The following is a 70131-nucleotide window of genomic DNA, read 5'->3' as shown; positions in this document are numbered from 1 at the left end:
AAGGTCTAACAATATTCTTATTTAGGAGAAAGAATTCATGTAAAACCAATAAGAAAATTATATTCCTTCTGTGGCCAAGCTTTTATAAGATTCCTTCAATGAACATGCAATGAGGTGCATGTTGGATTCAAATCAATGAAAAAACCATGGAAACTGGTCTAAGTTGCAAAAATTCAAAAAAGAGTCAACAATTAAAGCAGTCTTAATACAAAAGGAGCAAAATAAAAAATAAAATAAAAAGCACAAACAGAGATTCAATGAACTTACAATTTCAAGCAACGAGAATTTCTGCAATTACACTGCTTTTGCTTCTTTGGAGTATCATCTCTTGCTTCAACGCTACATCGTTGTCGTGATTTTGGAGATTCTGTCTTGCTAATGAAGCAAGTGTGCAAAGGTTACATAAAAGAAAAGAATAATTTAACGTAAAAATAACATGAAACGAGCAAACATTAGCGTGAAGGGACTGAAGAAATGGTTAAAGATGTAGAGACCAAAATTTAAAAAACCTATAACTTAATAAGAAATCAAAGAAGCCCGTAACAATTAACAACATGAACCGAACATATAATAGCACAAAGTGAGTAGAAAAAGGTCAAATAAACAAATATCAGAATTAATCGAACATATATTTAAAAGGGAAACCAAACAAACATTACCATTGGCAAGGTTTGTTAACCTTTTGGTAAAAGAGATGAGAGACAAGTAAATAAATATTTTAAATGGTGTTTATTTGATGCATCATACATGATCCAAACCTTTGAACCAACTAAGAGCAATCACTTCCTTGCATTTCCTCTCAAATCAACTGCATCCAGCCACGTTCTTGTTTAGTTCTTAAAAGACATAGAAATGTTTGTGAGGACTGAAGTAGTATAGTACCTTTAAGCATGCTGGTTTAATGTAACGTAGAGGTGAAACAGAATTACACTGGTAATCTATACCATGTTTCATAATAAACCACAGTATAGATAGTTTTCATAGTTAAAAATATTCTAGTTTCAATTTCCATTTTAATTGTTTCTATTTCGGCTGCACCAGAAAGGAAATGTTTTAAGATGTAGTCAAAGAAAAAAAGAAAGCTTCTCACTCGTCAATAAGCTGCCCAAAGCTTCAGCGAAAATGCTTTCCTTATTTTTATCTACTACTAGCTTACAAGATGACAAGGATTGGTGTAACAAGTGTGTCCGAATAATTTAAATGGATAAAAGGGCAAACCCAATGCATAAGAATCCCGCCAATGCGGGGTTTGGGAAGGGGTAGATTTAAGGAGCATTACCTCTGCAAGCGGAGAATTTTCTCATTACTGTCAATACTACATACAATTTATATAATAAAAAAATAAAAATTGATGATGGAAAGGGTTATACGGCTTATGCTTCAGACAGTGATAGACCCGACAGCTTTCTCCATGGTTTCAGTATATATATGCAGTGAATGAACTTGAACTATAAGGTACAATTCATTACAAAGTCAAAGCTAACTTAGTTGAAGTGTTGTAGACCATGGAAGTAAGGTTCTAGACCAGTTATTAAATTTTTTTTTTTTGGGGGGTGTTAATGCTCTTGTAACACACTTTGACCCCTTGATAATGGATTTTAATCTCTTCTCACCATAGTCACTCCAGTTCAGTACAACCGTGTTTTCGTAACACCCACGAAAAATTTAGATTCACACCAAACAATCTGTACAAATTCAATTCATAACAACAAGAGAAATATGTATATTTTTGTGTGAAAGTTGTCGCAATTACCGAAACAAAGATCAAGAATAGCGAGAAAGAAAAAGACTTACACCACTTGGAAAGTCGGCCGAGGCAGAAGCGTCCTCCGAGACTGTGGTTGCACAGCCGGAGGCCCCGTCGGGGTCGGGGATGGTTGTTTAGGCCGCTGTTGTGGTTCCAATTGCGTCGGCTCAACCCCTGGTTGTGGTTGTCGGTATTTTTGTGCTAATGCTAGCAATTTTGACTGTAACTGCGCTTGTGGATGCTCCGGCAATATCACATTTGTCGATGCTCTACACATTGCCGTGAAATCGAGTTGTCTCGCGGGCTTTTTCGCCGGAAAATCGGCCGCTGTTGTCACCATTTCCGTCACAGAAGGTTCACCTTGCTCCATTACACATCAAACTCGAATACAACCATAAATTATATACATTTAACGAAATTAAACAATTCAAATTACAATCGATTTTGCTTTCGATTACTTAGGAATAACTTAAAATAAGAAACATTGTTCATCAAAGAGCTTTGATAGTCGCCGGAAACGTTGAAGACTGGTCGGAATCTGGCAATATCAATTTGTAAAGACGGATTAACTAGGTTTTGGGTGAGAGAGAGAGCTGAGGAGGGTTCTCTTCACTCCCTCTTGGACCTTTTGAAATTCAATTTTTGTAAATAATGGACGGCTGGATGAGGGATGGAGAATTATCAGACAGATTAAATTGAAAGATTTTGTTGAACGGTTGGGATTCGGTGAAAGAATGGTAATCAGTTGTAAGCCGTTAGATTTAAGAATCCAATCTGAGTGAAAAGAGAGTACCGAAAGGTCGTGTTTGGTAGGAGATTATTATTGGAATTTTGGCGCCAAAGTGTTTGGGATTTATGGTGCTATCATTCACGTGTACAGGTTTGTTGTCTTGATGTCATACGGATGATATGTGAACTGTGAATTGAAACCAATTTGAAAAAGGCATTTTCGAGAATAAGGTTTAGGATATTGATAGGAAACCAATCCGATAATCCGATTTCATAGGAATCCGATTGATCCATGATTTTAGATTGATCCAATCCAATAATGTTTCTGAATGTGAATTTTTTTTTCATAATTTATTTCAAGTATTATTAGATAAATTACATTCACTTTTTATGAAATTTAGCAAATTTATATTTTTTCATATATCGACTCGAGTTGAGCAATGAGGTAATTTAACCTATATAAAAATGGAGAAATATTTTAATGGCATGTAATTTTAATAACTTAAGAAAGTTTTTCTAATGTACAAATTCCTTTTTCCTTTTATTTTCTTTTTCTTTTGTTTTATTATTATTATTTGTTATCTCTTCTTAAAATTTCTTATTTTTGCCCTCGAGTATGATGTATGTGAAGTAACATTTTTCTAAGTTCTTCTTATTATTTTTTTCTCTTGTTTGTAAAAGCTTACTTTAATTTCATGAACAACTGGTTTGTTTGTTTGAGTGTAAATTATTTTTTGTGTTTTCTGATGTTTGGTTGTTGTAAAAATAACTTATTTATCAATTTTTTGCAAGTTGTTTTACACGCTCCAATAGATTGACTCGGCCTCAACCTCGACCTAACCTTTGCCAAACAACGAAAAATAAAAATAAAAGAAAATATTTTACCTGAAAAAATAAAATATTTTAGTCCAAACAAACAGAACCTAAATGTTCATATTTTAAATTTTAAAATTTTTTATTGCATATTTTTCAGAATAGTGGCATAGTATTTGAATCTTAATTATTGCACTTCTATTTTTTTAGTTTTTTATTTTGCTACAATGTTAGTTAGAAAAATATATACTCGTATATATTTGATCATTTTCAATGTGCATCCTCTAAAAATAAATTTCTAAGCACTTTCATCTTGCATGGTCCCATAGATTAGTTTAAAAGCACAGCACACCCCGGTTATCAGAAAAATACTATGGTTGGAATTGACAGAAATTGTAATTGAGCTGAATTGAACAGAATTACTGCAATTTTTCACCTTTGGAATTTCTTTTGCGATACTCCATAGGAAAGTAAGGCCTTGAGAATTCAAATCCCAGAATGACGGGAGCCTCTTACATTGGGCTAGCTAAAGGTATCCGAGCCACCATTAGTCAATGAATCAACGTAGGAAACATGAAATGAGTCCAAACCAAAAAAATGAGCTCTGACAGCAAGATTTCACTATTAGCTCCAACTTTTTCTAATGATTCATATAGTTCACTAATAGAATTGAACTGATTTCACTGTAAATACTTGATTTTGTTCATATATGTACATGAAAATTTACTTGTAGTATGTCATGCTCATGGAGGATTGTGAGTACCTGCAGACTCTAGCTTCTTTATAAACAAGACCTGGTTGGCACAAGTACCCTTTGCTCGGGCTGCAATGCCCGTCTTCTGAACAGATGCACTGTCCTTCCAAGGCACACCCGTCGCCTTTTTTAGCCTCTCTCCCGAACAAAATTTCATCCGACCATTCGCTAGAAAACATGTTCTGAGGGTCCAGTTGCTTCTTTGCAGCCACAAACTTGTTAAAACTCGGGTACTTCTTCTGCACATTCAAGAATGCCAAGTTTCTGTTTTTAGCCCAATGTGGCTTAGCCTCATACTTGAAGAATGCCATTTGCTCTACTTCTTCCCACACATCTTGGTTTAGCCTCGGAGTTGAAGACTCATCAGCGCGATAATAGTTGAAGTCCACGACCACAGAGTCCTCGGATTGGCCTAGATACGCCCCCGAGGCCTTAATGAAACGTATTAGGAGCCCGTTGTAGATATCAATTCCACAAAAATTCTCTGGTTTCAAGTCCCTCAATTTTCTCACGTCGCGAAGGAAATCTGCAAACTTATGGGGGGGAAAAATTGCTGTCGACTCGTAAAAGAATAGGCCTTTGATTCTTGGATCCCAGGAACAAGCACTATCGATTCTCGTGGTTGGAGAATATAAACAAGAGCCAGAGGTCTGCATTTTGCCTTGATAACCTACAACTGGATAGCCAGTGAAGATCAAATTGTTCTTCAATCCGTTAGCGATTAATTTCTTGTATCCCATAAATGAATTCGCCATTGCGCATTTGCCATTGACATTTCTTGCATTCTCCAGTGCTTTCTCTGTGTTTTCAGATATAAAAACGTTCAAACACAATGCTACATTATAGAATGCAATCTAAACGTTCAAACACAATGCTACACTGTAGAATATAATCTAAATGTTCAAACACAATGCTACATTATAGAATATAATGTAAGTGTTCAAACAGAATACTACATTACCTAATATAATCTGAATGCTCAAACACAATGCTACATTATAGATTTACCAGGGAAAAAAATGCTGCATTATAGAATATAATCTAAATGTTCAAACACAATGCTACATTACCGCTGTCTCCACTGCTTTCATCTTCAAAACCCTAAACCCTAAACCCTAATATGGTCTAAATGTCTGCTTTCATCTTCAAAACCCTAAACCCTAAACCCTAATATGGTCTAAATGTTCAAGCACAATGCTACATTATAGAATATGTTCAAACACAATGGTGCATTTTAGAATATGATCCAAGTGTTCAAACACAATGGTGCATTGTAGAATATAATCTAAATGTTATATATATATCTATAGAAGTTGAATTGGAAGATAAAAATTGGAGGGAAGAGACAAAATTAACCTGCAGCTCTGACTGATTTGGAGACAAGAATAGAATTGGATTGGAAGCCTAGGAAGTCATTTACTCCATCTCCTGTTGTGTCTAGAGGAACTCTATCGTCATATCTGTACACAGCTGTGTGTCTTGATGGATACCATGTAATGTCTGCAAACTCATGTTTCGTTGCATGGTCCATGAACTCATCCTCAATACGAGCATCGTCTGTGAAATTATAGGTTATGCTTCTCTTAAATCCTCTCTCCAAAGAGAATGTCACCTACAATACAATTCATTTCAGATTTTAATATGTCTTTGGGAAATCTGGTGCCTTGAATTTGGAATTAGAGGAAATTTAAGACAAATATAGTGAATTCATTTTAATGAGAATTCAACATGATTCAACGGTTAGATAATGAAGCAGAAGTTATAAAGAATGAATAAGTGAACGATTTTGAATCCACAAAATTAAGAGAAACTAATTTTGATATTGAATGAATAAATTTACTTTTACAGAACATATATTTATATTAGGAAATAAATCCTAAAACTGTCTCTAAAAGTTAAAAAAACATAAAAGATAAATTTCCTAATCACTAAAAAACAAACAAATTCCAAAATTCGAAGAATCTAAATCTGTTTAAACCTCCGACAAAAATTCCTAAATAATAAACCATCTTCCTATAACCAACAAGCCAGTAGCCATAACTTCCCAAAGGAATGTCAAGGTTCGAGCCTAAGTGGAGGCATGTGTGTGTAAGAAGGAAGGAAAAAAAAAAAAAAAAAAGAAGAAGGTCCATCTTCCTATATGACTAAAAAAACGATTTTGGAGTCTTAAAGGACGAATTTTGGCAGTAAAACAGCATACATCACAAGCAAAGATGATGAGTATTAATCATTGGACCGATTGATGTTGAACAAGAATGAGTCTTTTTCGATCAAAATGGACTCGTCAAAATTATCCTGAAAATTTGTACGCGGTCCAAACAATCTCCATATTCATCGTCATATCCTCTCTACATCACATTACCTGCACTTACATGCATTAATTATTATATCTACCCTATTCTACTACATCATTAGATTTGCTTGCCACACAGCATGAGATACAGCTAGCTAGTAAGTAGTAACAACAAATTGCAATGATTCCTTGCCCGTGCTCTTATTAGTTTATCCTTTAATCTTCACACACACCCACATATATATATTTCAGTGTCACATTTCAATTTTGAGTTGATCAATTTCAACACATCCAACCATCTGCAAACCAATTTTGGTTGATTTAATCATGAGGTGACATTGATGTCTCATTAATTAATCTCCATATATAGAAACATATATACATATTTCAGTGTCACATTTCAAATTTGAGTTGATCAATTTCAACACATCCAACTATCTACAAACCAATTTTGGTTGAATTAAACCAGGGGTGATATTGATGTCACACACACACACATATATATAGAACTGACCTTAGAGATAACACCCAACAATCCCAAAGAAACTTTTGCTGCATTGAGGAGTGGATCATGAGCCTCCAATCTAACAACCTTCGCATACCCTTCAGATTGTTTTGCAGGAACAATTAGGCTCATCCCTACAACATGATCATGAATGGCTCCTCCTTTCCCCCACCACGAGCTCCCGTGTGCCCCGGTGCTAATCATTCCGGCCACGCTGACACCCTCCCAATACGGCGCAGCCACCAAGCTCAGCCCCGCCTCCTCCACCCTATCGATCAGCGCTCGGAGGCTCACCCCGGCATCAGCTGTCACAACCAGATTGTTTACATCAACTTCAATACCGGAATTGTACATTTCGGTGCTAATTAGGATTGAATTTGTGGACATTGATGTCGGGCAGGCCAGTTTTGGGATGGTGTGTGAAAATTTGGTGACTACTTTGACTTTGAGCTTGTTCTTGTTTGCATTGGCGATGGCTGAAAGAAGCTCTGTTTGGGTTGTTGGATAAGTGATGTTTGGGACATGGCATTCTTTTCTGTCCCCCCAAACACCGTAGGAGTTGGAGAGATTGCAGCCGGTTTGGTTGCATTGGACGGGTGGCGGTGGCGGCATGGCATGGATGGTGGTGGCCAAGTGCAGGGTGTGAAGGAGCCACCAGAGGCAGAGGCCAAGGTTAGCCATCAAATTAACACTCGTTTTTGGCTCAATTTTTGTGATTTAGGCTATGGTTTGTTGGGGGCTCATATTTGGGGGTAAGGAGGGAAGGTAATGCTTTGAAGGGAGATTAGAGAGAGAGAAGAAAAGTTGCTTGAATTGTACACCAAGATAGATACATACACACGTTTATATATATATATATATATATATATATATATATATATATATTACATACATGGAAAAGAATCATTTACTAATAGATACATGTTCGCTTGAAAATGTGGGGAAGACTTTTAAGACTAGTGACTAGTAGCCCGTTTAGTTGCATAGAAATAAGCAAGAAAAAAATATATATATAAAATGAAAAAAAAGTGAAGTGAATAGAAAAAAAATTATTTTTGCATTTGGTTAGAATGAAAATTTATTCAAGAAAATTGTAAAAAAATATTAATTTATTATTTTGAATAGCATGAAAATAAAAAGAAATCGATTAAAAATACAAATTTACCCTTATAATTTTAAATACTAATAAATAAATGAATTTGTATTTATTGATGTACATTTTTAGCAAAGAAATAGTAAAATAATGGATTATTAAATTTAATAATATAATTATTTTTTGTTGTTGCCAATTATATATGAATTTGTGGAAAAATAAAGAAAGGTGAAAAAAAAAAAAAAAAAAAAACAAAACAAAACAAAGAAAAAGTTAGTTTTGCAGAGAACTTGCCTCTTAGAAATCCAGTACAAAAATAAAGGAAGAAATTGTTTTTCACTATTGGGTAAAATAGGAATGTCAAATTAAAAGGCAAACATTTCACTCAAAAAAATTATTTCCTTGTGTTTTGTGCATGAAAAGTTTTGAAAGAAAATAAACAAGTATGGAAATAAAATTTTCCATTAGTTTTTTCTTTCTATATATCCAAACTCTACAAAAATTTAAAAATCTTATGTTTCCTTTATTTTCTAGCTGTTTTCACCTAACCAACTAAAGTCGTAAGTTATATCCTGTCATGGAGGAAATTCTTCCGAATGCTCTTCCCTATTGTTATAGATTTTGTCCATGTTTCCTTTTATTGTAAATATTGGAGGGATTTGTGGGGAAATTTTTTTTTAGTATTGATATTGTTTCCTGTATCTATCTCTTTTCATTCTCATTATTTTTTATCCTATATAAAAGAGTCTTTACCTCATGAGAAGAGAAATTATTATAATAAAAGATATGTAACCTTTTGGGGATTTGTGTGCTATACTATAGATGTAAGAACCACCTTCCTACTTTGTTTCTTTATTCAATTTTAGGTTTATATGGACTCAATTATGATAAAAATATGATACCGGGTATGTATCTAGGCGTGATATTAATTGCTACCTTTTTTCAAATATCAACTAATTTATACTGATTTTGTTTGAGTCCATTACACCGCGATTATGACTACGAACCATATAAATATCGGCCAATTTATACTAATAACTAATACCGTTACTATGACGGCAAGTGTGAACCATGTACAATACATAGACAATGCTAAATATTTATTCTATTTTTATTTTTATTTTATTTTTAAAAATAAAATAATAATTTATATAATATATTGAACAGAATACACATTTCACTGGCTTAAAAGTAATAATATAATAAAATAAAAATATAAGATATTTTTTTTTGGGTGCACATATATCTAACAAAAAATGTCAACATATATATCATAGCCATGCTCAATAATATGTACCTAATTTCAGCTACGTTAAAAGACATGCCAGTTTGATGCTTGTCTTGGAGTTTATGTGTTTTGGCATTATATATAAGTATTTCTTTTGACTTCTATACCCGAAACAAACCTTTAAAATTTTAAAACTTATCTCCACAAAACCAAATCATCTGAAAAATAAATATTTTTTGAGTCACCTCTCGCTCTCTCTGCGCCTGCATGTGTGTGTGCAGTGCACACTTTGTACCATGAGTGGGTGTGGTTAAACCCCCATCCATCTCTAACACTTCAGGGCCCATTCAACCAATACACAACCATGCCTGAGTCCGATACACATTTCTACATAGATCTGTCAATGAATCGGATTGGATCAGATCGATCAAATTCATATCTTATTTGTTAAGTAAATGGATTATCGGATTCAGATCATTAACGGATTCTCGAACTGAATGTCCCAATCCATATCCTATTTAATTCGGACTCGGATCGGATCGGATTCGAAATCGAATTAAATTAATATTTACTAATATATATAATTATAAAGAGTATGATTTTATTAGTATGTGTACTAAGAGATTTATTAACATATAGATGAGAACACCACAATATTTATATATAATATTGTTATTATTTTGGATTTTTGGGTTGCCTCTAGTACAATTCTAATAGGAGTATTGATATATATATGTGTGTAAAATTATTGATAAATAATTATTTATATATATAATCTCAATCGGATCGGATCGGATTTTTATCGGATCGGATCAGCATAATCCTTATCCGATTTGTTAAGTTAACGGATTATCGGATTTGGATCGTAACCGGGTTATCGAATTTTTTATTTAATCCATATCCGACTAATCGGATCTGGATCAGGATCTGCTCTATTGACAGGTCTACTTCTATACCCCTATAAATCGATTGATTCAATTGATTTATATTAATATTTGTTCAAATTTATTACACCGTTACACAAAGAGAGAAAAACATAAAAATCTATCTCTCTCTCTCTCTCTCTCTCTCTCTCGCACACACACACACATAATTATACTAAGGGTAAAGTGCAAAAAACTCCCCTAAACTTTACTCTCTCTTCCTAAAAACCCCCCTGAACTTCTATTTTTACAATAAACCCTCTAAACTATTTCAATTTTTGCAATATACCCCAAGCAACACTATTCCGGCAAGTTCTGTCCGTGAAATGAGCACGTGGCCTATGCTACAATTTTAAAATGACAATTTTACCCTTATTTAATAAATCCCCAAATTGAGCCCTTTCAACCTGTTTCAGTCTATGACTTCACACACTCCCCAATTTCTAGAGAGAGAAGGCAACACCACCATCGCTACGAAGGCCTCAAAATGGCGATTTCTTTGGGGGTTTTCTCTACCGTATTGGTTGACGACACGGCGTCGTTCTCCAAGTTGTCGTCTTTGTCTCTGCGGCTTGTCGGAGCTCCAGTTGTTTCTCCTGCTCGTGTTAGCATGCGCACAATGCGCACGGTTACCTATGCCACCGCGTCGAAGCTGGCGACTGTTCCAGGGAAGCGGGAGCCGATAGGAATCATGAAGCTCCGCCGCGTGTCGCCGGAAATACAAGCGTTCCTTGGCGGCGTCCCTGAGATCCCTCGCACCCAAGCCCTCAAGTAGATTTGGGCTTACATCAAACAGGAAAACCTTCAGGACCTGAAAACATGAAGATCATAGTCTGTGATGAGAAGCTGAAGAGTATATTTGCGGGGAAGGAGCGTGTTGGGTTTCTTGAGATCGCCGGGTTGATCAATCCTCACTTTCTTAAATCAACAAACTGCAGGAGATGGTTTTAGATTTAATTATGTATATGAGAGTTTCTAGCTGATAATATTGCTCATAGAGAGAAGACCGGTAAGGCTTTTGGTAAGGTTTTCAAGTCTGCCTATATCCACAGGCATTGCCCTTTTCTGGATTTTGTGGAATAGTTTCCCCTTTTGGGCTTCTTAATTAATGCGTAGGCTTCTGAATGCAACGTTTTTAGTACTACTGAATCTGGTGTTTTGTTGTACAGGCTCTGTGATGCAAGAATTTATGCCCTAGCTAGTATTTTATTATTTGATGTTTACATGAACACCTTATTGGCATGTTTATAATGGTTTTGATGGCATTGTCCCATGTTTGGCTTTGCTTCAAATTTCCATCTCAGGACTTGCAGCACACCCTTTGAATTGGGATGCTCTCCTAGAAATGCATCAATGGTGTTGAATGTGACGAGTAAAAAAAAAAACCCTTTTTCAGTCTTACAAGTCATAGATATGTATATATATATATATGTAGTTACACAGACCTGAGACCCATCTCATGGATCCCTTCACAAAATTCAAATACTATCCACTTCATCTGCACCTTCGATCACAAAATTAAGGGTTAAATGCAAAAAAACCCCCTAAACTATTAGCCAATCAGCAATAAACCCCCCTGAACTTCAAAATTTTCAAAAAACCCCCCTGAACTATAATTTTTGTTGCAGATAGCTCCATCCGGCGACCGGCCGGTTGAATTTCGCCGTTAAAACCATCACATGCAGTCACGTGATCACACAATATATACCTAATGGCCATAATGCCCTTATGAGCATAAAAGACTATATTACCCTTATTATGAACATTACACCCAAACACACCCTTAGTTTACTGTTACACCCAATTACTCAAACACACCCTCATCACTTTATATATATTACATGTAGAGAGAGAGAGTTACAAACACTGTTTATCTTCTTCATCAAACCTAACTGCAAGATGGTAGTAAGTTTCTTTCCCTGTGATGCCTGCACTACGAATTTAAGGAGGAAACAAGAGAGCATACAGTTTTCAAACCCTCAATTTGAGAACTGGGTTTACAAGGACTCATCAACATTGTGTTTTTACACTACATGATTTGAGTCAAAGTGACCTCCATATCATCTAAAGGATCAAAGTTCTAATTAGCTGTTGGGTTACAGTTCATTGATATTATATATATATATATATATATATATATATATATATATATATATATTCTAATGGTGTATTATAACCAATTCAACTTCTCCATTAAAGCTTACAAATTTTTTTCTATTGTGATGAATCTGCTGATCGATTAAATGGTCTATACCAGTCCAATCAAATACTTAAAAAGTTAAATTTTTTGAAATCTTTCTAACAATATGTACTGGGTTTGTTTAAAACAACAAAGTTGCAGAGGTTTGTTTAAATTTATTTATTTTCTTATTTTTTTTAATAATTTGTACTGGGTTTGTTTTGTTCCTACACCCACAATCATACCCATACCAGATTGCAACAGCTCCAAGCCTCCAATAAACAAACCACTGCCAGATATTGATTTTTCCATACCCGGCTTCAAACTCTATGGCCATCGGTGGGAAGCTCTGAGTATCACCGGCCCAACCGAAGATGAAGACATGTGCAGAGTTACAACAACCCATCCAGTCCGGCGAGCTCCGAGCAGCAGCAGCGTCCATTGAAGCCGGCGAGCTCCGAATCGAAGCTGTATGAACTGAACTAGAGTTCCATTGAAGACCCAACTGATACCTCCATATAGACGGCGACCAAACCTGAAGAGCATAAACATTCAATCAATCAGAAAAGCTTCAGCGACCTCTATCAGAAAAGCTTCAACGACCTTTATCGGAAAAGCTTCAGGGAACCGCAAGATTGCGTTTGAGACAGACCCAGAACCTTCAGCGATTAACTCCGGCTACCCCAAGTTTTAGATGACTTGCATCGGAGAGCTGAAGCGACCCACCAATTCGCGAATGAAGAGATGAACCAGCCGAGCTCACCGCCGTTCCTCCGGCAAATCCTCATCGTCGTCCCCGCGGCTACAGTACTTTCCCCTTCTGGGTTTGCAGAGGCATATATGATATACCATATATATGCATAATATATCCCAGTACTCTGTTTGGCTACTAGTGTAGCACTATCCTAGGTCATAGTAAGGGCGGAATTGTCTTTTGCCTTTTCCGGTGACCTGATGGGGTGAATTGCAACAAAACAATAGTTTAGGGGGGTTTTTTGTAGTTCAGGGGGGTTTCTTGCAAAACCCCAATAGTTCAAGGGGGTTTTTTGCATTTAACCCCAAAATTAATAATCTTTTTCCTGATTTTTCAAAATCGGCTATTTGCTTCTTTCTTTGACGTGCCTCCAAATTTTCTCTCTTCACCGGCACCGAAGCCGGCGCAATATCGCCTCCCCTCACCACCACTCAACAGAGGGCACTTTTCATGGCCTACCGTCACTATCGCAATATATATATATATATAGTTGAATAGTGGCTTTTTAAGAAGCTAGACCACGGATCACCATTATATTCTTTTCCAAATTCAAGTTCTCCAATTGGTGTCGCAGCCGGCGTTTTGTTTGTGAAGTGGTTGCTCGTCGCAAAGTTTTACAAGGAGAAGTTAATTACTCAGTTGTGAAAATCCAGATTTAGGATTATTGTGGGAGAGAGATAAGATAAAGAGAGTTGTAGGTCGATTGATGGACGTTCGGCAAAATCCAAAGCTTCACTCCCCCAAATCAGGTTCTAATCAAAATATCCAGAGTCGGCGGCGATTGTCGCCGATGATTGTCGTTGGCTGGTTCAATTGACAGAGGTTGCGATTGGTGGGTAATTCATCCGTCGCCGAATAAGGATATCGTACAGAGGGACAGAGTAGAGAGAGAAAAAGCGTAAGGAGGCGTTTGGCTGCTAACATGAAGTAGTGTGTTAGATAGTTTTTGTGATATATATGGTGATGTGCTGACAGATTCGTATTGATTATTAAGATTGAATTTTGACACATCAGCCACAACATCTAACAAAGTAATTAAACAGCGTCGTTTGATCATAGGGTAAAATGGTAATCTTCTATTTCTGGTTAACTCTGATCATGGTGATTTTTAATTTTGTCCTTAGATGTAATTTTTTAATAGTTCAGGGGCAATGCTTAATTGAGAGGGGTTTTGTGCAATTGCCTGATAATACAAGCGGTTTATTACACTTTACCCTTGTACTAAAGGACTGCCAAGTATTGAGAGTAGATTGATTTGATTGGTAAAAAACTGTCCCCCTATGTATGGTCTAAGTTGCAATGAGCATGAAATTCTCCTTAATATCAACAGGGTGATGATACTGTACTCCACCTTCTTCTTCTCTTTTTTTTGTCACTTGCACAGAAAATGACATAGTTACCCTTCCAAAACATATTCACAATCATAACACTGTATTAAAAAAGTTATAATTGCACTCCACTTTTAAGGATTTTTTTTTGGTCATTTCAGTTATTAAAAAATTTAAGTGGAGTAAAAATGGTGAAAAGTAAAATATGAATGTGTCATCAAAAATAATGATAAATAGTTCAAGAGTTCGAACATGTTTAACTCATTTGTAATTGTCCGACTTTCGATCTCAGCATCAGACTCTACAAAATGAAGAATCATTTGCCTGTTGCCCAAGGAGGCCGTGACTTCAATTCACTAATAAAGATCATGGGCTTATTAAAAATAAAATTTTTATAGAAGCCCACTAACTAAAAAAGGCAGGAAAATTTGATTGGGCCAAGATCTATTAGCCTTATAAGGGTGCCCTTGGCCCACATTCTGACTATGACCTTTATTATGAAACAGGCTTTTTTCTGACTTCATTAACTATACTTTTGCCCTCATATACCCAAAATCTGAGGCCTGACACACTCATGTGACTATCAATTATGTGTGTATCGTTTTCACCACCACACGTGGATCTGACATACAACCCCCAACTTGGTTTCTCCTCGTCCGAGAGAAAAAGAATGCGTATGGAACGGTAAAATTAAGGAGTAAATAATAAAAATTTAAATTAGAACACTCACGAAATATAAATTTTTTTTTTAATAAGATAAAATGAGTTAAAAATTAAATTAGAAGGTGCAAAAAATCACCGATATACTAATCATTGGACTATCGAAACATATATTTTATTAAAAAAAAAAAAACATTCAAAGGAGAGTGATATCCATTAAGAAAAATTATTTGAAATGGTAATTAAAAAACTACAATATCATATAGAAAACAACTTTATCGCTGTGCAAGAAGATCAAAAATATTTATGAATTAGTAAATTAGAATTTCAAAATTCTTCTAATTTACCCTCGCAATATTTATTTTCTATATTTAAAGTTAAAGATATATAAAAAAAAAAAAAACACTTAAGGGCAAAATAGTAAAATAACAACTTTTGTTAATATCATCAGACTTATTTTAGGTCCATAAACTAAACAATATATAAACAAACTCTTCTAATTAAAGGCTAACATTTTGTACATGTGAAAGTGAAGTACAGAGCCCTAACATAACATAAACATGTCATGGTCTTTGAGATATCAACAACACGTAGGTTTATTGGTCCTTTGACTACAACCATGACCAATCACAGCCGTCTATTTTTCTTCCTGGGTCAAATCTGGTCGTTCATTCTCCTCCAGAGTCTTCAGAAGCTGGGCCCCTTTTCTCCTCCCTCTGGCAGTACAGTCACCTTGCAACGCCAGCACCACCGCACGCGCCACCTGCTCCGGCGGCGCCGCCACCCCTTCGCCTGACTCACCACTGTAAATCACCGCCAAGACGCTGATGGCATACTCCTTCCCCCTTCCCGCCATCTTCCCCATCACCTGCACCAACATCGGCACTGCCAGCGCGTGGGCCCTCACCTCTGCCGCCCCCTCCGCCACCATGCAAAGCAGCTCCAGCGCCGCCAGCGCCCTCTCCGCCGCCGCACCCTCTAGGTCCGCCAGCGCCTCCACCACCCCCGCCACCGCACCCGCCTCCACCGCCACGTGTCTGTTCCCCTCCGCCAGACAAAGCGCCAGCAAGATCTTCGTTGCCGGTTTTGCCCCTTCCCTTTCCTTCAAATACCCCACCACCCACTTCATCACCGCCGCCGGACACATCCCCTCGCCGCCGTCCACGGCCGCGGGCGGGTTCGGGACCAGTGACCGCTCCAGCATGTAAAGCGCCTTCACCCTGTCCGAGTGCGACTCGGAACTGAGTTCGAGCTCCGCCACGTGGAAGAGCTCCTGGAGGTTGGTGGTTGAAAGCGCCGGCAACGGCCGCGGCGGGTCAGACTGGTGGGTGGTTTGCGGAGGTGGGTCAGACCGGGAATTCAAAAGTACGTCAGATTCCGTCGGTGGGTGTGGGTGGTGTGAGATGGGCGAGTTTGAGAGCGGGAATCTCCACTGAGTGAAACTCTGGGAGGTGTTTGAGGAGGAAGAGGACTCTGATTCTGCGTGTGGAGGTTGTTGGGGTAGTGGGTCAGAAGGATGTGGCGGAGGAGGAGGTGGTGGTGGGTCAGATTCCGGTGGAGGAAGGGTTGGGGGGTTAGAGGTGGTGGGACTGAGGACGGTTTGAGTACAATGGCGGAAGAAACCACAGGAGAAGAGTGGACCTGGTGTGGTTTTGAGCTTTGGTTGATGTGTTTTCATGATATCGATCTCTTGGCGCCTTAAAGAGAGAGATGGTGTGGCTTCCTTGCTTCAGACTAATTTGTAGAAGTGCTACAGCATGACGGTAGGAGAGAGAGAGAGAGAGAGAGAGAGAGGAGAGAGAGACAGTATGCCTGGGAGGAGTGAGAATGTGAGATGGTGTATTGGTTTTTTACTACGTACTTGCTGCAACTACATCAATCATTTGGATAAGCTTTTTATTTGAAAATTCTATTTGCAAGACATTATTTTGTTGAAAATGAAATTGAATTCTTAATAAAGATATGTAACTGTTATATTGACTCGACCTTCCTTTTAATTTCAAATATATTTGGTTTTTTTAATTTTTTTTACATGATCCCAAGGTAAAAAAATAGAGGGCTCGAAGTAGTTGTGATGAGGTGCACAAAAAATGGGTTTGGTTTTTCGCTAATCGCTACCCTAAGAGGATTATAGGGTTTTGGGTCTTTAGATGGCGTCAAGGTTTGGTGAAATTCTTCTGTGCACGACAAGTACCATATCATCGGTGTTATCGGCCAATGTATTTTATCATGAATGTATCTATTTCAATGGACTATATATCAAAGATTTATAAATTTTCTTGCATCACACGAGTATCATGTCACCGGTGTTATCAGCCAATTTATCTCCTCAAGAATGCATATATTTCAATAGATAAAACCAATCATACCATATCACTGGTTAAAGTTTTTTCTTCAGATTTGTCCATATTTTTCTCTTTTCCTTTGATGGATAATTCCTCTTTTTCGTAGAAAACTTCTGTACCGTTTTTGAATGGGTACTTTGCTCAATTGGGCTGCGGGCTGAGGGCCCAAACATGAGCTTTCCCCTTTTGCAAATGGGCCGTCTCTGGACGATTCATTTATTCATCACAATATTTTGACGGCCCAGTCCCCTTTCAGGTTATGGGTTTGGTATCCACTTGGCCCACCTACTTCAAAAGCCCCACTTTTAAAATGACTATTTGTTGCCTCCAACAATATACACGTGCAACAGATTCAAATCTATATTGGGGCCACTGATGGTGAACTAAGTTGGTCCTGATCTTGGACAATAGACACCATATTACTAGTCTATTTATGATTTTTAGATCTCACATAAAGCGGGAGCAGGTGTGCGAAAGTGAAAAAATTTAAGTCACACCGAATAGAAATCAAAACGAAAATACACACGGAACGTGAGAGCGACACCAATTTAAACTAATTGTGTGACTTAGGATAGGTTAATTTTGGATTTTGACCAAATTTAAAAAATTTTAAACACCCCATTCCCCGAGTTAGTAGGGATATTTTTGGATAAAAAATAAAAAAAATACCCCGGGAGTGTTTTTAAAGGGAAGTTACTACAAAATGCTAGAGTGATTTAATGCATTTCACCCTATATTTTCTTCAACTAAATATAAGAGCATATATATATATATATACACACACACACAATTGGTCACTTACTCCAAAAGTAAGCACAACTCAAGCATATTAACTTTCAGATTTCATTTGATTGTTAAAAAAATAGTTTATATTTTTATATTCAATGGTTAAGATTTAATTCGTTATTTCACACAATTCAATATATATATTTATATGTCACATAATATATACTACATAATTTAAGAATCTGATCAATTGAAAAATAACTATTTTACTGAAAACTTAAAAAGTTTTAATTAAAGCTGTGTTTAAGTACAGCCCCTGGCCCCCTACTTACATTGCCTTATTTTAAAAGAAATACCAAAAGGGCGTTGTGGTAATTTAATTGTTGGAATGAGTGGAGGTTACTTCATTCTTCCCTCTTTTTTCAAATTAAACTTTCTCCACCTAACAAGTAAGACCTCGTTGTTGTGTTCTCTGTGTTCACTCAAATCTCTATCTGCAGATGGTACCCAACATAGACCTAATCCTCCTTGCACTTCTTCACGGCTCATTCATCTCTTGTGTTCTTCTCATGGTCATCTTCCTCATGGTCATCTGCCTCTTACTTGCATTCTTCATCACACTCTACTCAATCTTCTTGATCGATTTCTTCAATGTATTCTCGTTTATATCTAGGTACATTGATACCCTAATTGCCGATCTCGAGTTGGGTTTTGTTTTGATTCTCTACACGCTAATGCATTTTGGCATTAACGTCGGTGTAGCATTAAAACCCTCCTTGAGATGCATGTTCTACAATTTTAAAGTGAAAATACAATATGTCATCGATCGAGTTGAATATTTTGAGCTCATCCAAAATCACCGCTTGTGAATTTTCTTTCCTATACTTCTGAGAATTGACCAATACATATATATATGCACAAGGGTTCAATATTTGTCGTTTGTCAATATAAATAAAAATGACATTTATTCATGTTGTTCTTGTCACATTATTTAATAAAATTGCTTGTATATTTATTTATAATTGTTCCTTGTCAATATAAATAAAAATGACATTCATTCATGTTGTACTTGTCACATTATTTAATAAAATTGCTTGTATATTTATTAATCAGCTGGATGCATATATTTGCTTTTCATGTTCTTTTAATATTTTTTATAATTCAATTTTTTTTTTTTGAATGCATGATCTTACAAGTATGAATATCAACTCAACAAAATATATATGCACGCGACAGCTGTATAATCGTCACAAGTATTCTCATTATAAAGGCATGAACCTACATGTATATGAGATTTTTAGTAATAAAACCTTGCTAATTTGTTTTTTTCAATTATATACTCATAAATACTATTATTATCCTTTTAAAAGTACTTAAAAAAATCATTATTTCCTCGTTTTGCATATAATTTTATGAGTCCGTCATCGTATATAATATATTTCTTTGTATTTGGTTGTTAAGAATGCCCAATTGCTTGAAGTTTAGGAAAGAAGATTAGAAATAAACTACTAATTGTTGATCTTGATTGTTCGTGTGGTTTTGGACTAAAGATCTCTTCATTCTGTGAGTGGATCGATAATGAAAAAGTATTGTTGTTGCTTACGTCGTAGGATTTTAATATATATCCACAAACAGTAACTCTTTTTGTAAATAAATTACTGCTAATATATATATATATCTTACACTTGACAAACACCGACAAAAAAAAAAAAATCAATCAAGCAATAATAATAATAATAAAACCACACACAATGTAACAGAGAATACAAAAATTATAGGACTTTTTGTTAAAATTATTCTAATTTTGTATTAAATCATTTTAAAAAGAACAATAGCAATACACATCATGAAAATGAACAGTTCGCTTTTGCATATTGATTTGATCGAAATGTCAATCTAGAAATGAGAATATTTTAGATTTTGATATTTAAATTTTAAGTTAAGATTTCAAAATTGACAGAGAAAAGAAAGAAAAATAGAAAAAAATGAGAATTAAACCTTTTTTTTTGAATGATAAAGCAAACACAGACTTTTATTGCTCACTTCAGGGATCGAACCCCTCCCCTCTTCTTTGAAGATGGAGAGTGTGACACCCCCACATTTTTCACGCATAAGTTGATCAGACTTATACACGAAAAACGAGGGATATCAAAAACAATTGGCAATATACAAGCATGGAATACAAAATGATAATAATAAAAGAATTTAGACAGGAAAGAAACCCTAAATAATACAACATCCATCCATCGTTTATTTAATATAGTACTCCATTACAACTTGGAAATCCTATGTCAAGGATTCCTAAATAGACCTGAGAGTTCAACGTCAAAAGTAAATAAAAACTGAAACTGAAGTAATGCATAAAACTTCTACCCTGAACTGGATCGTAAGAGTAGATGAGTTCGGATGGTGGTCCCACACTGCTAACCTAAACCTTGGAACGGGTACTGACCGTATCCTGAAATAACAACAATGGTGGGTCAACCCCACGAGCAAATCCTCTCTACTATGACCCAAATCAGAGAATCAAATAAATTAATCATTTATATCTGGATGAGTACTATATCTATATACATCCTAATGGAACTATCCAATGTATAACATGACCTCAACCAAAATAGACGGTGATCACTTAGACTCACACTAGGTGGTTAAGTGTCTCCTTTCTCTACCCGGGAAATCAGCTATTATATATGGTGCACGGTACTGACAACACAGACTGTAAAGACTACACAGTAATAACGCATCTCAATGTACTAATGAGTTACTGAGCATAACAATTAAGCAATACATGCCAATAATAATACTAAATATACTGAGTATGTTAATTAGGCAACACATGCCAATAATATGAATAAATATACTAAGTATATCAATTAGGCAACACATGCCAATAATATTAAACCACATACCCCGACAGCCACACATCTGTCTATAACAACGAATGCATAAGGTATAAATGAGTCTAAACTTATTAGCCAGCTCACATGGTTCTATATGGCAACACATCCATATAATATAAATGTGACATAATTAAACAGTCCATTTATTTCCTGAGATGCACACAGCATAATAATCATGGTTTATATATCATTTAACAGTATAAACATCCCATAAGATATCATGGATAATTTATATGACTAAAACCATGGCATTATTTAATTTAACAGTAATGTTTGATACTATTGAATAAAATAATAACACTATTTATATTTAACAATGTCGTTAAATAAATCACATTCATATCCGTACGGTAAACGAGCCAATAAATGCTTAGAAAAGATTAATCGGCCATAAGAATAATTAACGGGTAATAAAATAATAATTTCGTGGCCCGTTAAACCCGTAACTACCAACACAGGCCCTAAAACTCCAAGTTTAAGGTTCTAGAATTTACAAAACAGGCCCTAGGGGTATTCTGGTAAGTTCCAGCAGCTGACAGGGCCCCTCACGCGCCCCCACGCGCTGCCCTAAGCTCCCCCACGCCCAGCCCAACCTTCCCCACTCTCCCACGCGCCTCCACGCGCGTCTGGCATCAGCCACGCGCGCGTTTAAGTCTCCTGCAGACGTGGCACCTCCTGGTTGGTTGGTTGTATTGACTTGCTGTGGGTGCGCTACACAGGATCACTTTATCTCATCTCACCTAATCCAAGGGTCAATGATCCGGGTGTACCGCGGTAACATGGACCGCGATGCACCGGATCAATCAGATTCATCTAAGGCCCAGGATGCGCGCGCACGCTACCCTAAAGTACGCCGCATCACACCGGATTACTCCGGTCATCTCCCCCACATCCGGTGGCCGGAAAACTCGCCGGAAATTGCAGAAAAGCCCCGGAAAAATCTAGAAAATTCTAGAAAAATCCCTAAAGCCTTATTTAATTATTTTCAGCCATTATTAATTTCATAGGATATTACATAAATATATACCGTCCTATATAATTAAAATTTCATTAATTTAATAAACTAAAATTAATAATTTATTAACCTCCTAACCTGATCTCTATGCATAAAAATAAACTAAACAATTAATTTATTAATTCAAAGGGGAAAAGTAGATAATAACTTGCCTTCTGGATTTAAAATAAATCCGCCGGTTGTGCGTAGTCGGGTAAAATCACCTACATCGGTACATACTCCCTTCTTTCTCTCTCTTCCTTTCACTCTTCAACAATTGCTCACTGTAATTCTTTCTTTTCTACTTAGGTGAGTTGCCTTCAGGGTAAGTTGGCTAACTAATATATATATACTAACTTATATAATATATATAATACAAATATCTAAATTTACATTTAATTCTCACCCATTCCTCACATTCCTACCTATAAGGCTTAATGGTCATGCCTCCTAAGTCCACCCAAAACTCAAATGTCTAATATAGGAATTAAATCCCAATCCAAATGTCATTGTTTTCATCATGACATTTAATTAATAATAATATAATTACATTATTATCTTATTATCATTAATCTTATTTTATAAATCTTATTATTATTATTATTATATTATAATTTAATACAACAATATCCATACAATATAACTACTAACATTAGAATATGTAGAGCACATACTAAACATATTATATTAGGCACATTAAAATATTATTTATTAATCTTACTTTCTATTATTATAAAACACAAATAACTAAAATATAAAAAAAAAATTAGCATTGTTATACGTAGTGCACATAATCAACATTTCACGCACAAATAATTAATTTAATAATCTAACATTAAAAGATGAATAAACCTACACATTATAACATTAATTTAAATAATCACTTCCAAAAATAGTGCACATAATCAACATTTCACGCACAAATAATTAATTTAATAATCTAACATTAAAAGATGAATAAACCTACACATTATAACATTAATTTAAATAATCACTTCAAAAATATATGGGGTATTACATTCTCCCCCCCTAATAAAGGAATTTCGTTCCCGAAATTCACTACATACCTGTAGTAAAAAGCTCTGGATACTTGGCACGGATAATATCTTCCCGTTCCCAAGTAGACTCTGTCTCACTATGATGACTCCACTGTACACGTACTAATGGAATAGTCTTTGTGCGCAGTATCTGATTCCTACGATCGAGAATACAGTAAGGTTGTTCCAAATAGGTTGCAACTCAATTTCACCCACATCAATGTGTTGATATCGATCTTCTTCCCGTAGAAATTTTCGCAGCATAGATACATGAAAAACATTATGTACCCTATGAAGATTATCTGGTAGAGCCAGATGATAAGCTACTGTCCCAATCCGATCTGTAATCATAAAAGGACCCACAAAACGAGGCGATAACTTACCCTTGGACCCAAACCGCATTACTCCCTTCATGGGAGAAACCTTAAGCAAAACCTGATCACCAACCTTAAACTCCAAAACACGAGTTCGACGGTCAGCATAACTTTTCTGTCTGCTTTGAGCTGTACGCATCCGATCCCTAATGATAGTGATCTTTTCTAACGTGTCCTTAATAAATTCAGGACCCAAAAAGCTATTCTCACCAACTCCAAGCCAACAGACAGGAGACCTACACGGTCTACCGTACAAAGCCTCAAATGGTGCCATACCAATAGTTTTCTGATAACTATTATTATAAGCAAACTTTGAAAGCGGCAAATATTCCTCCAAATTGCCCTTAAAATCAAGAACACATGCCCGCAACATGTCTTCTAAAATCTGATTAACTCGCTCAGTCTGTCCATCTGTTTGAGGATGATAAGCAGTGCTAAGATAAAGTTCTGTACCCAAAGCCTGCTGAAAGCTCCTCAAAAATCCTGATACAAACTTCGGATCTCTATCTGATACGATGGATAATGGTACACCATGAAGTTTCACCATTTCTGCAATATAAAGCTTAGCATACTGTTCTGACGTAAAGTTTGAACGAACAGGCAGAAAATGAGCGGACTTGGTCAATCTATCAACAATGACCCAAATAGAGTTGTGATTATGATGTGAAGTAGGTAATCCCTCTATAAAGTCCATAGAAATACTCTTTCATTTCCACTCTGGTATAGGAAGTGGCTGTAACGATCCTGGCGGTCTCTGATGATCAATCTTAATCATCTGACAGGTACTACATTTAAAGACAAAGATAGCTATATCTCTTTTCATGCCGGCCCACCAAAACTGGCGTTTCATGTCCTGATACATCTTGTCTCCCCTGGATGTACAGAGAACTGAGAAGTGTGTGTCTCTCTCATCACAACATTTCTCAAATTATCAGCTGAAGGCACAATTAAACGTCCTTTGTACCTCAATCCTCCATCAGTCCCTATAGAATAAAAAGGAACATCTCCGGAGGCTAACTCCGAAACTCGATCAATACACTGTTGATCTGAGAGTTGCGCTTGAATGACCTGATGAATGATAGAAGGAGTTACTACCACACATGCCATAAAAGCGTCTGCTAACTCATCAACAGTCTTCAAAGCATCCCACTCTGTTGCAAACAAAGCTGAAAGGCTGACATAGGGTCGGCGGCTGAGTGCGTCTGCTACAACATTCGCTTTTCCTGGATGATACTGAATAGAGAAGTGATAGTCTTTCACGAACTCCAACCATCTGCGCTGTCTCATATTCAGTTCCCTTTGTGTGAACAAATACTGTAGACTCTTATGATCGCTAAATAATCGAAAAGTCTCCCCCAAAAGATAATGCCTCCAAATACGCAAGGCAAAAACCACTGCTGCGAGCTCTAGATCGTGAGTCGGGTAATTAAGCGCATGAGACTTAAGCTTCCTAGACCCATAAGAAACTGGTCGCTCTTCTTGCATCAACACATAACCCAAACCCTTCAGAGAAGCGTCGGTAAATACTAAATACTCGATTCCACTCTGAGGTGTGGCTAAGACAGGTGCAGAAGTTAAATTACTCTTCAATTCAGCAAAAGCAGTCTGACAAGAATCATCCCATACGAATGGTACATTCTTCTTAGTCAGATGAGTAAGTGGACCTGCAATTTTGGAAAATCCCTGGATGAACCTGCGATAATACCCCGCCAATCCCAGAAAACTGCGAATCTCTGTCGGTGAGGTAGGCTGTCCCCACTCCATAACGGCCGCAACCTTGGCTGGATCTACTGCTAACCCTTCTTCTGACACTACATGACCCAGAAATTTGACCTCTTTCTGCCAAAATTCACACTTCTCAAACTTCGCAAACAACTGATGTTCTCGAAGTGTCTGCAACACTATGCGTAAATGTCTGGCATGGTCCTTCTCCGACTTAGAGTAAACCAGAATATCATCAATGAACACAATGACAAACTGATCTAAGTATTCTCTGAATACCCTATTCATCAAGTCCATAAAGACAGCTGGAGCGTTCGTTAAACCGAAAGGCATAACACGAAACTCATAAGATCCGTACCTTGTGAGAAATGCTGTCTTTGGAACATCTTGTTCTCTGACTCGTAGCTGATGATAACCAGACCTCAAATCGATCTTTGAGAAGTAAGTAGCTCCCTTCAACTGATCAAACAGGTCATCAATTCTGGGCAACGGGTACTTGTTGCGAATAGTGACCTTGTTCAGTTCTCTGTAATCAATACAAAGACGAAGAGATCCATCATTCTTTTTGACAAACAGTGCTGGTGCGCCCCATGGTGAAGTACTCCTGCGGATAAATCCCTGGCTGAGCAACTGCTGAATTTGATCTTTCAACTCTCGCATCTCCACTGGTGTCATTCTGTACGGCGCCTTAACAATAGGCGTAGTGCCTGGAGCTAAATCAATGACGAAGTCTATCTCTCGACTCGGTGGCAAGCCTGGAATTTCCTGGAATACATCCTGGAATTCCTGTACTACCGGAATACTGTCAAGAGATACCGCAATCGCTTCCTGTGAGTGCTCCTCAAGAATGAATAAATAAGTGCTAGGCCCTCCATCAGGTTGTGGTACAACAAGAAGATACATCTCCTGTCCTGGTATAGCAAATACAATAGACTTTTCGTAACAGTTAACCTGAGCATGGTACTGAGATAACCAGTCCATCCCAAGTATAACATCATGCGAATGCATATCTAACACTAACAAATTTGCAAGAAATTGAAGTCGGCCCATATCTATAAGGATATCACCGCTACACTCTCGTAAAATTGCGCCAACTCCCAATGGTGTATAAATATTAAGAGGTTGGTCACATAACTGAGTCGTCATACCAGATAAGATAACAAAAGATCTAGACACAAAAGAATGTGAGGCACCAGTGTCAAACAGTATACGAGCAGTTCTACCATGTATAGAAAACATACCCTCAATAGCCTGAGTAGCCTGCGCATTATGTGGCATGAAATTATAAACTCTGCCATGATGCAACTGCTGTGGAGGTTGTCCCGGAGGAAATGGTGGTGCTGGAAGTGCCGGAAAATTCTGAACTTGCCCACGTGGCATCGGTGGGGCCGGTAGAGGTAATGGTTGATTAGGTCTCGGCTGCCCATGCTGTCCCTGCTTAGCTTTGGGACACATCTTGGCCGGATGCCCAATCTCTCTACAGTGATAACAACGTCCCGTAAAAGGACCTGCCTGCCTTCTCTGTTGATTTCCCAACCACTGTTCCTGTCCGGTCTGAGGTACCCCACCTTGTCTACCCTGATTAAGGACTCCATCCCTCTGCACATCTGGGTTTCCTTTGTTTTTCTTCCAAGGTTGATATCCTTGAAATCTGCCCCGATCATTGGACTTGGTACCACTGCTGCTTCCTTTCTCCATTATCTGGTAGTCTCGGTTAGCCCGCTTATCTCCCTTGAACTTCCGGTAATCACTCCTCATCTGGCAGTGCTGTAAAGCGGCATTAACCACCTGGATATAAGTAGTATATGCAGGACTACCTATGATCACCACTTTAATCGGCCATATCAACCCCTTCACAAAGCGGTCTCTCTTCTTTTCTTCCGTATTGACCTCCTCTGGTGCAAATAATGACAAATTAATGAACTTCTGTTCATACTCAGCCACAGTCATATCCTCCTGTTGCAGATCCAGAAATTCAGTTTTCATCGCTGATCTTACTGACATAGGAAAATACTTGTCATCAAAGCGAGTCTGAAATTCAGCATAAGTCAATCTGGTTCTCTTTTCGACAGTAGTAATAGACTCCCACCACTGCAATGCATTGCCTATCAGCATAAACGTAGCTAGCATCTGTTTCTGCACTTCGGTACAGATTACCATCCGAAGATGACGCTCGCTCTCCTGTTTCCACTGATATGCTAACAGGACATTTGTGGACCCTGCAAATGTTGGTGGATTTCCCTGGATGAACGAGTGATGAATTTTGTCCCATGACATTGGCTGTGCCACTGGTTCAGGAACAGGTACTATCGGAGGAGGTTGCTGGTTTCGTAGAGCAGATGCTACTCCTGCTGCTACAGCTCGTGCAATAATATCAGCAACTTGAGGGGAAAATTCCTGATTCTCATTTTGAGTTGGGGAAATACTGCGATGACGGTTCGCATTCCTTGTCCCACGCCGAGACATCCTTCTTTTGGATTCAGAAAAATCTAACGTCAGTACATTATAATGGACCGACTAACAGAATACAAAGAACCCTAATACTTAGGCTCTAATTATCAGAATACACAACACGGAAGTATAGTAATCACAGATCCCTAAGACTCTCGAACCTGGAATGCTCTGATACCAACTGTGACACCCCCACATTTTCCACGCATAAGTTGATCAGGCTTATACACGAAAAACGAGGGATATCAAAAACAATTGGCAATATACAAGCATAGAATACAAAATGATAATAATAAAAGAATTTAGACAGGAAAGGAACCCTAAATAATACAACATCCATCCATCCTTTATTTAATATAGTACTCCATAACAACTTGGAAATCCTATGTCAAGGATTCCTAAATAGACCTGAGAGTTCAACGTCAAAAGTAAATAAAAACTGAAACTGAAGTAATGCATAAAACTTCTACCATGAACTGAATCGTAAGAGTAGATGAGTTCGGATGGTGGTCCTACACTACTAACCTCAACCTTGGAACGGGTACTGACCGTATCCTGAAATAACAACAATGGTGGGTCAACCCCACGAGCAAGTCCTCTCTACTATGACCCAAATCAGAGAATCAAATAAATTAATCATTTATATCCGGATGAGTACTATATCTGTATACATCCTAATGGAACTATCCAATGTATAACATGACCTCAACCAGAATAGACGGTGATCACTTAGACTCACACTAGGTGGTTAAGTGTCTCATTTCCCTACCCGGGAAATCAGCTATTATACATGGTGCACGGTACTGACAACACAGACTGTAAAGACTACACAGTAATAACGCATCTCAATGTACTAATGAGTTACTGAGCATAACAATTAGGCAATACATGCCAATAATAATACTAAATATACTGAGTATGTTAATTAGGCAACACATGCCAATAATATGAATAAATATACTAAGTATATCAATTAGGCAACACATGCCAATAATATTAAACCACATACCCGACAGCCATACATTTGTCTATAACAACGAATGCATAAGGTATAAATGAGTCTAAACTTATTAGCCAGCTCACATGGTTCTATATGGCAACACATCCATATAATATAAATGTGACATAATTAAACCATCCATTTATTTCCTGAGATGCACACAGCATAATAATCATGGTTTATATATCATTTAACAGTATAAACATCCCATAAGATATCATGGATAATTTATATGACTAAAACCATGGCATTATTTAATTTAACAGTAATGTTTGATACTATTGAATAAAATAATAACACTATTTATATTTAATAACGTCGTTAAATAAATCACATTCATATCCGTACGGTAAACGAGCCAATAAATGCTTAGAAAAGATTAATCGGCCATAAGAATAATTAACGGGGAATAAAATAATAATTTCGTGGCCCGTTAAACCCATAACTACCAACACAGGCCCTAAAACTCCAAGTTTAAGGTTCTGGAATTTACAAAACAGGCCCTAGGGGTATTCTGGTAAGTTCCAGCAGCTGACAGGGCCCCTCACGCGCCCCCACGCGTTGCCCTAAGCTCCCCCACGCGCAACCCAACCTTCCCCACTCTCCCACGCGCCTCCACTCGCGTCTGGCATCAGCCACGCGCGCGTTTAAGTCTCTTGCAGACGTGGCACCTCCTGGTTGGTTGGCTGTATTGACTTGCTGTGGGTGCGCTACACAGGATCACTTCATCTCATCTCACCTAATCCAAGGGTCAATGATCCGGGTGTACCGCGGTAACATGGACCGCGATGCACCGGATCAATCAGATTCATCTAAGGCCCAGGATGCGCGCGCACGCTACCCTAAAGTACGCCGCATCACACCGGATCACTCCGGTCATCTGCCCCACATCCGGTGGACGGAAAACTCGCCGGAGTCTCGCCGGAAATTGCAGAAAAGCCCCGGAAAAATTTAGAAAATTCTAGAAAAATCCCTAAAGCCTTATTTAATTATTTTCAGCCATTATTAATTTTATAGGATATTACATAAATATATACCGTCCTATATAATTAAAATTTCATTAATTTAATAAACTAAAATTAATAATTTATTAACCTCCTAACCTGGTCTCTATGCATAAAAATAAACTAAACAATTAATTTATTAATTCAAAGGGGAAAAGTAGATAATAACTTGCCTTCTGGATTTAAAATAAATCCGCCGGTTGCGCGTAGTCGGGTAAAATCGCCTACACCGGTACAGGCTCCCTTCTTTCTCTCTCTTCCTTTCACTTTTCAATAATTGCTCACTGTAATTCTTTCTTTTCTACTTAGGTGAGTTGCCTTCAGGGTAAGTTGGTTAACTAATATATATATACTAACTTATATAATATATATAATACAAATATCTAAATTTACATTTAAGTCTCACCCATTCCTCACATTCCTACCTATAAGGCTTAATGGTCATGCCTCCTAAGTCCACCCAAAACTCAAATGTCTAATATAGGAATTAAATCCCAATCCAAATGTCATTGTTTTCATCATGACATTTAATTAATAATAATATAATTACATTATTATCTTATTATCATTATTATCATTATTCTTATTTTATAAATCTTATTATTATTATTATTATATTATAATTTAATACAACAATATCCATACAATATAACTACTAACATTAGAATATGTAGAGCACATACTAAACATATTATATTAGGCACATTAAAATATTATTTTATTATTTATTAATCTTACTTTCTATTATTATAAAACACAAATAACTAAAATATAAAAAAAATTAGCATTATTATACGTAGTGCACATAATCAACATTTCACGCACAAATAATTAATTTAATAATCTAACATTAAAAGATGAATAAACCTACACATTATAACATTAATTTAAATAATCAATTCCAAAAATACGGGGTATTACAGAGAGGTTATACCATTGGGCCAAAGGCCCTTTGATAAATGAGAATTAAACTTCCGACTTGCATTGATTAGTATAAAAGTGAATATAATTTGAGTTTTTTTTTTTTTTTTTTGGTTGTTTCTCATTATTTATAGTTTTCTTATTGTGAATTTAATAAAATCAATAAATAAATTTATTACTACTATTATTTTTGTTTATACGCAGTGAAAGACATGTATGAAAGAGAGTTACATTACGCATCAGTACCGTTCGTTATATAGACCTATCAGATGACGACGACGATCAGAACCGTCCATTACTGGACCCCACCATCTGTCATGGAAGTTGCCACTTGTTGTCAGCAATTCCCCGCCACCTCTCATCCCACCTGTTGTTCGAAGCCTCCCACGCACTCTCTTTGCTTCTCTCTAAGTAGAGAGAGACAGCAAACACACATATATAAGCCTCACAAGTCACACAATACACACACTCACTCTTCTTCCTCCATTTTTTCTTCTCTCTCTACATATACACACACACAGAGAACAAATATATATATTGTAAGAATGTCGATGGAATCGAAGCTGTATTCTAGTTGCAACAGCATTTTACAAGAATCTCAGTTTCGTTCTTCACGTCTTGGTATTGGACAGGCCTTTCTCGATTTTAGACCTAAAAATCGAATTGATTGTGTTAAAGTTGCTCAATCCTGCAATCGAATTGGGGTTGGGACTTTACGGAGTCCATTGAAGCTCAAGTCTCGAACGAGTCGGCGTGTTTCCGTCATAGTCTCTGCGTCGAAAGCCGAATCTCTGGGCTCACCTACGAAAGCCGAACCTCTGGGCTCTCCGACTGTTGAAAAGCCAGAAAGCAAGACGACGACTGTGGAGTCTGTCAAACCTGTGTATGTGCCCACGCCTAGGGATCGCCCTCTTCGAACTCCTCATAGCGGGTAATTAAACGCTATATATTACTAATTTTCATTGTAATTGTTTCAATTTTGTGGTTTTAAATGTCATTGTTTAATTATTGTATAAGTTTGTTTAATTTACAAAAGTTTATATGGTGGTGATTTCTGTGAGAGTAATATTGATTTAACTTAATTTTGGCCCTTAAGAATAACTTGCAAGATGTTGAATTTGGCATGCATGGTTGAACATTGACATTGAAAATGCTAAAGCCTTTAATTTTATCCTTTATTTGGTTAAAGGAAAGAAATTCATCGTCCTTACCTTTATCCATCCTTGCTTTTATCCCATATGGCTGGGTCGGTCACCTAAATTTTCCTTTTTCCATTTTTCTGTCACACACTGTCTACTCTTATATTTAATTTTTTGAAATCGTTTTTAATTACTTTATCCCATGTAAGTTTTGATCGGCCTCTTTGTCGTTGACCTTCTGGGCAAACAATTCTTCCTCTCTTAAACGAAAGAAATTATGTAGAATGTTATTTTGGTAGTTTTTCTGGATAATACCCTGTTTGATTGCTCTTAAGGCTCCGTACGAAGAAAAAAAATATTAAAATTTTAAAACGAAAAATTATCCATCAATTTTCGGCAAGTTATTTTACATGTAGTGTCTGATGGACTCGACCTCAACCTCGACATACACCTTTACCAAATACCAATAAAGTAAAAATAAAAGAATATTTTACCTGAAAAAGAAAAAAAAATATTTTTCGTTGAAACAAACTGAGCCCAAATTAACAAGGAAATAAGAGAAAATGTTCTCTTTGATTTTTCTTCCTGCTTTTTATCTCTTGGTGGAACTCTCGTACTCCTTATTTTATTTATTTATTTTCTATTTTCAGTTTATGTCACCTTCCTACTCTTATTGGTCATGGAGAAAATGAAGGGAAAGAGGAGAAAATGATTTTTTTGAGTATTATTATTATTATTTTGTTTTGATCTCCCAGGGAGGAAGAAAGGGAAAAATGATACAGTTAAGTTCAGTTCAGTGGACCTTCAGTGATAGTTGAGCTATAATAAGTACAGTTATTTGTGCTTTTATAATAAATAAACACTATACCACCAAGGGATTTTTTTGCGGATTTTGCTTATCAATTTAATGTGTTGCATGTTAATTTATCAAACCCCTTGTGGTTCATACTCTTCTATATCATTTGTTTCTTAAATCAGGTACCACTTTGATGGGAGTCCAAGGAAATTTTTTGAGGGTTGGTACTTCAAGGTCTCAATACCAGAAAGAAAACAAAGCTTCTGCTTTATGTATTCTGTAGAAAATCCTGCATTTCGTAAGAAATTGGGGAGATTGGAGGAGGCACAACATGGGCCTCGATTTACGGGAGTTGGGGCTCAAATTCTTGGTGCTGATGACAAGTATATTTGCCAATACACTGAAGAATCTCATAACTTTTGGGGAAGTGAGTTTACCCATTCTAAGCTATTAAGTTGTCATTTTTGTTTTTGGAACTGACATTAGATCTTCATATGGTTAGTAGTCAACAAAAGTCACAACTTTAGGTGATGACTTTGTTATAATATTTTGTTTATGCAATCTAGCATCTTCAGTTTGTGCTTACTTCTTGACTTGAGCCATACCTGCTTTTAAATCTTAATAATCCTTATTATGACATGGTTCACAGTGAGGGTATTGCTAGGGGAAGGGGAAAACCAAATTAACATGGATAGAGTTAGTAAGGAAAGATATTATAACATGTTGATGGATTGAGACTATGAATGGGATTCATGGAGCCGATCCCAAGTAGTTGGGGACAGACCTTGTTGAGTTGAGTGTTGCCCATGTAGTTAACCTTTTGTTGATGTAGGATCTTTCTTATCTTGCTCCCCTCGACTTATTGTTTTATTTTTATGCTACAAATGTTGGACCTGTTTAGCTCAGTGTTTATAAATGTCTCTCTGCTCCCTCAATTGCAGAAAACAGAAAACAATATCAGTGGAAACAATAGCGATGAAAACAATATGGGTATATTTAGCTGCTCTGGAAAACTGTTTTCTGTAATTTTATTAAGGCGGTTTTCTGAAAATATTATACGGAGTAATAATTTTTAAAATTTATTTATTTATTATTATTATTATATTTTTGTGTGTGCTCTGCTAGCCAAAGCTACTAAAGTGAGGACATGCCCTTATATATGGATCTTTTTACCTTTTAACTCTAATTTTGTTAAATCTTATAGATAATGTGTTATAAAAAATTATGTAGTTAGAATGTTTTGGGGCCCTTTCGTAATAGGAACATAAATGATCCTGGTCTTGTTATGGGAACTAAATATTTATTATGTATTTAAATAATTCATTAATCAGTTGTCATTTTATAGACAGACATGAGCTGGTGCTGGGGAATACCTTTGTAGCCCAAAAAAATATGCAGCCACCAGAAAAGGAAGTTCCTTCTCAGGTTGCTTTTTTCTTATTATACTCTCTTCTTTTGCTATCAAATTTCAAATTGATTTCATCATTTACTGGCAATTTCTTTAGACCTTTGTTCTTCAGTAGTAAATTTGGTTTGTACATAATTTACTCCAATGATGATGATAAAACTACTGTATTTTATGATCATATTATTAAATATGGCCTTTGATAATATAGTGAAAATGTAAAAAGAAAATTCTTATACGCGAATGTTAATGCTTCCAGCTTTTAACGCTTAAACATAATCTGATCTTTCATGTTCTAGAAATTCCATTGGATGGGCTATGTTATCGTTCCTCTTATTGATCTTGTTTATTAGTCCTTGATATTTTTTTTTACAAGGGATATATAATTGGAAGAAAGTTATGTTTGTTTTACAGTGGTTTTAGCTTTTACTTATCTGATTCATCATGAATGCATAAGGATTTTGATGATATTATTATTTTTAACGTCAAAATGTTAACTAGCCTAGATACATGAGCTGCGTAGAAATATTGACGTCGATAGGGGTGAAGGGTAAGAAGTTTATTTCTATAGGAATGTTAAAAGGATTTTGTTTTCGCAACACAAAAAGGAACCTGGAAAATTTGAGATGTTTTAATCCCATAAAGTTCATAATTTATCTCTGATTTTCTAATCTTCTGTGACTCCAAACTTCTTTTTCTAATTACCGCATGTGCATTTGTAAATTTCTCACAAAATTGTAGGTAGTTATGTAGAATGTCTCATTTTATGAAAAGGAGACAATGAGGTTGCTTATCATAGGTGTTGGTAACTTCTAGCAATAATTTCATTTGGCGTAGTAATTCTTCTGACTTTAATGGTGTCTGGTATATTGGAATAATAGCTTCACATATGGTATGATAATTTTGCAATGTTCACTTCAAACTGTTGCTGGTTATTAAAATAGATCTGCATCGATCTATTTGGTGATGTTATCTTCCTTTGTTTTTACACTTGCATGATTGTTGTCTTGCAACTTGAAAAGTAGGATATTCCCACACTGCGAATGCCCTTTTGACCTTTCTAGTGGACAGAAGTTCCTTTTCTTCTCTTTTCTCCACTCCCTTGTGTTCTTCTCTTTGCAAAGTTGTTAATGTTTGCCAAGGTTATAAAAATACAAATTTGGTGATTATATATCCTCTTACAGGTTTAACTGCGTTATAACTAATAGTTTTATCTTGTCACTCTCTATTTTGTGTTTTGTATAGGATTTCAACCAAAGAGTGTTGGAAGGCTTCCAAGTTACCCCACTTTGGCATCAAGGTTTCATCTGTGATGATGGAAGGTAAATCTTTCTTCAGTTACTTGTTGCAATTGTTTACACATCATGCATTTTTTAGGTTGAGTTTCTGAACCATTTCCTTTTCTCCTACAACTACCTCTTAATAAGCTTTTTATTCGTAGCAGTCTTTCATTAGCAGTAAGTAAATAGCTGCAGATGGTGCATGGACATTGTCCTGTGGTGTAGGAATGTTTATCATCGATGGGGTGTTAGTTGGGACCTGTGATTTTGGTGTTGGCTCTGTGGCCATGGAGTTCATTAAGGCTTCCATTATATCCTTTGTTTAGGTAAACTGCTATTGGATTTGACCAGATTATGCTAGGGTGACTTGTTTGGCAGATGAGAGTCCTGGGTGTTGATCTTTATGTTAGAGGGCTTACTCCTTGTAACAATGGGGTTCATTGTGGGCAGGTAGGTTTTCTCTTGGGGCTTTCTTCTTGCTTATGAATTATTCTAATGGAGAGAAGACATGAGGGAGAGGTCACAAAATGCATTTATTTTTCAAAAATGGAAGTAAAAAGAACAGAAGTTATGCGTCCCTAAAGGGCTTTCTTTTTATTAGGAAATCTAGAAATGAATGCAAACGTTGGAGGTAGGACCTTGCCTCTTTCTATTTAAACAAGAAGATTTGGAGGACCTTGCCCCTTTTATTTAAACAAGAAATTTTGCAGTATATCAATTCTTTATTTAGGTCCCAAGTGAGCCATTCTGTAGGTCCAGAATCCGACCTACAATACCATTCTGCTACAAAATATAATTTTAAACTATGTTTTATTTGTGAGTTATTTTTTGCTGTTCAACATGCCTTGCCTTGTAATGACAGGACAAATTATGTGGACATTGTAAAGACAGCACGTTGGGAGTATAGTACCCGCCCCATCTATGGATGGGGTAATGTTGGGTCTAAACAGAAGTCCACAGCAGGCTGGCTTGCTGCATTTCCTGTATTTGAACCCCATTGGCAAATATGCATGGCTGCTGGACTTTCAACAGGCATTAGCTAACTTCTTTCTTCGTTGGAAATTTTTGACTTTTAGTTGAACTGCTTCATGTTCTATCAATTTCACTATTATACAAGTTTGCTATGTGGAATCTGGGTAGTTGTGAGTATTTTGATCATTTGATGTTAAAACCTATGATGCAAGTGGATTCCGTTGGTTTAATATTTAAACAAGTAATTGATAGTTGTTTTCACTTGAAGGGCTAGACTGGCACCGTGGGCTCTGTACACATGATTCAATTTTAGACCTGGAAAAAGCAGGGAAGGGGGGAGTAGCTCTTGTAGATATCAACTGCCAATAACTGTTTTTCTGAATTATACTTTGATCAATTTTGGTTTTGGTTAATATTACTTATTCACATATCTTAAATACTATCACAAATGAATTCAAATATATAAAGCAGTAAAAAGGGTAAATGGGTGAGATAAAAATGGGAAAACCATGGGACCTTCAGGCCAGGCCCGAATAATCCTCTATAGAGAAATGTGTACAAGTTACATCCCTAGGTACCAGACTCTACCCACTTGAATCTATTAGTCACCTCTGACCTAGACTTGCACAAACATTGCTCCAATGAACACTCTTGCTATCGATTAACAAACTTGGTCTCCAGCAAAGTATGCTCTCCTGGGTTGTTAACTGCTCGTTGGTCTTCAAAGCACCTGATTGATTGTTTGGGTTCCTCTATGCTCTGATGTTTCTCAATCACATAGAAAACAGTTGGCGTGCTATATAAAACCCTAAATTGAATATTAGAGGCTTATAATTTTGTCTCTCTAAAAAATCTCTCTTAAGCATATAGGCTCAGACTGACTATACCCACGTATTCTATAGCAAATATAGAAGTCCTCAACAAAATGTGGGAATGGAATTACTTATTTATAAAATCATTATTTTTCTAAAACCTTCCTTACCACAATTAATCAATCTTGGTCCTTAGGTCTGATACATTGCTAGATTCAATCAAGTGATCAACAACATCGATCGGCCTTCACTGCTTTTCCTCAAAATCTTAAGCCACAGCTTCTCAAATTTTGATTATCTTATTTTAAGTCCTTTTAATACTCAATCCTTGGTCATAGGTGGTCCAACTATCTAGTAAGTTGAACCAACCTAGAATCTAATATCTGCTAAGGTTTCATCTTACATTTTTCTGACCTGTGATTTAGCTTGTTGAATCTGGCACATGATCTTCGTTGTTGCTCCATCTTCATCATCTTGAGTTGTATGCGATGGAGCTAGCAATTTACTCCAGTTGGGTGACTTAAGACATTCAATTTATTTTTAAAGGGCAAACCCAATGCATGAGGCTCCCATGTGGGGTCTGGGGAGGGTTAGATGTATGCTGCCTTACCTATGCATGTGGAGAGGTTGTTTCCTTGTTTCGAACCTGTGACCCTCAGGTCCCAATGGAGCAACCTAACTGTTGCGTCAAGGTTCGTCCTCATATTCAATTTATTATGCTTTTGAATAACCATTTCACAGAACTGTCAATCTATTGTTGTTCGCAATATTCTAATCACATTGTTTTTCTCTTTCTTCCAAAATCAAATTGTTATTTGTTGAAAAGAACAAGATTACGTGAAAAAAAGGAATTAGTTCTCTGGTGTGAATGGACTTAGGGTCAAGAAACCAATTAGAAGAGGGTTTCTAGAACTCTTCTCCATAGCAAGAGATTGAGACGGAGTCAAAGAGAGGTCAGTGGCTGACTCACTCTCTCTCTCTCTATATATATACACACCAAATACTATAAAGAACAAAGAGGTTTTCAGAATCTTGAGAGGGCATTTTACCACCAAACATTCACTTAAGAGGTATCTTCTCAACCTCTCATAAAGTGGTTGAAGGTTCAAGTATTAAAATAAAGTGGGGGCAGCTTCTCCCACTGAGCTCTGTCCCTCTCAGTTGTAGATGTACAGAGTCAGACATTTTGTTCAGCTACAATCTTAGTTTTGTGTTGGATCACCAACACATGACTCAATATTCTAACACCACAGTTGCTGCCAAAATCCTAGAAATTTTCATTCTCAGCCACGGAAGCTCTAGGCTGAAAGCTGTAGGATTAAGGTGCAACACTGGAAGCAACTGCAGAATGTGTGCATACTTCAAATACGAATAATTGAAATTCGCAGCAATTCCTTACATAGGAATGATCAGAGAGTAAAGGACTAAATAGTGGCGAGAATGTGATTTTGTTTTGTTTCGTGTGATTGTCTACCTGCTACTGCAGAGTAAATTTTGCTCATCACCTGGATTATGGAGTCCTATTAGAAAGTTAGAAACAATTTTAATTAGCTGGAGAACTTGTAATTTGAAGGTAGACTAGCAAATGAACAAAATAATCGATGAGTATATGCTTTCTATATTTTGAACTCATCATATTAATTTAATCCTTTTACTTGACCAATGAATACAAAAATCACAGGGTCACCAAAATGAACAAAATAATCGAACTACAATGAAATAAAAACACTTGGTGATCCTGTGATTTTTGTATTCATTCATCAAGTAAAGGATTAAATTAATATGATAGAAAGCATATACTCATTGGTTGTACCAAAACTGATGAGCTATCCAGTGAATGATCCGATTAATGATCCCAAGGTCTTTAATGAATGAAAGAGATCCTAAAATATTTTCTGACACCAAAATGATGTATTTTTTTTTTTCCTAGTTATACCACCAAAATGATGTAGAGCAACCTAACAGCTGTAAACATTCATCTGATTGCATTATCATTATTCATCCATTTGAATTTACTTTATCTTACCAATGCAGGAGACAACTTGGAGATTGGGTTGATAGGATCCTATGTGTTTAAAAATATAGGAATTGAAGTATCCATATGTTTATTGCACATGAATGAAGTCCACTCATTGTTGTTACTATTCTTATTTGCTGCCAGAAAGCAGTTACTGCAATTAACAAATCTCTTAGTGCTTTGTGGGATCTGTTGCAATGAAAGAAGCGTAAATTATGAATGTTTATTTTTAACACAAAGAGGCTAGGGTGTTTATCTAGTATTGAATCATTAAATCTTTGGACACCCCTTTAAGTCCTGTCTACTGGAACATTGTTGATTGCCTTGCTTTTTGTCACTGCTTATGCCTGACATTATTTTGAGAATAATGTTCCATCAACTCTATGTTACGCCAATAAATTGGTTCCATATGACTGTCTAAATACTGTAAAGACAATTTCTTTTGGATTTATCATTTACATCTTACTTGTAATTCCATTTGTTGACATTTAAGATATTTCTTTTCTTTAGATTGTGTATAATTCTGGACCATATTCTCAGGCTTTGATTTTTTTTTCCAGGTTGGATAGAGTGGGATGGTGAAAGGTTTGAGTTCCAAGATGCCCCTTCTTATTCTGAAAAGAATTGGGGTGGAGGCTTCCCAAGAAAATGGTTTTGGGTAAAGTTTTTGCCCTTCCTCAGCATCTTGCTATAGTATAAGATAATATGCTTACTTTGGTTATATCAAGTACTTAGTGAAGAAAAAATAACATAAATAAAAGTGTGTTACTTCCCAAAGATGACCTTAAAAGACTTTTGGCTTAGGTTTTTGTTTTTGTTCTGACGCCATAAGAAATACTCAACTCGACAAAGCCTTTTTCCCAATTCTTTGGAGTCAACTGCATGAATCCTGTTTTGCCGTTCCTCTCTATCTAGGTCCAAAACTTGATTTAATTTTTTTCCTCACTAAATCAAGCCATGTTAGTTTCGGTGTGTTCCCATTCCCCTAGCATGAACCTTAATATGGACCACGTTACTCTTCTTCACCAATACAGTTATTGGTTTTTGCTGCGCATGATGACACCTTCTTAGCCAATTTTTTCTCATTTATCTCCAGTTGGTGCCACTTTAACCGTTTTGTGAATTTGCTCATTTCTAATTTTATCTTTGTATTAACACAATCCTAAAGAATCTAGAAACTGAATGTACTGTTTTCTTTCCCTCAATCTTCAAGAGTTTAATTATTGATTAAAATGAGAAAAATGAAGAGAAATCGTTCGCTAGATGCAAAAAATTTGAAGATACAGATTCCCATTTTGGCTATGGACCACTTTCTGGTAGCTACAGCTGAAAATAATGTTTTATATATTTTAAAAAAATTTCTTGTAGTCCTTAATTGGATGAAGCATTTCCCATCGTGCAATCACAGTGATATCATGGTAGATGTAATGCTCACCTTGTATGGTTGCAAATTACTTACATTTTTAAAGGCTGATGTTTTCTACAGGTCCAATGTAATGTCTTTGAAGGTGCAAGTGGAGAAGTTGCTTTGACCGCAGGTGGAGGATTGAGGCAACTGCCTGGACTAACTGAGACTTTTGAAAATGCTGCACTGGTACTTTTCTATTGGGGTTCTGTACAAATGTTGCCTTTTTACCTTACTTCTGCTTAAGCTTTTTTGTCTGTTATGACTGGAATATTCTTCGATGAGAGGGAAAAAAAAAAGGATACCATATGTATGAACGTGGAGAAAAAAGAGAACAGAACAGAATATAATTACAAGAACGTCTTCTGCTGTAGTCCCTTCTATGTACCTCTGCTTAGCAAAGAAGTTTTCTTAGAGGTTTTTTTTTTTTTTTTTTTTTCCTTCTTTTTTTTATGAAATGTATTATCAAGGTGTGAAATTTGAGCTTTGATACATTACTTTTGTTTCATTTTTTTTTTTTTTTGAATTTTATTTTCGTATTGGAGTAATGGTTGAACTGCACTTTTACCACCCCCAAGCAGTTAGAATAACGGATTTTGTATCGAAAGTTCAGCAGTAATTTAAGACTGATGGTATGATTTCTTCCAAAATGTAATCAGATTGCTACAAGTTTTATTTGGTTGTACTCTAATATTTAAGAAACCACAAGGGTTAATCTTTTTTATCCCATGCATTTTTTTTTTTTTTTTTTGTAGAAATAAATAGATTTTCTCTAATTTTTTCACACATCTTTATCTATAATAAATTCTGGTTCAAGAATAATTACTTTGAAGTTCCTTATTCACCAAGTAGGGGTAATATGTTCCATGCAAAACAGCAGGCACCAGTTGATTTCCATGCAAAACAGCAGGCACAGAGCCATTAACAACACCCCTTTTAGATGCCCCCACTAAATTTTAACATCCCTTAAACATGCCCCAAAACCTACTATAGTCATCCCCTCTATCTCTCTTTAAACTTCACAATATGTGGGGTTTCTTGGATATGGGTTGATCACAAATTTCTAAAATTGTCTTTAGTTACCATCTTGGTCTAGTAAAAAATTCTAAGATTAATTATATTAAACTTGTTAGTTCCCAATTTATACTTTTCTTTATAAATTAGAAATTTTTTGAGAATACATGGTTCTTGTTAGAATGCCTTTAATTTGAATTGCTTTTAATATGTTAGCTTGATAATAACTGAAGGTGGAGTATTTACCGAAAAATAATGAAAATGGAAGTATGAGTGATTTGAGATGAAAATATCTATCAAGTTAAAGTTCTTTTGTTTTATTGTGGTAGTTTGAAAAAAAAAATTCCCGCTTATTATTGTTCAAGGTGGCCGCCCCCTCTCAAATCATTTTCTGGATCCATAACAGCAAAACAGTATGTATGAAATTAAAAATGTGGACATGGGTCTAATTTCCCGCTCATTAGATTATTAGCCCTTCATTCTAAAGTGTTTATATATCTTTCAACTTTTTTGGGTGAATAATGAGACAGTTTTTTGGCCTTCCCTAGCAGGAACGGCTATATATATATATATTAGTGATGTTCATGTTATGTCGTGATATATTCATGCAGATTGGAGTTCACTATGATGGAATTTTCTATGAATTTGTGCCTTGGAATGGAGTTGTTCATTGGGAAATTGCTCAATGGGGTTACTGGTACATATCTGCAGAGAATGAAACACATAAGGTAATCGGGTATTGTTTATTTATTTTGTGTTCTTATGTCACAAAACTAACTTCAGAAGCAAACTCCCAATAGTGTGGTCAGGTTTCCATCGTCAGAACAAGTAATGCTTGATATTTCAAAAGCAGGAAGTTTAAGTTGATCTTATGCAATTTTAAGGAAACCTAATCTAAATATTGTTTGATGAGTGGTTAGTAACGGATGGGATTTGTTACTTCTCTGCAGGTGGAATTAGAAGCAAAAACTAAGGATCCAGGTACCACATTGCGTGCTCCCACATCAGAAGCTGGCCTTGCTCCAGCTTGTAAAGACACTTGTTTTGGTGAGTTAAAACTGCAACTGTGGGAAAGGAGAAATGATGGCAGCAAAGGGAAGGTGCATTTCTTTTTCTTATTCTTTGCATTACTGATTAATTTAAGGCCAAGAAATGCCAGCCTGTTTTTGTCCAAACTATTAAGTTCTATGGATTTCCTTGTGGATTTACTTCTATTACTAGATTGACTAGGCTTTTCAAGTTCATTATTACTCTACAACTTGAATTTGTCAGCCATCATGCCTTCAAATAGCATAAACTAAGATTATTTTAAAATGTGTCACAGTTTCTGAAATTTAGGATTGGCATGTGCCGCATATTATTAAGTTGACCACCTGTGGTTGTGCACCCCTATGAACTCTTTTATGAGAACTTAGCTGTTCCAAGGGTCCTGTATTCATAAATAATTGGGTAAATTACACTTACCTCCCCCGAGGTTTGTCAATAATACAGAGACCTCCCTCTTGTTTTCATAATAATACTGACCTTCCCTGTCGGTAACATGCATCTAACACTGTTGAGAATAAAAGTAAAATTACTCTTTTGCCCATGACTAGAAACACATTAAATAAGCTTCTATAAAAAGACAAAAAGTAACCTAAATCTATTCCACACATGAGAGAGACGTGGATATCTCTAACATTACTCTGTTGTCGCCGGAGAAGGCGAGACCTCTCACATGTTTGTCATCCTCCAATGACGGACTCTTTTTTGTGGTTCAAAGGATGTAAAAAAATAACGGAAAAAATAAAAATTGAAAGGAATTGAAGACTAAATTAACTTTGTCTTGATAAGTCTCCGACGTCTCTGTCCCGCGGGCGGGGGGGGGGGGGGGGGGGGGGGGGGAACCCTTCAATAATCCTAAAAAACTGTTGCTGCCAACAACAATTAGCCACTGAAACAATTGAGAGAGAGGATAGAAATTCTTTTGCATAATATTAGAGGCGTTAGGTTGGAAGCATGTTCAGTCATGCAATCTGAGAATTGGTTGCATTATATATGTATCTCTTAGTTGGTCATCCATTTGGTCAGAATCCAAATGGGTCTAATTGAAATAATTATGGACAACCTATTTTACTCTGAGAGGGAAAGAGATTTTTGTGAGTTAAGGAATTCAAGAAACCAATGAAGACCCTCATTCAAGGCCCACCTGTAAATCTTACCGACATCCCAAAAGGCAATACAACAAAGCAACTAAAACCCCTAGAAACACAAAGTAATTGAATGATACCCGCTTCATTCCTTGGATTTTAATGTAGATCGTTTGTGTTTTCTGCCATGGATAATCACTCACAATTGAGGCTTGAGACTGGTTTTAAGATGGAAAAATGGTTGGGTTCTTCTCACAAGGTGAAGTTGAAGTAACAAACTTGTTCTTGGTTTGATTCATTTCAATAAATTTGATTTGTTTTTCCAAAATTTCTCTCCTAAGGTGAAGACGTGATTTTGAGCTTAAGCTTCTGGTGTCAAAACCAGCTGGCTACTGCCTGTTCCTGTTTCGCTGTTGCTTCACTCCTCCGCCTCCTCTGGCTGTTGGCCTCACCTCCTCCGATAGGTGCTGCTGGTCCACCTCCACATCTCTGTTCTTAGATTACATACATAAATATATGTACACAATCTACAAATATTCATATTTATTACTACTATAAATATAAATGTATATTTTATCAAATCAAATAGGAAGCATGGACGCGGACGCGGACACGGACACGATACGACACGGATGCGAACACGGACACGATATGGACACGGACACGGCGATACGCCAAATCTCAAAAAAATAGGACACGGACATGGCAAGAATACGGCAATAAAATAAAGTTTTAATTTTATTATATACACAATAATAATAATAATAATAATTTTTCCTCAATTTCTTCTCTCTACAAAACCCATTTGGATTTCTTATTTTATAATTTTATTATATACATAAAAAAATTAATTTTTTTTTCTCAATTTCCTCTCTATACATAACCCATTTGGATTTCTTTTTAAGAGATAAAAGGGTAAAATGTATATTAACATTAGAAACTGTATAAGGCCCACAAAAATAGCCCAGTCACAAGGCAAAAGCCCAAACGATACAAAGCAACAAGCTAAGTCCCATCAAGGAAAAGGTCATATTCCCAAATCAGGAAGATTCTATTCAATGGATCTGATCGAACACGCCTCTTTCTTCCTCACTCTCTTCATTCACAAATGTCGATCAGTCTCTCTTTCTGCCGTCCTCCTCCCTCAACTCCTCCACATATTCTCTCTTCCGGAAGGAGAACAGATCTATAACGAACCTTTTCCTTTCTATATTATAATAGAAAATGAATATATATCATGTTCTCTCTTCTCTCTGTTTTCTATGTGTGTGTGTGTGTATATATAATATTTCTGGAGCCGTGTCCCCAACCATGTCGCCAGTGTATCCCCGAAGTGTCGCCAGCGTATCCCTGAAGTGTCAATTCTCTATTATTTAAAAAATATTCCAGGATACCTTTTTGACGTGTCGGACACGTGTCCACACGTGTGTCCGACACGGGTACGTTGGGAGCAACTCACGTATCCATGCTTCATTGGTTATTTCACATTAGACAATTAGGAAAAACGTATTTGCAGATATAACAAGGAATTGGATTTTTATAATTTTTAAGTGATGATCTCAGCAAAATCCATCACTGTCAGATACCTTTAGGACAAGGGGAAATCTGTTACAAAAGTGTAAATGTCAAGGGAGGTCAGTGTTATTATGAAAACAAGAGGGGAGGTCTCTGTAATATTGACAAACCTCAGGGGTGGCAAGTGTAATTTACCTGAAATAATACTGATAAAGAAACATAAAAAGGTGTAATGTACAGGAAGTTGGATTTCTCTGCTTCATGGCGAATATTTTCACATTTTTCTTTTCACGTTTGCCCCTCTCTCTCTCTCTTCCCATTGTTAAAAAGTATTGAAATCAATGCTCCACTAGTTCGCTGACATTTCTAGCTCCCATCTATCTAACCGTTTCTCAGTTCTCATTGATAGCTTCTCACAGATTCCGCTTTGTTTGACCATTAAATTACTAAATCTCCATTTGTTTGCAAATATTTTGAGTGAAAGGAAAAGGCAATGTAAAGGAAATCATATTCTCTTGATTCATTACCTTGGCAGCATATTTAAAGAGAAAATACGGGGAATATAGAAGAGGATTTTAACTTTACATGACATTTTCTTTTTATTTATTTTCCTATATTTAAATTTTTTTTGAGAATTTTTTTTGTTTCTTTATTTATTTTTGGTTGTAAGAAGAAAACATTAAAGAAATTACTTTTCCTTTTAATTTTCCCTAAATTTTCCTTTATGTCGATACAGCCAGAGGCCAAATGGAGCCGGATGGAGAATCTATTGCAATTTCTGGTGCATTTACTTTTTTTTTTTTTTTTTTTTCCCTCCCCGAGTGTGCATCTACTTTTTCATTGACCTTGGAATTAATTTTTCAGCATATCTAAATGATAACAAGATATTATTGCATCCCAGTAATCTGAAACAAGCAAATGGTTTGGTATCAATGTTCAAAGATTGTGTTGAACCACTTACAGAGTGCAATTTTGGTATTTACCATTTGTGGAAGTGATGTCGTGCCAACATAACAGCCTTGTCAAGCTTATGTGGTTGTCAAGGTAGCTTAGTGGAAGACCAAAAGTTATCTTGAAAATTGGCTTGAAATGGAACTACCTATATTTATGTTGTCTAGTATTTTGTGTTGAGCAAGTTGTGTTTAATTTAACAGGGCTGTAGTCTAGTGATACTTCCTCACATTACAAAGTAGAAGGTTGAGGGTTCAAGTTCCCATAGGGGCAAAAGTGGGTATGAGAGTTTCTTGTCAAGGTAAAATAATAATAATAATAATAATAATAAATAAACAAATAAAAAAGAAGGAAAAAGTTGTGTTTAATTTAATATTGTCTTGTTGACATCTTTGTGCTTTGTGTTGGGGTTTGAATTTGTAGAAGAAAATGAAGTAGCATATACATGGCTGATTTATGAAATGATAACTTTTGAATTATATATGATATTTGACAGCATTATAGAGTATAGCTCTTGTTTATCCTACTCCTTTTGGTTACGTCTTCTTCTATATTCTTCTTCCTCCCTCTTATTCACGCGGAAGCTATGTTCTTTTTTTCTTTAATTATTTAGTCTATTGAGATGAATATTGGTCTTTCTTGACTTGCACTCTAGTCTCGCTGATTAAAGCAGTCTATCTCATATCATTGGATTTCATTAACTAAAGGGAAATTTACATGGTATTGCGTGAGATATGTTCGATTGAAGAAAAACAAATTCAGCTTTTGGGTGTTTATTTATTTGACAAAGTTGGCATTACTTTAGATAATCCACAGGGTGACGGCGTGGTTTGAAGTATACAAATTTATCTATTATTTGTGGGGAAATTGTTTTGCCTGTACATCTTTTCTTGTTTGTTTTAATCAGCACGAGCCTTTCAAGAATTCTAGCTCCAGTTTGCCTTTATATTTTGAAGTTGCATATCGGATCTTAAATGTATTTATATTTTATGGACGTTTAACACTTTCATCGTTGTTAATTTGTAGCTCTTGTTTTCACCAGCTTGAGCCTTCCAACAATTCTAGCACCAGTTTGCCTATATATTTTTAAGTTGTATATATACAGATCTTAAACTTTTATTTCATTTATAGATATTTAACACTTTCATCGTTTTAATTTGCAGATTATTTTGGATGTTAGAAGCGACATGGCAGCAGTAGAAGTTGGTGGAGGACCTTGGTTTAACACCTGGAAGGGCAAAACATCGGCACCAGAAATCCTTCGCCATGCCCTTGAGGTTCCAGTTGATGTGGAGGGGATCTTCGATTTCGTTCCACTACTCAAACCCCCTGGTTTATAGTCATATGGTCATTATATACATAGATATATAGACACGCTTACAGTAGAAGCACTTGCATAAATGGTCAAACGTCTTGGCTGTGACAATGCGAATAATGTATTTACTTTGTAAATTCATCGTAGATAAGCAACGTCTGTGTTGAGAAACTTACCTGGGTGGGAAATTGTGATGGTCATGCACTTTGTGTTAGAATTTGTCTTTCTTTTTTTTTTCTTCATAAGAATGCTAACACAATTTTATGTGTAATGGCAAACTCTGACTCAGTTACAATGTAATTCAGCAAAGTGTATGACCTTGAGTCAGTTATAACCACTTGTAATGCTATTGTGCTCTTCTGATGTTTGATCAAGTGTCTTTTCCTTTAAGGGCTGTTTACGCTTGCAATGTGAGGAACAAGTCATTTATTTTGGTCACAGTGAAGAACAATGTTGTGTGTAGCGTGTTAACGAACACGACTTGAAGATAATACGGAGTTAGCATGTTTGGATTAATTTTATCTTAATTGTGTTCGTGTTTTAGAGTTCAACTCGTTTAATTTGATTAATCTATTTAATTAATTGGGTCAGGTCAACCCGATTAACTTCTAACTTGTTTAATCCAATTACAGTGGACATTTCTATTGTATCAAAATGGCTATTGTATTTAGGCTTTTTTATAATTGTATTATTCAAATTTTGACCGGATTTGTCACCCCTTAGATGGGTCATACTTGTCGGCTTTTCATATCTCCAATGCCTACAATTTCTACTTTCTACAAACATTTCTCTAGAAAAATATGCCAACAGTACATCCCGAGCACCTGCTTGTTTTGTCTTTCAACTTTTCTGTGTGTGAAGCTTTGAAAATTCATATTTTTCCAAGGACCACAAATTTTGTGGTTTTTAAGCTGTGAAAATCCATACTTTGCCGGTGAAAAGGACCACAATATCTTTTCGTTAGGACCACAATCTTATCGATCAATAATGGTAGAATCCGACAGCCCATTATAGATCAGATGTTGTGTTGTATTGTATCAGACGGTTTACAACTCGCGTGTCTAAACGAGGTTTACAAAGGCTCATTGCAATTTCTATTACACTTGCCTCAAGACAGAACTTGCTAAATGGTTGATAGAGTCAATTTCAGATACTTAACTCTAATTTGTACTATTCTTTGGGAGTTTTGAATCCTTCACGTTTTTTTGGTTGAACTATCTGAAAGCCGATTAAGCTTAAATATTAAGACAATGTTTGTTTTGACATTCTTTTCAAATATAATATATATATATATTATTTTTATTTTCTGGTGTTTGGCAAAAATTTAAATTGAGCTGGAGATCGAACCTATTGAGTTGTGAACTTGTGAGTGTAAAATAACTTTTTAAAAATTGACGTGTAAGTTATTATTCTTAGATTATAATAAAATATAGTATATATTTTATTTAAATTTTTGACAACCAAACTTTAAAAAATAAAAATAAAAAATTTAAAAATATATTTTACATCTAAACAAACAGACTAAAAAATCATTAATCTAAACATTTTAGTCTCACGAATACTACAAAGTAACATGCATTGAAAAATTCCCAGGATAGATGATTTCTCTCGTTTGGCACTTGAAAAAAGATAAAACTGGATTTAAGTGTGTGTGGACAGAAAAACTGAAAAGCTTGATTTAAGTGTGTTTGGATGATAAAGATTAAGGAAAGAAAATAATGATATTAGCTTTAAAAAGAAAAGAAAAGAAAAAGGAACAAAAATGACTCTGCTCTTTATCCAAGCCAGAAGTGAAAAAGAAAGGAAATCATGTCGTGACACTTTTATCTTGCTCGGAAAGAGAGTGGTGGGACCAAGAAGGAAAACAAATTTTTTTTTTTTTTTTTTTTTTAAGAAAACCACCATAACTTAAAGCAAGCTTAAAAGTAGTATTAGCAAATCACATAAATCTCTCTTCTCCAATTTAATTTTTATTGAAATAATGCACTAGACATCTCTTCACCGATTTAATTTTTATTGAATTAATGCACTAAACATCAAATGATTTAGAACCATTTAATTAATCTTCCTGTAATTAACAGAACTTTTCCATTCACGTCCAGTCAAAAGATATAACGTGTGTGTCGTTATGCACATAATTATATGCATGCACACTTTTGGCTATTCGTGTCACTATCATATTGATTAGTGGATTGGGGCCAAGGCACAGTATTTTTCACATGGTGGTATATGATTTTTTTATTCTTTTTTTCTCCTTTTCACATGGTCTATGATGGCTTAGTACATATGATTATTAAAGTTGTTGCTTGTTATTTATTAAGGTTTTTAATGTGATAATTTGCATGCATATGTACGTACTATATATATTGGTCCCCTATTCTCATCAACTCCCCACTATAAAATCCATCTCCTTTCCCCCCATAATACACACCCATCTCTAGCTGTGTGTGTTAGTGTGAGAGAGAGAGAGAGAGTGAGAAGATGGAAGCTTTTAGAGTTCTCACAATTATTTTTGCTCTCATGTTACTTACTCAACAAGAAACAGATGGTGCAATAGATGCAGAGACACTAGAAATGATCAACCAGGCCAACATGAATGGCCCTTATGTGGGATTGGTGATTCCGAACCTATTTGAGATGAACCCTCTTCTTCAATCTCCAAACTACGTGCCTAGTAATCTCACCATAGATTTTGCAGGTGAACTTACAACACAAAACCCTAATAGCACAATAATATTGGGACATTTTTAGTTTAGTTCTCAAAAAACAGTTTTTCAAAATCTTTCAAAGCACTCTATTTTCATAGAATAGATTGTTATCCACCTCTTTGTTTTCTTTTCTTCTTTTTTTGGTGCCATGGACAACTCAGCTAAAAAGACCTTTGGGTTGCTCTTAATTAGGTCTCTGGTTTGAGTCTCACCGAAAGTGAGGTTTGTGTTAAATTAAATGATGCACATGATTTATGGAAAACTGTGTTCATCCGAAGTTCGTAAATCATTCGAGAGTCCAAAAAAGTGACTAACGGGTGAGCTGGTTTTTTAAAAAAAATGTATAAAATAATGTTCATAGAACTATCAACGAAAATATACTATAAATTTTTGTAGTGTTTTATGTTTTTATGTTCTACCAAACCAGCAATCCCTGGCTTGCTTTCTTAGTTTTTGCTTACACAACCAAACTTTTGTTCTTCGTATCTTTATATGTATTTCATACACCATGTTCTTCTCCTTGTGCTTTTCTTAAGGAAGGAGATTTCGATTCGGAACCATCGAAAAGAAAGAAGTCATACTGGTCATGACAGGGTTAAGCATGGTATTTCTTTTTATTTCTCCTTGAGTTTTCTTAATTTTTATGTGTGTGTGTCTATATATATATATATATATATATATATGAACCTCCCTATGTCCACTTATATATCTTTTTTGGCTATATATATATATATATATATATATATATATATATTATAGATAAATGCAGGTATAACCACACAGCTTTTGTTGAGTTTATTCGATATAGAAGGAGTTGTCCATTATGGAATAGCTGGAAATGCAAACCCTTCTCTCAATATTGGAGATGTCACCATTCCTCAGTATTGGTCCCATACTGCTCTTTGGAATTGGCAGGTACGTACCACAACAAATTACTACTGCTGATGCATAATATTGCATAAGGACAATTTTTATTTTTAAAAATTTTTTGGTTAGTCAAAAGAAAGGACATTTTTTTAGTTTTTTTTTTTTTTTTAAAGGTAAAGTAAATTTATAGATTGAGAAAGGAAAATTGCTAAATAGAAATCTTTGTATCTCTATGATGTGTGTTCATCATATCTCAATATCCACACAACATATGTTACACCTTATATGTTCCAACTCTTTTTCTTTTTTTGGGTTTAATAATACTCACACTACCATTTAATTTTTTCATTTCAACATCAAGCTTCCTAAAAGTCATGTATTTTTATTTATTTTTTATTTTTTATTTTTTGTTGAGTTAAGTAAGTATAAATACACACAATATTGTTCATGCCAAGACTCAAACCCCTCCCCTCTCCCTTCAACTCAAGGAAGGGAGGTTATACTTCCTAATCAATTAAAGTCTAAATTAATATTTTTACCAGTACTAATTACTTTTTTTCTTTATCATATACTAAATTAAAATGGTACTTACAGAGGTTTGGAGATGGGCCTGAAGACGAACTAGCCCTAGAAGTCAATGGAGACTATACAAGAGAAATTGGGTACATCAAATTTCACAATTATATCAGTGGTTTCGCTGGTTGCAGCTTCTTCTCTGACAATCTCTTGAACAATGTCTGGTACCAACCAGAGGAAGTCTTCCCCATTGATGGCACTCCTGAGGAAAGGCAACATGCCTTTTGGATTTCTGTGGATACCCATTATTTTGAAATTTCCAAAACCCTAGAGGTAAAGTTCCTTTAAATTAAATTCCCCAATTTTTTTTTTTCTTCTAAAGTTCAATCAAACAGGTACACACCCGCTAACAGAGTCCAAACTCCAGATCTGCACACAGAGAGGGTTCGAAAAGAGAGGAGTTTGCCTCTTTTTTTTTTTTTTTTTTTTTTTCTTTCTTCTAAAGTTCAATTAAACGCGTACACACTTGGTAACAGAGTCCGAACCCCAAATGTACACACAGAGAGGGTTCGAAAAGAGAGGGGTTTCCCTTTTTTTTTTTTTTTTTTCATTACTGGGGGTATGAGGTTTTGCTTCGACTAATTCACGGGACGCATGCAAGCATAGATCGGGTAAAGCTCAGATTGTAACCGCGAATGTGATCCCTAAGGAATTATTTGCACCTAAAATAAATCGATCTTAAGACCTGAAGGTTCATGAGGAACCAGGACCCAAGTCTTTTCTTCTAGGAAAACCCTTGGGGTTAAAATTACCCTAACTTGATACATTTGTAACCTAATAATTGACTTGGTCTAGTGCAAACTTTAATGTGTTAGGGCTTGGAACTAGAGGGCTGCATAAACTCAACCACATGCTTGTCTGAGACACCAAAGGTGACCACTGTCCAAAGTGGAACAAGCGCAAGCATATACCTTGACAATGCAGCTTATAGGGGCTTCATCTATGACAAGTTCAACGTGAGCCCGGTGGACATGGAAAGCGCGGCAGTGGCACTCATATGTCTGCAGCAAAGGGTGCCTTTCATCACTTTCAGGGCACTGTCTGATTTGGCCGGCGGTGGTTCAGATCAGTCGAATGAGGCTGCTACTTTCGCGTCTCTTGCCGCGAACAATTCTGTCAAAGTTGTGGTAGAATTCATCAAGAACTTGTCTGCAGAAAACTTAGATTTGAATGCTTCTGTGTAGCTTTCTTTTTCTGCTTTCTGCTTCTATTATGTTCATCAAGTAAATAAGTGCCACTTGGAATGCTAATAAAAAAGGAAGAGTGACAATATCCTAAAAATGGTATTCCAATGTTTCTCAGTGCTAATTAAGAAGAAGAGTAAGCAAAATCCAAACTATGTAACTCTGTGTTTCTGTTGCAAATATTTTCAATTTGCAGTAAAATTTATTATATGATAATGGGAAGCGAACTTTGGTACAACAATAAGGCTATTATATCGTGGAATGGAGGTCTTACGTGAAAAATATATATTGATATATATAAAGTCTCTCTCCTTATTATCTAAATCTCATAATAGCAGGAGTCTTATTCATTCTAGAGCCATTAATTTAAAATCTAAAAGTAATATGTTATAATGAAATTACATTGCGTGTTAAATTTATTTATCAAAGTAAAACAATTAAGACAATTAATAACTGTACCTGAAGGAGAGAGAGTCTCTTTCTAACTCCACTGGCAAACAGACCTTTCTGTAATCCATTTTGAACCTTACATCATGCTTAAAGATATTGCAGTCACATCACAACAATTACAAATCCAGCTTTGTAGTCGATTGCATTATTGCACCCAACAAACATATTGCGACTATTCAACTCACACCAGTAATTAATTACTATCTCATAGCGGGATCAAACAGATGGAAAAGTAATATTGTATAATGAAATTGAGTGGATGAAATTTGAAAAGCAAGTAAATGGATAAATTTAGAGGCATCCCCAAGAAAGGAATTGACCAAAAAAAAAAAAAAGGGTGGTCGTTGAAATTGAACTCCTAAAATGATTTTGTCCAACCCATTGGAAAATAAAACATGAGAAAATGATGATCGAAGAGAGATGTATTTGCGACCTTCATTGAACATCACCACCGGCATAGGGTCCGTCCAAGTGATAGAGTCTATTTCATAATTTGTGGCAATGGGAGTCGTGGTCTTATCAATACAACTTTAAATCTTTTGGAGAGTTGGCATTCGATCTTATTCTTGTTGATTCAGCGAGGAGTCGAAAAGAAATAGGGTCATAGTGAGGTCCATCAATTATGGTGGAACTCATCAATGCTTCCATCTTGTTGCCTTTTGTCTACTCCACCAGAAAACACAACGCACGCCGCGTTGCTAGCTAGGACCAACACTAGGTTTTATGGTGTTAGAGCGATGTCATCTTTTACTCCATGGCCTTGGAATAACCATAGAAATCAATGTTAATGTACCAAAGCTCTTATCACATCTGTTTAACGTTCACTCTGAGCACTAACCATGTAAAGAAAAACAATTGACTCGGTTTACTAGTGCTCAGGACTTCAAATTAATTAGATAAAATGCCTAAACTCAACTACATGTTTGACTGAGACACAGAAATACGATGTCATGCAGCCCGGTAAATGTGGAAACCACTGCAGTTGCTATTTAGGATCCCTCTCCGACTTGGGCGGTGGTGGTTCAGCACAATCACAGTTGTGGTGGAAATATTCATTGAACACTTGTTAACCAACTTAACTTTGTATACATTTCATTGAGCTTTCTTATAGTTTCCCTTGACTTCTCAGTGACTTGAATGTAACTAGTAAAGAAAAATGACAAAACTTCAGATGATTTCTTAAAATTTCCAAACCCATGGCTAAGGTAGAAAGTCTTTTTTTCAAACCGTTAGACTATACATGTATTATTATATCCTTACCTATCACATAGGGTTTCTTGTCATAGTTGAATAAGCACGAACAATACTACAACCACACCGACCTTTAGGCCCTGTTTGGTATCTATTTTACTTAATGTGTTTTTGTTGCAGGCTTGTTACAGTAATAATTTTTTAGCCCAAAACATGTTTGGTTTGGTCTACTTTGTTTCCAATAGTGTCAAAACATATTCAATTTTTAGGCCAAAAGTTGAAACACCATTTTGGTATTTTATCGTGTTTTGGGTACTGTTGGCCCAAATAATCACTGTAGCGAAAGAAGTAAAAACACTCACTTAAACCAGACTTGCAACATGTATATAAACCACGCTTAAAACATTTCAGTCATTTTATAGGGTTTTCTAGAGAGCTCGAGCGGAGGCGATTTTGTGGCGACTTTGATGTGTGTGCTTGTTTGACTGAAATCCACGACCGATCCTTGCTTTCAGTGGTGTTTTCACTCAATCTGACCACCAATCTTTACCATTTTGTTGTCTTCGTCAAAGAACAAGGCAGGTTTGAGTAATTTTTGCTTGTTTATTGCACTATGTTGAACATAGTTCATGTTTCTCGGTTCTTTTTTTGACTTTTGTGATTAATAATCGTCAGATCTAAGGTTTGATTTGGTTCATTTTTCTTCAAAAAAAGGTATTGACATTTATATGAAAAGTGCACAAAAAAGTATCAGAAGATGAGACATCAGTAGCAACTTGTTCAGTAACATTTTATATCAGAAGAACTTGCTTCGAAAATAGTCGCAATTGGACTTAACTTGTCTCTTAGCTTTTAATTTTTATTTTATTTATTATTATTCGTGAGTTGTTTTTATATTATTTCATCAAATTATCTCGGTATATGTTATATAAAAGTGTTATGGTTTAGTGCTACTGTAAAAGCTGAAAGTTACTAAATGTAATGACACAAGTTGGACTGAGGTAAACATGATAAAAATCATCATTAACAACGCAAATGAAGCTAGAAGCCAAAACCCAAAGTATAAATCGGAAGAATGCCCCACAAGTCATTTGAAACCCTCTTTGAGGACAATCATTTCTTGAGTGGCTCCATTGGGACTAGAAATTGAAGAAGAATTTGTCGACTACAAATGATGCTATCAAAATTTGTGTCTATGTATATATTGATTTATACTTCTCTGTTTGTACCTCCAGGAGATAGGACCATTAACTTCAGATTGTTAGGAGAAAATTTAAGCAGTTCGGGGCACTTTAGCAGGGAATTGTGCTATGATGGTTTAGTACATATGATTATTAGGCTATGTTTGGTGTAAGTGAATAGAATCAAATGAAGGTGAAATGGAATGTATTTGTTTCCATTCTCTTGTTTGGTGTGTCATATTAAAAGTGGAATGGCCATTTCTAGGGAATGCCCATTCCATCAAAAAGGTAGAATGTCATTCCACTTCTTGAGAGGTGGAATCACATTCCATTCCCACTAAGAATTAATAAAATAATAAAATAATTTAAAGAGATAATTCACGCATACACACATTATATATATATATATATATGCTATTTGTTCCCCTTCTCTCTATCTCGTTTATTTTTCTCTCTCTATTATCTCTTTTCCTTTAATTTTTTTAGTTAATTTTTTTTACTAATAATAAAATGTAATTTAAAAAAATAATATAAATTCATTCTATTCTAACTTTCTTATCAAACATAGGAATGAGAATGAGATTCCATTTTTACACATTCCATGTCTACAACCAAACGATAGAATGAAAATCATTATTCTCATTCCATTCTCATTTCATTCCCACCTCCATTCTCATTCCATTCCAATTCATTCCACCACACCAAACATGCCCTTGTAGTTGTTGCTTGTTATTTAGTAAGGTTTTTAATGTGATAATTTGCATGCATACGTACGTACTATATATATTGGTCCCCTGTTCTCATCAACTCTCCACTATAAAATCCATCTCCTTCCCCCCATAATACAAACCCATCTCTAGCTGTGTGTGTTAGTGTGTGTGTGTGTGTGTGTGTGAGAGAGAGAGAGAGAGAGAGAGAGAGAAGATGGAAGCTTTTAGAGTTCTCACAATTATTTTTGCTCTCATGTTACTTACTCAACAAGAAACAGATGGTGCAATAGATGCAGAGACACTAGAAATGATCAACCAGGCCAACATGAATGGCCCTTATGTGGGATTGGTGATTCCGAACCTAATTGAGATGAACCCTCTTCTTCAATCTCCAAGCTACGTGCCTAGTAATCTCACCATAGATTTTGCAGTGAACTTACAACACAAAACCATAACAGTACAACAATATAGGGACATTTTTTGTTGGGATAATTTTACTTATCTCCCCTGAAGTTAGGGATAATTACAGATAGCACCCCTAACGTTTTAAAAATTACAGAAACCCCCATTAAATGTGACTGGAGTTGAATTCCGATAAAATTCTTGTTAAATGACTAATATATCCTTATTTTATAAAATAAAAAATTACAAAATTACCTACACTCTTTCCCTACCGTCCATTTTTCTCTCTTTCTCTCCGTATCAATCTTTACCCACCCCAACCAGTGGTTGCACCACCACCACCAAAAGGAGAGTTCTCCCAACTCAATCTCCAGTCAGCTACCAATGGCTCCTCATCCCATAGCTTTCTCGACAAGGCAGTCATGGCTCTGTTTTCAAAGCCGTCCTCGACGACGGCAAGCTCATCGCCGTCGTCCAGAGGACCACAACCCTGGACATAATCAATAGTCCTGCATAGAACGAGATCGAGATTCTATAGAGAATTCGAAACATAGGCTGGTCAATTTGTTAGGCTTTGGTATTGATTCGAATGAGAGGAGATTAATTGTGGTGGATTTCATGCCAGGTGTGTAAGATCGGCGGCGGAGAAGAGGCCAGAGATGTCCTTTGTGGTGGATTGCTTAAGAATCGAGGAGAAGAAAGTGAAGTCGCCGATTTGGGACAATATACCGTGAATCAGTGTATATATATATGTGTGTGTATTATATATAGAGAGATTTTTTTTTCCTACCGCGAATCAGTATATATATATATATGTATGTATTATATATGGATTTTCCTACCGCGAATCAGTATATATATATATATATATATATATGTATGTATTATATATATATGGAGAGATTTTTTTTTTTCTATCGTGAATCACCACTGTACCCTCTTCGGCTCCCCTGTTAATGCCTGAGATCAAGTCCTTCTACAGCACTCCTTTTCCTCCACCACGACAATCAACACCACATCGTCGCCGCCGCTGGAGACCATGTCGTTGCCGGCCTTAACGGACCCTCGCCGCCGGCCTGCAAAATTAATAGCGCCACCATCAATGCAGACTGATCGGATTACGGTGCCAACGCATGAGCTCCATCCACGGTGGCTGTGCAGCCGACAAGCTTGCCGGCGATAGAAATTGAGCTGACTATTTATCTCATCCATACGGTGGCTATGCTGATTTTCATACGATGGCAAGCTTGCCGGCAATGGATTGGGTCTCGATCTATTCCTAAGGTTTGTGGTTGAGTGTCTGAATCTAGGGCCAGTTGAGGTGGGTGGTGGTGGAGGGCATATATAAGTAATTTTAAGTAAAAAATAAAAATGAAAATGTCTTTGTAATTTGTTTAGGGCAAATGTGGTATTTCATACTTTAAAATGGCTGATGTCATAAAAAGTGGCCATTGATCGGAGTTGACTTTTACCGGAGGGGACTAAGTGTTACTACGGAGCAAACCTTGAAGAAAGACGGTGTAATTTTTTAAACGTAAAAGGTATCGCCTGTAATTACCCCTTTTTAGTTTAGTTCTCAAAAAAATAACTTTTCAAAATCTTTCAAAGCACCCTATTTTCATAGGATAGAATGTTATCCACCTCTTTATTTTTTTTATTATTTTATTTTTTTTGGTGGCATGGAGCTGGTAAGACCTTTTGGATGCTCTTAATTAGGTCTCTGGTTTGAGTCTAACTGAAAGTGAGGTCTGTATTAAATTAAATGATGTACTTGATTTATGATAAATTGTGCATTCGAAGTTCGTAAATCATTTGAGGGTCCAAAAAAGTGATAATGGGTGAGTTGGTTTTTCAAAAAATTTTATAAAATAATGTTCATAGAACTATCAATGAAAAAAAGTGCAGAGTTGCAGATGAATGGGAGCTACCTGATTCCACAATCTGACCACCGTGAAAGCCACCGGACGTCACTATACGTTGACAGGCATCGACGGATGTTGGAGTCATTCTCCATGGACACCAGATGTGAGGACTTTAGTAACAACTATGCAACTATTTTTTTTTGGTTATTTTCGCCTTACAGGCCTTTGGGCCAAGTCTGGGCCCTTTTTGGTTGTTTAGCTTTTCGGTAACTATCCTTTGCGCTGTGTTTGGACACTTGTTAATATATATAAATTTACTTGAACTTTCAAATATATATATATATATATATATATATATATAATTTTTTGGAATGTTTTATGTTTTTCTATTCTACCAAATAAGCAATCCCTGGCTTGCTTTCTTAGTTTTTGCTTACACAACCAAATTTCTGTTCTTCATATCTTTATATGTATTTCATACACCATGTTCTTCTCCTTGTGCTTTTCTTAAGGAAGGAGATTTGGATTCGGAACCATCGAAAAGAAAGAAGTCAAACTGGTCATGACGGGATTAAGCATGGTATTTCTTTTTATTTCTCCTTGAGTTTTCTTAATTTTATGTGTGTGTGTGTGTCTATATACGTACATATATATATATATATATATATATATATATATATGAACCTCCCAATGTCCACTTATATATCTTTTTTGGCTATGCATTATAGATAAATGCAGGTATAACCACACAGCTTTTGTTGAGTTTATATATATTGGTCCCCAATTCTCATCAACTCTCCACTATAAAATCCATCTCCTCCCCCCATAATACACACCCACCTCTAGCTGTGTGTTAGTGTGCGAGAGAGAGAGTGAGAAGATGGAAGCTTTTAGAGTTCTCACAATTCTTTTTGCTCTCATGTTAGTTACTCGACAAGAAGCAGATGGTGCAATAGATGCAGAGACGCTGGAAATGATCAACCAGGCCAACATGAATGGCCCTTATGTGGGATTGGTGATTCCGAACCTATTTGAGATGAACCCTCGATCTTCTTCAATCTCCAAGCTATGTGCCTAGTAATCTCACCATAGATTTTGCAGGTGAATTTACAACACAAAACCCTAATAGTACAATAATATTGGGACATTTTTAGTTTAGTTCTCAAAAAACAGTTTTTCAAAATCTTTCAAAGCACTCTATTTTCATAGAATAGATTGTTATCCACCTCTTTATTTTCTTTTTCTTTTTGGTGGCATGGACAACTTAGCTAGAAAGACCTTTGGGTGCTCTTAATTAAGCCTCCGGTTTGAGTTTCACCAAAAGTGAGGTCTGTGTTAAATTAAATGATGCACGTGATTTATGGAAAATTGTGTTCATCCGAAGTTCGTAAATCATTTGAGAGTCCAAAAAAGTAACTAACGGGTGAGCTGGTTTTTCAAAATAAATTATAAAATAATGTTTGTAGAACTATCAACAAAAATATACTCACTACAAGAAAAATGACTTTTTATCACGGTGGAAAAGGCTTTTTATCACGGTTTTGAACCGTGGTAGAAACAGTCGTGGTAGAAAATCAAGACTTTTTACCACTGTTTTGAACCGTGGTAGAAAGTCGACTTTCTATCAAGGTGCAAAATCGTGGTAAAAAGTCTATTTTCAACTATAAATTTTTGTAGTGTTTTATGTTTTCTGTTCTACCAAACCGGCCATCCCTGGCTTGCTTTCTTAGTTTTTGCTTACGCAACCAAATTTTTATTCTTTGTATCTTTATATGTATTTCATACACCATGTTCTTCTCCTTGTACTTTTCTTAAGGAAGGAGATTTCGATTCGGAACCATCGAAAAGAAAGTAGTCATACTGGTGATGACAGGGTTAAGCGTGGTATTTCATTTTATTTCTGCTTGAGTTTTCTTAATTTTTACGTGTGTGTGTCTATATAAATATATATATATATATATGAACCTCCCTATGTCCACTTATATATCTTTTTTGGCTATACATATACATATATATATATGCAATATTATAGATAAATGCAGGTATAACCACACAGCTTTTGTTGAGTTTATTCGATATAGGAGGAGTTGTCCATTATGGAATAGCTGGGAATGCAAACCCTTCTCTCAATATTGGAGATGTCACCATTCCTCACTATTGGTCCCATACTGCTCTTTGGAATTGGCAGGTACGTACCACAACAAATTACTACTGCTGATGCATAATATTGCATAATTAAGGACAATTTTTATTTTTAAAAATTTTTTAGGTGGTTAGTCAAAAGAAAGGACATTTTTTTTGTTTTTGTTTTGAAAGGTAAAGTAAATTTATAGATTGAGAAAGGAAAATTGCTAAATAGTAATCTTTATATCTCTATGATGTGTGTTCATCGTATCTCAATATATATCCACCTAACATATGTTACACCTTATATGTTCCAACTCTTTTTCTTTTTTTGGGTTTAATAATACTCACACTACCATTTATTTTTTTCATTTCAACATCAAGCTTCCTAAAAGTTATGCATTTTTATTTATTTTTTATTTTTATTTTTTGTTGAGTTAAATAAGTATTCATACACACAATATTGTTCACGCCAAGAACCCCTCCCCTCTCCCTTCAACTCAAGGAAGGGAAGTTATACTTCCTAATCAATTAAAGTCTAAATTAATATTTTTACCGGTACTAATTACTTTTTATCTTTTATCATATACTAAATGAAAATGGTACTTACAGAGGTTTGGAGATGGGCCTGAAGACGAACTAGCCCTAGAAGTCAATGGAGACTATACAAGAGAAATTGGGTACATCAAATTTCACAAGTATATCACTGGTTTCGCTGGTTGCAGCTTCCTCTCTGACAATCCCTTGAACAATGTCTGGTACCAACCAGAGGAAGTCTTCCCCTTTGATGGCACTCCTGAGGAAAGGCAACATGCCTTTTGGATTTCTGTGGATACCCATTACTTTGAAATTTACAAAACCCTAGAGGTAAAGTTCCTTCAAATTAAATTCCCCAAATTTTTTTTCTCCTCTAAAGTTCAATCAAACGGGTACACACCCGCTACCAGAGTCCAAACTCCAAATCTGCACACAGAGGGTTCGAAAAGAGAGGGGTTTCCCTTTTCTTTTTTTCTTCTAAAGTTCAATCAAACGTGTATGCACCCACTAACAGAGTCCGAACTCCAAATCTGCACACAGAGAGGGTTTGAAAAGAGAGGGGTTTCCCTTTTTTCTTTTATTACTGGGTGTTTGGGGCTTTGCTTAGACTAATTCACGGGACGCATGCAAGGCATTCCCACACAGATCGGATAAAGCTCGGACTGTAACTGCAGACGTGATTCCTAAGGAATTGTTTGCACTTAGGATAAATCGATCTTAAGACATGAGGGACCAGGCCTAAGTCTTTTCCTACTAGGATAACCCTTGGGGTTAAAATTACCCTAACTTGATACATTTGTAACCTAATAGTTGACTTGGTCTAGTGCAAACTTTAATGTGTCAGGGCTTGGAACTAGAGAACCACATGCTTGTCTGAGACACCAAAGCTGACCACTGTCCAAAGAGGAACAAGCGCAAGCATATTTTGAAATTTCCAAAACCCTAGAGGTAAAGTTCCTTTAAATTAAATTCCCCAATTTTTTTTTTCTTCTAAAGTTCAATCAAACAGGTACACACCCGCTAACAGAGTCCAAACTCCAGATCTGCACACAGAGAGGGTTCGAAAAGAGAGGAGTTTGCCTCTTTTTTTCTTTTTTTTTTTTTCTTTTTCTTTCTTCTAAAGTTCAATTAAACGCGTACACACTTGGTAACAGAGTCCGAACCCCAAATGTACACACAGAGAGGGTTCGAAAAGAGAGGGGTTTCCCTTTTCTTTTTTTTTTCATTACTGGGTGTATGAGGTTTTGCTTCGACTAATTCACGGGACGCATGCAAGCATAGATCGGGTAAAGCTCAGATTGTAACCGCGAACGTGATCCCTAAGGAATTGTTTGCACCTAAAATAAATCGATCTTAAGACCTGAAGGTTCATGAGGAACCAGGACCCAAGTCTTTTCTTCTAGGATAACCCTTGGGGTTAAAATTACCCTAACTTGATACATTTGTAACCTAATAATTGACTTGGTCTAGTGCAAACTTTAATGTGTTAGGGCTTGGAACTAGAGGGCTGCATAAACTCAACCACATGCTTGTCTGAGACACCAAAGGTGACCACTGTCCAAAGTGGAACAAGCGCAAGCATATACCTTGACAATGCAGCTTATAGGGGCTTCATCTATGACAAGTTCAACGTGAGCCCGGTGGACATGGAAAGCGCGGCAGTGGCACTCATATGTCTGCAGCAAAGGGTGCCTTTCATCACTTTCAGGGCACTGTCTGATTTGGCCGGCGGTGGTTCAGATCAGTCGAATGAGGCTGCTACTTTCGCGTCTCTTGCTGCGAACAATTCTGTAAAAGTTGTGGTAGAATTCATCAAGAACTTGTCTGCAGAAAACTTAGATTTGAATGCTTCTGTGTAGCTTTCTTTTTTCTTCTTTCTGCTCCTACTATGTTCATCAAGTAATAAGCATCACTTGGAATGCTAATAAAAAAGGAAGAGTGACAATATCCTAAAAATGATATTCCAATGTTTCTCAGCGCTAATTAAGAAGAAGAGTAAGCAAAATCCAAACTATGTAACTCTTGTGTTTCTGTTGCAAATATTTTCAATTTGCAGTAAAATTTATTATATGATAATGAGAATGCGGACTTTGGCGCAACAATAAAATTATTACATTATTGTATGGAAGTCTTATGTGAAAAATATATATTTATATATAAAAAGTCTATCTCCTTGTTATCTAAGTTTCACAATAGCAGGAATCTTATTTACTCGACAATTATTAACTTAAGATCTAAAAGCAATGTGTTATAATGAAATTACATTACGTGTTAGTCTTATTTATCAAAGTAAAATAATTAAGAAGAGAAAGTCTCTTTCTAACTCCACTCACAAACAGACCTTTCTATAATCCATTTTGAACCTCACATCATGCTTGAAGATATTGCAGTCACATCACAACAATTACAAATTTGTAGTATCATAATGCTTAAAGATATTGCAGTCACATCACAACAATTACATATCCAGCTTTGTAGTCTAGTACGTTATTGCACCCAACAAACCAAATGCGACTATTCAACTGACACCAGTAATTAATTACTATCTCATAGCAGGATCAAACAGATGGAAAAGCAATATTGTATAATGAAATTGAGTGGGTGAAATTTGAAAAGCAAGTAAATGGATAAATTTAGAGGCATCTCCAAGAAAGGAATTGACCCAAAAAAAAAAAAAAAGAGGTGGTCGTTGAAATTGAACTCCTAAAATGATTTTGTCCAACTCATCGGAAAATAAAACAAGAGAAAATGATGATCGAAGAGCGATGTATTTGTGACCTTCATTGAACGTCACCACCGGCATAAGTCTGTCCAAGTGGTAGAGTTTATTTTATAATTTGTGACAACAGAAGCCTGCGTTTGCGTTGTTTTGTCAATACAACTTTAAATCTTTTGGAGAGTTAGTATTGTTATTCTTGTTAATTCAGCGAGGAGTCGAAAAGAAATAGGGTCATAGCGAGGTCCATCAATTATGGTGGAACTCATCAATGCTTCCATCTTGTTGGCTTTTGTCTACTCCACCAGAAAACACAACGCCCGCCCGCGGAATTGCTAGCTAGGACCAACATTAGGTTTTATGACCAACTCAATGATAAGTTAAAGCGATGTCCTCTTTTACTCCATGGCCTTGGAATAACCATAGAAATCAATGTTAATGTACCAAAGCTCTTATCACATCTGTTTAACGTTCACTCTGAGCACTAACCATGTAAAGAAAAACAATTGACTCGGTTTACTAGTGCTCAGGACTTCAAATTAGATAAAATGCCTAAACTCAACTACACGTTTGACTGAGACACAGAAATACGATGCATGCAGCCGGCTATATGTGGAAAAACACTGCAGTTGTGATTTAGGATCCCTCTCCGACTTGGGCGGTGGTGGTTCAGCACAATTACAGTTTATTTTATAACGTGGGAACTCTCGCAACCACTCACCTTTTGGACTTGTAACTACTAAGTAAACCCCTGATTGCTGACACCAACCCCACATTATAAGCAGTAAGTTAAGTCGAGAGTAAACTTTGAATACTTTTCATTGAGCTTTCTTATAGTTTCCCTTGACTTCATTCAATTACTATTCTCAATTACTTGAATGTAACTAGTAAAGAAAAATGACAAAACTTCAGATGATTTTTTAAAATTTCCAAGCCCATGGCTAAGGTTGAAAGTCTTTTTTTCAAACTGTTAGACTATACATGCACTATTATATCTTTACTTACCACATAGGGTTTCTTGCACACTACACTACTCCCTTTTATAACACTCACCAACCCAGTTGCCTTTTATTGCTTACTTGTGTAGCACTTACCAATTCCTAACCCTCGCGTATAAATAGGATCCCTATGTATTGTACATTTATTAATTCAATACATAAATTACAGTTGGATAGACATGGACGATATGGTTTAAGCTGTTCTGGAATTTATAACTTCTGTGCTACAGTTAGAAAGTTATTAACGAAAGGGGCAAAAAAAAAAATCAGAAGATGTGGCCGTGGTAGCAATTTGTTCAATGAAAATTTATATGAGAAGAAGCGCTTCAAAAATAGTCATAGTTGAATAAGCACGAACAATACGATTACAACCACACCGACCTTTAAAAATTCTGAGTTACGCACGGTTAGAAAGTTATTGACATTTATATAAAAGGTGCACAAAAAAGTCTCAGAAGAGGAGGCATCAGTAGCAACTTGTTCAGTAACATTTTATATCAGAAGAACTTGCTTTGAAAATGGTCACAATTGGATAGGCAGTGATGATATGAATCTAACCACACCGGCCTTTAAAATTTTCAAGTTACAGTTAGAAAGTATTGACGTTTATATGAAAGGTGCACCAAAAAATATCTAAAGATGATGTAGCATTAAGTACTCGGTTAGTAACGATATATATTCGAAGAAACTGCTTCGAAAATAGTCACAGTTAGATAGGCACGGACGATACTATTCATACCACCCCATCCTTTATAACTTTCATGTTATGATTAGAAAGTTATTATGAATGGTACACGAAAAAACCATTAAAAGATGAGGCAGCAGTAGCAACTCATACAGTGATGATTTATATCAATAGAACCTGCTTAAAAAATAGTCAAAGTTGGATAGGTGTGAACATTACAATTCCAACCGCGCCGGCGTTTTAACTTTTGTGTCACCGTTAGAAGGTTATTGACGCTTATATGAAAGGCGCACGAAAAAAAAAAAATCAGAAGATGAGGTAGCAGTAGAAATTTTTTCAATGGTGATTTATACAAGAAGAACCTACTTTGAAAATAGTCACGGTTGGATAGGTACAGACGATATAATTCCAATTGCATCCGGCTTTAAAATTCCAAGTTATAGATATAAAAATATTGACATTTATGTAAAAGGTGTACAAAAAAATCAGAAAATGAGACAACGGTAGCAACTTGTTTAGTGAAGATTTATATCAAAAGAACTAGTTTCGAAAAGAGTCATAGTTGGTTAAGCACGGACGATATGATTCCAACCACGACGGCCTTTATAACTTTTGTGCTATTCTTAGAAAGTTACGTTTATTTGAAAGGTGCAAGGCAAGAGTAGCAACTTGTTCGGTGAAAATTTATATCAGAAAATAGCTTCTTAAAAAATAATCATAATTGGATACAAGAAATATATCCCAGTGCTATGGCATTCCCTTGTTGCACAACTACAGATTCCAAGCCTTCCTGGGAAAAAAACTTACATGTATATAACGAACCTAGAAGTTCTAAGCTTGTTTATGTTCAGGTTTTCCTCAGTTGCATACTATTCGGTTACACGGGAACAACGGAAATTTTAATTATTGGGTGATTGATGAACTTAGTGCACTATGTGCTGCAGAAATCAATCAAGGATTTAGATATTGTTTTAAATATGATTACAAATCTGTTGGTACAGCAATGTTCTTCTAAACTACAGAGTTTTAACCCTCACCAAATTAAGAACCTAGACTACGAATTCTGAGGTACAGAGGAAATACAGAGAGAACACATTTTCTATTTTTCTAGACAACCAAACGAACGGTTTCAATTTCTAAGATTACATAAGAAAGTGACAAGAAAATAGATTACATAACCATCTTAACCATTCGTTAGAAACATACTTCTCAAGCTGAAGGTAAATCCCTATAATCAAATATTTCTTCTTCAACTACCTCATCGTCCTCAGGACCACAGGAGCGACAACAAACCAGAAAATAAACAAAGTTAACTAAACCAAAGAAAGTAAGTAACCAGTAATAGTAATCTAAATGACCCTTGTTAAGATTTTTGGATAACCAGCTTACTTTACCTCCTTTGGTAGTGACACTGTCTACAATATTCACCAGAAGAGTCGACACCACGTTAGACACAGCCATCCCGAGTGTGAAAAGAGCCACTGCAATGCTTGACATGCTTTTAGGAAATTGAGAGTAAAAGAATTCTATCTGCCCAATTGCATTAAAAGCCTCAGCCAGTCCAAGCAGGGCAAACTGTGGCACTAACCACATTGCAGACATGTCCACAGTGGCATCCGGATCATCTTCTAACCCTTCTTCGATTGCTTTTCCCCGTCTTATGCTTTCCGTTATTCCTGACAATCCCATTGCTACGCAGGAGAGTAGTAAGCCAATCCCCATTCGAATTTTGGGGGTAAGCCCACCTGGCTGCCCAGTGTATTTCGCTAATAAGGGCACCATCACACGGTCGTAGAAGGCAATCCATACTGTTAGAGTCACAATCATGACCACGGTGAAGGACCCTGCCGGAATCTCAAATTTTGATATGATGTGTCTATCCATGGTATTTGCTTGAAGTGTAGGAAATGAGTTTTGACTAATGCTCACTGAGAGCATAATGCCAGCGGACCACGTTGGGATGACTCTAAGAAAAGCCTTGAGTGACTCTACTTTCTCAACACTGCAGAGTCTCCATGGATTTGAAGCTGGTCCGTCTGAATTTAAATCTCCCTCACAGTCTGTAATTACACAAGCTTTGTTTAGAAACCTGCACACGGAACCAACAGTATTCATTAAATGAACCGATATCTCGTCCATAGAATTGTTGGTTTTAAGAATGAACCAATGCTAGAAATCTTCTCGATTGGATGAGGAAACTAGTGGTAAAAGAAACTGAGAAGTGATTCATGTTATGGACAAAGCTAAAAAAAAAAGCAGACTGTTATTTTCATACGTTCTAAACTAATCTATCAATTTCCATTAACAGTATGTCTCAAGAATAATTGCATTATTTATATGTGGGAAGAAGTTCCTTCTAACAAAACTTGATGAAAATAATTCAAATAATCTTCATCCGAATGGATTAATTCAACAACGATGACAATATGACCATACCTTAAGTTCTTTGTTGGTGCACGGAGTTGTGCTTTTTCATGGCATTGATGGTAACAGCCATCAGAGTTACTAGGAGGGAGACTGACATTTCTGTTTTTAAAAGCCACCACTATAACTTGCACAAATCCAGTGAACACGCTCTCGCTAGGTTTAACTTTAATGTAAAGAGATGAACCAAGTAGGAACATAAGAACAGAGAAAACCATGAGTATAGCAGGGACTCCGAATCCAACTTTCCAACCCAAATGATCTTGGATGTATAGGATAACAGTAAAAGCAAGAACTGTCGAAATTCCACTTGAAGCATAGTACCAATTGAAGAAGCTTTGCAAAACCTTCTCATTATCGGGGTTTTCTTTATTGTCCAATTGGTCTGCACCGAAGGCCATAGAACAAGGTCTAAGGCAACCAGCTCCAATCGAGATTAGCCCAAAAGAAGAGTACAATACAGCTAGTTGGGCTGCTGATGGAGAGTTGCAACTATAGCTGAACTCGTCACAAGGTGAAGGTTTCAATTGTGGAATCATGGCAGTTAACCAGAGAAGAGTCATTCCCTATAGAAACAGAATGACACGAATTATGAATTGAAAGTAGAACCAGTAAAAAGTGAAAATCTTCTTAACAAAAAACTTATTCCAAAAGTGTATGAGAGGAGTGGGTGTAACTTAAATATTTAAATCCTTCAACATGGCCCCTTCACGTATGGCCTTCTTTTAAATCAGGGTGACCTCTGAAACCATGTTAACAACTATCTACTCCAAAATCTTAAAGTGTTAGAGAGGATGTAACTTAAATATCTAAATCCTTCACCAACAAGAGGTCAAAAATCTTCCCAAACAAATACTCTTTTCCATTAGAAGAAACAAGCTGCAAATATGTTGATAGTTATGTTATTGAAAATATTATGGATAAGTAATTAAGTCTCCTCAGTAACATTCATCTCATGGATTAACTTCCCATATAGCAAAAAATAAATAAAAATTATTCTTTTTCCTTTTGGGGGTGGAAACAAAAAGCACTGGATTTGTGTCTCTTTATCTTTAATCAGGTAAAAATTTATATCAAAACAGAGTATTAAACTTACTTTTTCACTGTTTGTTTCAACAGAAAATATTTCTAGCAAAAACTTGTTTTCACAACAGAAACAGAGCACAGAGATATCTCTTTCCAAAGTTAATTGAATATCACAGCTATATAATCGCATATATAATAGAGCAATATGCGCAGGCATACACAAGTATACACATAAGTGGAACCTAGTAATTGTTTCCAAGAAAATATTTTCCGTGAAACCAAACAGCCTGATCAATTAATGGCTGAATTGGAAGGGGAAAAAAACCCCTAAAAGCACTCACAAGAAGACTAGAGATTGATCCAAGGGCGATGACCCGAAACCGACCCAAGTAAGAATCCGAAAGATAAGCTCCAAAAATGGCCAAAGCATTGGAAAAAGCTGACCATATGAAAAGTATGCTTGACCCACTGGTAGGCTCCATATGATAGTCTCTTATCAAGTAGAATATCATGTTTGACAGCAACCCAAAACTTGCTACCTTCTCAAATGACTCATTCACTGCGCCCCAAAACAAAATCAAGACAATCAAATATACATATATATATGTATGTATATATTCGTATATGTATATATGGTTACCTATGATGAAGGGCATGGTTCTGAGACCACCCTTTATGGGTTCTGGAGGAGTACTGTGACGGAGTAACTTCTGATCAGCTGAACAGATATCCATCTTCTCCTCTTCCACTTGTTGTTCCATCCTCCGTATTTCTCTCCCTTTCTCTCTCTAAACACTGATATGAAGGGAAGGGAAGGGAAGGGAAGGGAAAGTGTACCTGAGAATATTGAGAGAGCTATGCCTTCAATTTTTGATCCACACAAGAACAAGTCTCTCTGCTAATAAATTATACAATGTGGAATGTGACATCAGAACGAGAAGAACCAACTACTAGTAGGCGGCGTTTGGGGTAAAAGAAGTAGTGTGGTTCAAATGGTATATGAAAGTCAAACATTTTACACATGCACCACTCAAAATATTAGAGGATAATGTATTTACAGATTACTGTATGAAACAAGAAAGGATATTAGTGTGGCAACAAAAGCTCCCCAAACGCCACATTATGGTAACGGACCCTCCAAGACACCACGTGTCAGTCAATTGAATGAAAAGAAGAGACTAAAGACTTTTTTTTTTTCCTCGGCTTTGTTACTTTGTTTATTTAAAATAATAATTTAAACATCAGACCGCTTTTATA

At 36.1% G+C, this 70131-nt stretch overlaps 6 protein-coding genes and 2 pseudogenes across 8 annotated transcripts; 4 read left to right on the top strand and 4 right to left on the bottom strand.

Annotated features, from left to right (window-relative positions):
* Positions 1-263: 263 nt before the first annotated feature.
* Positions 264-2394, bottom strand: LOC132305496 (protein tesmin/TSO1-like CXC 6). Its single transcript, XM_059803132.1, has 2 exons — positions 1795-2394; positions 264-375 (listed from the first exon to the last, which is right to left on the bottom strand). The coding sequence occupies exons 1-2, from the start codon at positions 2115-2117 to the stop codon at positions 264-266; spliced, it is 435 nt and encodes a 144-aa protein (XP_059659115.1). The 5' UTR covers positions 2118-2394.
* A 1476-nt stretch (positions 2395-3870) lies between these two features.
* Positions 3871-7596, bottom strand: LOC132304374 (L-gulonolactone oxidase 3). Its single transcript, XM_059802027.1, has 3 exons — positions 6851-7596; positions 5400-5655; positions 3871-4842 (listed from the first exon to the last, which is right to left on the bottom strand). The coding sequence occupies exons 1-3, from the start codon at positions 7520-7522 to the stop codon at positions 4013-4015; spliced, it is 1758 nt and encodes a 585-aa protein (XP_059658010.1). The 5' UTR covers positions 7523-7596; the 3' UTR covers positions 3871-4012.
* A 2901-nt stretch (positions 7597-10497) lies between these two features.
* Positions 10498-11249, top strand: LOC132302388 (protein TRI1-like; annotated as a pseudogene).
* Positions 11250-15459: 4210 nt separating this feature from the next.
* LOC132302387 (actin cytoskeleton-regulatory complex protein sla1) lies at positions 15460-17028 on the bottom strand. Its single transcript, XM_059799219.1, has one exon. It carries the CDS (start codon positions 16682-16684, stop codon positions 15644-15646), a length of 1041 nt encoding a protein of 346 aa, XP_059655202.1. The 5' UTR covers positions 16685-17028; the 3' UTR covers positions 15460-15643.
* Positions 17029-30907: 13879 nt separating this feature from the next.
* Positions 30908-47623, top strand: LOC132304371 (tocopherol cyclase, chloroplastic). Its single transcript, XM_059802024.1, has 10 exons — positions 30908-31414; positions 32601-32845; positions 33764-33843; positions 35069-35145; positions 35966-36135; positions 39465-39562; positions 40391-40498; positions 41935-42051; positions 42274-42423; positions 47082-47623. Exons 1-10 carry the CDS (start codon positions 31029-31031, stop codon positions 47256-47258), a joined length of 1608 nt encoding a protein of 535 aa, XP_059658007.1. The 5' UTR covers positions 30908-31028; the 3' UTR covers positions 47259-47623.
* A 2016-nt stretch (positions 47624-49639) lies between these two features.
* LOC132304373 (uncharacterized) lies at positions 49640-52665 on the top strand. Its single transcript, XM_059802025.1, has 5 exons — positions 49640-49931; positions 50478-50545; positions 50701-50856; positions 51403-51657; positions 52200-52665. Exons 1-5 carry the CDS (start codon positions 49715-49717, stop codon positions 52566-52568), a joined length of 1065 nt encoding a protein of 354 aa, XP_059658008.1. The 5' UTR covers positions 49640-49714; the 3' UTR covers positions 52569-52665.
* A 6553-nt stretch (positions 52666-59218) lies between these two features.
* Positions 59219-63093, top strand: LOC132304372 (bark storage protein A-like; annotated as a pseudogene).
* Positions 63094-66549: 3456 nt separating this feature from the next.
* Positions 66550-69927, bottom strand: LOC132304369 (protein NRT1/ PTR FAMILY 1.2). 3 transcript variants are annotated; one of them, XM_059802021.1, is made up of 4 exons: positions 69515-69927; positions 69216-69433; positions 67861-68414; positions 66550-67513 (listed from the first exon to the last, which is right to left on the bottom strand). In XM_059802021.1, the coding sequence occupies exons 1-4, from the start codon at positions 69633-69635 to the stop codon at positions 66634-66636; spliced, it is 1773 nt and encodes a 590-aa protein (XP_059658004.1). In that variant the 5' UTR covers positions 69636-69927; the 3' UTR covers positions 66550-66633. The 3 variants fall into 3 exon arrangements, with proteins under 3 accessions (XP_059658004.1, XP_059658006.1, XP_059658005.1); XM_059802023.1 differs by lacking the exon at positions 69216-69433 and having other exon boundaries at positions 69515-69647; XM_059802022.1 differs by lacking the exons at positions 69216-69433; positions 69515-69927 and adding an exon at positions 68945-69200.
* Positions 69928-70131: the final 204 nt, after the last annotated feature.

This window comes from Cornus florida, unplaced genomic scaffold (assembly GCF_030987335.1).
Source record: "Cornus florida cultivar Cherokee Brave unplaced genomic scaffold, ASM3098733v1 CherokeeBrave_3.0.0_Hap2_Chr04, whole genome shotgun sequence".
Classification (NCBI taxonomy): domain Eukaryota; kingdom Viridiplantae; phylum Streptophyta; class Magnoliopsida; order Cornales; family Cornaceae; genus Cornus; species Cornus florida.
Note: the sequence above shows the minus strand (reverse complement) of the source record. Positions and strands in the feature narration are given on the sequence as shown.

Excerpts from the sequence above, each read along its gene's own strand:
- LOC132305496 (XM_059803132.1), bottom strand. The coding sequence starts at position 2,117 with ATGGAGCAAGGTGAACCTTCTGTGACGGAAATGGTGACAACAGCGGCC. Across the intron at positions 376-1,794 it reads CGGCCGACTTTCCAAGTGGT|CAAGACAGAATCTCCAAAAT; the intron begins GTAAGTCTTTTT and ends TTGCTTCATTAG.
- LOC132304374 (XM_059802027.1), bottom strand. The coding sequence starts at position 7,522 with ATGGCTAACCTTGGCCTCTGCCTCTGGTGGCTCCTTCACACCCTGCAC. Across the intron at positions 5,656-6,850 it reads TGTTGGGTGTTATCTCTAAG|GTGACATTCTCTTTGGAGAG; the intron begins GTCAGTTCTATA and ends ATTGTATTGTAG. Across the intron at positions 4,843-5,399 it reads CAAATCAGTCAGAGCTGCAG|AGAAAGCACTGGAGAATGCA; the intron begins GTTAATTTTGTC and ends CTGAAAACACAG.
- LOC132302387 (XM_059799219.1), bottom strand. The coding sequence starts at position 16,684 with ATGAAAACACATCAACCAAAGCTCAAAACCACACCAGGTCCACTCTTC.
- LOC132304371 (XM_059802024.1), top strand. The coding sequence starts at position 31,029 with ATGTCGATGGAATCGAAGCTGTATTCTAGTTGCAACAGCATTTTACAA. Across the intron at positions 36,136-39,464 it reads GGCTGCTGGACTTTCAACAG|GTTGGATAGAGTGGGATGGT; the intron begins GCATTAGCTAAC and ends TTTTTTTTCCAG. Across the intron at positions 40,499-41,934 it reads CTTTTGAAAATGCTGCACTG|ATTGGAGTTCACTATGATGG; the intron begins GTACTTTTCTAT and ends ATATTCATGCAG.
- LOC132304373 (XM_059802025.1), top strand. The coding sequence starts at position 49,715 with ATGGAAGCTTTTAGAGTTCTCACAATTATTTTTGCTCTCATGTTACTT. Across the intron at positions 50,546-50,700 it reads TCATGACAGGGTTAAGCATG|ATAAATGCAGGTATAACCAC; the intron begins GTATTTCTTTTT and ends TATATATTATAG. Across the intron at positions 51,658-52,199 it reads AAATTTCCAAAACCCTAGAG|GGCTTGGAACTAGAGGGCTG; the intron begins GTAAAGTTCCTT and ends TTAATGTGTTAG.
- LOC132304369 (XM_059802021.1), bottom strand. The coding sequence starts at position 69,635 with ATGGAACAACAAGTGGAAGAGGAGAAGATGGATATCTGTTCAGCTGAT. Across the intron at positions 69,434-69,514 it reads AACCATGCCCTTCATCATAG|TGAATGAGTCATTTGAGAAG; the intron begins GTAACCATATAT and ends TTTGGGGCGCAG. Across the intron at positions 67,514-67,860 it reads GCACCAACAAAGAACTTAAG|GTTTCTAAACAAAGCTTGTG; the intron begins GTATGGTCATAT and ends TTCCGTGTGCAG.